Consider the following 72,089-nt stretch of genomic DNA (forward strand, 5'->3'; position numbering starts at 1 on the left):
GACGGGTTTCGCTATCCCATACCCATCCCCGCATAAAAAATTCATCCCCATCCCCATATCCAAACCCAACGGGTATCAAACTTTTTTCCCATCCCCATCCCCACCGGGTAACGGATATAATCTCGTACCCATACCCGTACCCGTGTTCTAACTACTTCAATATTAATTTTTATAAAAGAAAAAAAATTACGGTAAAGAAAACATAATATTATGAAATATTCAATATTAGGAGGATTTTCTTCGATGCCAAATACCTTAAAATAAATTATAATTGTTTACATTTTATATTAGAATACCAAATAAAATTTTATGTGAACCAAAACATTTGTTAAATTTGCAAACTACAACATTGATGAACTTAGTTGATAAAATTAAAAAATATTTCAAAAAAATATAAAAGGAAAACAAATATTTAAATTAAAATATATTTTAAATGTTTGTTTACTTCAATTTTTTAAATTCTAATGAATATCTTTTTTATACACTAATAAAAGTTATAATATATCACTTGATCAAAATGACACAAAGAATAAATAATAAACATAATAATAAAAGGAAAACAAATATTCAAATTAAAATATATTTTAAATGTTTGTTTACTTCAATTTTTTAAATTATAATGAATCTCTTTTTTATACACTAATAAAAGTTATAATACATCACTTGATCAAAATGACACAAAGAACAAATAATAAACATAATAATAAAATTTTGACATAGATTTTGTATCTTTTGAACTTCAATATATGTTGGATAGTGACAAAAAAATATTCATAGCAATTACATTAAATTTTTATATTGTAGTAAATAAAAGTTATTTATACAATTAAAGTGGAAAAAATTACAGTATGATTAATAGTGAGTTATAAAATAACAAATAATTAGATAGAATATATCGAAATATTATTCTACATGATGAAAATAAACAATAAATAAAAATATTAAAAGACTAACAAATGTGTGTTTTAGAAATAATTTGAGAGACTATCGAAAGAAATCGCACAAAGGAAATCAAATGTATAATTAAGGTATGATAAAATGAAAAATACCTTACAGAACTAATTATTAAATTATGTTTGAAGTGGTTAAAATTAAATAGAAATATCATTAGTGACCAAAAAATTTGTCATTAAATTACATATAAATTAGTAATTAAATTGGTCACTAAATCAAGTACAGATTCGATCATTGAATCAGTCACTAATTTAGTCATTGATTCAGACAATAAATCAACTACTACCACCAATGACGAAAAATAGTGACTGATATGGGTTACTGACTAAATCAGTCACCATTTCATGTTTTTCTTGTAGTGAATTATCATATACTATTCCTAAATATCATTATATATATATATATATATATATATATATATATATATATATATATATATAATTTTAACCACTTCAAACAGAATTTAAAGTGAAAAAATTACATTATGATTAATAATGAGTTATAAAATAAAAAATAATTAGATAGAATATATCGAAATATTATTCTACATGATGAAAATAAAAAAATAAATAAAAATATTAAAAAACTAACAAATGTGTGTTTTAGAAATAATTTGAGAGACTATCGAAAAAAATCACACAAAGGAAATCAAATGTATAACTAAGGTATGATAAGACAAAAAATATCTTAGAGAATTAAGAAAACTTTTCAAATATTAACATATAATTAATGGTTGAAAAATAACGAAAATTATTTTAATGAAACAAAAGAGTTCTTCAAATTAAACAAAAATTAATAATAATAATAATAAGTAAAGAATTTTTTTTAAATTATCTTAAATTGAGAGTATAAACATTCTCATGTGAAAGAAAAATTTATAATAAATAAAAATATTAAAAAATAATATAAATATTCAAATGTGAGGCATAATTTTTTTTTAATTAACATACATCATTTTAACATAATTACATAAAGATTATGATAAGATAAAAAATATATTGGAGATGAGAATGAGTTTCATGACAAATGAAATAATTAAAAGAAATAAAAAATAGAAAAAAAAAAAAATATATATATATATATAGGGGTTACTTGATTAATTGTGAATATTTTAATAATTTAAACGAGAATGGAGATATGGCGGGGATGGGTATTATGGCGGGTATATGTACATCCCCATACCCAACTGAAAAAGTCGGGGATTCCCCATACCCATACCCATACCCAGTCAATGCGGGGATTCCCCGTCAAAACGGAGACGGGTTCGGGCAATACCCACGGGGACGGGTTTATTTGCCATCTCTATTAACGAGTATTAGTATTTGTTACCTAGTTTTTGTGATTGCTAACAATTGAAAATCTTTAGTTTGAGTTTGAAGAATTTTCGTACTAGTCATAAAATAGTGTGTGAAATACACTTAAAAGAGTAAGCACTAAAATGAAGAGCGTGTTTTATATTTAGATTATAAGAGTGAATGGAAAAATAATAATTTTTTTCGTCTGAATTTAAATATTAAAAATTTAAAATTTAAATATTAAAAATTTACATAATTGAAAAAAATAAACCTATTTTAAACTTACCAATTACAATTAGTCTGGTTCACATTTAAAATAAAAAATTAAATAATTTATCTCAAAACTAATTCAATAAAACCAAGGAGTACATTCTTATAAACTCGTTAATCGACGTTCTCGACAAATAAAATAATTTAATAGTTTATTTTCATAACAGATAAATAAATATATATATATATATATATATATATATAGAGAGAGAGAGAGAGAGAGAGATTTACTACCGATATTAGTATAATATATAGATGAGTTTTTTTTCTTCCCCAAATATTTAATATTTAATACAATTGCGCGTTCAGAACATACACTCAAATAGCAAGTTAAACAAAAATAACTTCACACCAACGAATCTAAGTGTTTGATTGTTCTTACTTATTTTTTTCAATGTGTTTCTAATCATACCCGGTTGAAAGTTAGCTTCATGTTTTGGTCTAAAATAATAAATAAAACTTATGTATTTTAATATAAGTTTACATTGAGCATCAAGTTACTTCAACCGGATCCAATTTCCTATTTTAGTTTAAAACATTGACTTCTTTAGATAATTATGTATTAATAATACAGCTACTTTATTTGATGGATAATATTTTTTTATACGACTTACTTTAAAATATATTATACATTATAATTTCGTTATTATTCTATACTCCTTTAATAATTTTTAAATTTTAAAATTATACTCTTCAATTCTCAAATCTTTTTATAAGAGAAAAAATAATTCATAACATTTTTCTATCTATGTATTAAATAATTAAGAATATTCTACTTAAAAAAAACTAATGTGACTAATTATAATGCACTGATATTTCAATTTAGATAACTTATCCATGTCTAACACATATTATGTATGATACTTTATAATATTTTATCAATACTTATTAATGAAATATATAATATATAAAATAATAATACTTTATGACAACAACAATTTATAATTTTTTATGTTAACAATTTTAATACATATGGTTTTAATTTGGATGAATATAATAACAATCATATATTTATCATATTTTTAAAAATTGTATATTTTTCAATATGCATGTACCCACCACGTATCATATCTTATTATTTTCAAAATAAACATATCAAATACATGTATCTCATACACATATCATATCCATGCATTATAGACTATTAACAATCGGAGAAAGTATTTTATAAAAGAAATATTTTATTTATAAATAAAAAGAATATTATTTATTTTTAATAATGTTATTAACCAATCAAATTAGCTTTTTCATCTCCCAAGTCTTAAATTAAATTAAAATTTGAATGAATGTAATTATTAATTTTTTAAAAATCGAATTGAGATACATATAATTGTGCTACTATATTCAACCCACCTAAATTCATTTACACCAAAAAGAATGTCGCAATTAAAAAAAAAAAAAAAAACGTGTCTCACGAAGTCTCTTAGTCAGTGGCTTAATAAATCAATTTACAAGTCAAAATAAAATATCTTAAAAAATTAACAGCTACAACAATTTCGGTCTAATTTTTACTTTAAGGCGCTAAAGTGCAGCCTTATTCATCTCTTACGTGTCAAAATTCAATGGTTCATGCACACATTATCTAATTAATTGACTTCCGAAACCAAAAGAACCACCTCAACTCAAAGATAATTGCATCTCATAATAAATAAATATAAATAAATAAAGAAATAAAAGATGAATGCATAGTTATCTCGTCTTATTGTTCTTTACGAAAAGAATCCCATTATTTTTAAACAATTCATTTATTTTTTCATGTTAACAAGTTAAATACTTTATCCCTCTAACATTTTAGATTCTTGCTTATACTTATATGAATGTTAAATAATCTAATAAAGAAATAATTGCTTACATAATCAACGTTCTTAAATATTAAACGATTCAAATTACATGTGGCAATAATGTTGAACATCTTCTGACATCGAGACTCCGTTACGGAGGGAATTGATAATTAATTGGTTTCCATAAACTAAAGAAACTATCTAAGAAAGATAAAAGCAGAGTTAGAGACATTGATGTATTGAATCAGGAATCACATTCCTGTGCTTCTGGTTTTTCCTATCTATTCATAACACAAATCATCCTCACCTACTTATAAACAGAAAAAAAAATGTTATTATTTTACAACAGTAAAATAGAAGTAAAAAGTTATAACACCTCCACAGCTCTGATCCTCAAAATATCGAAACGAAAAACAATAATAAAAAGAAAAAGAAAAAGTTTCATACACTTGAGAGTCATTATCAAAAACTTGAGTGCTGTTAGAGGGAAGTTAATAATCGAAGAGCCATAAATAATATCCAATGGTACGGCCCCGAAGATCACGCGGCTGAGATTCCCCGTGTCTCTTCGGATCAAACGTCTTCAGAGGCTCTATCATCATCACCGCAACCGTAGGGAGCCACCGCTCTACTACTCCGTCGCTCAACAGCAAGACCGTCATCTTCCGCGGCGGTTCGCCGCCGCAACCGAATCAACCAGCCTCCTCTCTCCACTTCGCTCAGTTGACATCCCCAATTGTTCGAATTCGAACACTGAAACAAAATTAATAAATTAATTATCTTATGTAAGAAGAAACTCCTTAGTACTTTGTTATCGCTAGAAGAAATTAGGAAATAAATAAATAATTTGACTCGGATTATGTGACATATAATTTACATGTTAGATTATAAAATCTGTATCTTTAGATTATGGATCTTAACGCACAAATTGAGGCATTAGTTTAATGCAAACCTCGAAATCATTGTCCTCACGACGTCGTTTCAATGTGGTCGAAACGTCCTCGTAGGCGTTGTTGCACCGGCACACCGACTCTTCGCTGCTGGAAGAGCTCGGGGCAGGTGGCGGCGGCGCGGAGGACCAGGGGACAACCTGGTTGTCTCCGTCTTCGTCGGCGGCGACCTCGTCGTCGGTCTCATCATCGTCGTCGTAGTCATCTTCGTCTGTTTCTAAGTCGTCGTCATTGCCTCCTTGGCTCTCCTGACCTTGTTCTGCGGTTCCGCCGGCGCACCTCTCGCAGAGGGAGACGGTGTTGCCGAGGGCGGCGCCGGAGGCCTTCCAGGGCGTGGGTGACTGGCAGGTGTGGCAGAGGAGCGTGCGCGTGTGTCTGGCGACGAGGAAGTTGGCACCGTGGACCTTGGCGTCGCAGTCCCAGCATAAGCTGGCCTGGTCCGACTCGCAGAAGGTCCGGGCCGGAACCTTGCACAGCTCGCAGTTCTTCATCTTTAAACCTATCAGTTACGATCCACACTCTTCAGCTTTTCCTCTCTCTCTCTTCTTCCACTTTGCTTTTTTTTGTCCCAAATTTTCTCTCTTCAGCTTTTCCTCTCTCTCTTTCTGCTGGTACGATATGGTTGAATGGGCGTGAGAAGGAAGAGAAGAGGAAAGAAATTGCAAGTTGCTGTGATATATATAAAAAAATATTAATCCTGTGTTTATAGTCAAAACCCCAAACTACCCTCACTCTATTTATTATTTAATACTCGGATAGTTTTCACTCCGATTCCCATTTGTAAATTTCAACAGCGCGTAATTCAATTATCAAAATCGTTTCCCCAGTTCTTTGGGTTTGGTTTCTTCCTTTTTGGATTATGCGTCGATTAGGAAATTTGACCAGTCTTTCTTTTGTCTACGTTTAATTTTCATATATTGAACCAAGCTGTGTTTTTTTCTTACCTGACCAATTAATGTTCAGGTTGTAACTTTTTATCTTGCATATCATAAGCAGTGTCAGCAATGCCAAACAGACTGGGAAGGGAGACGAAGAGTTAGTTAGTTATTTATCCTCATCTTCACAACAAAGTGGGAACACTCGAAGGGAATAGAGACATAACAAAACCCATTCTCTTTCCTCAAAATTCTTTCATGTGCTCACGCTATGGTTTGTTTCTTATTTTAATTAAAGTTGTTGTCAATTTTTGTGTACATTCCCGTTTTAATAGTGATATCTCTTTTCAGGGGAGATGATGTATAACGTGTTATTTTTATTTATGGTATAGTATTAGCTGTATGATCCTATTCCAAGTATAACTATTTTTTAATATAAAGAAAATAAAATATACGGGTACTTTTAACAAAAAAAAAAAAGGACATACTATATTGACTTATTTCAATAAATTTTGCGACAATTATCCGAAGTATTTTTCTTTTGGATAAGAAAAAAAATAATTTATGTAAAGTAAAAACAAATGAAATGATAGGGCCATACCGGGTGGGTGCAATGTATGTGGACCTTACGTAAGGACAGTCTCATCACATCGAAAAATCCATTCTCCATGGCTACATTAACTCAACTGATTACAAGTGACGAATTTCAGTATTTAAATAGTTTATTTGTTAAAAAAGTGAAGAGAGTTTTGAGTGAGATTATTTGTATATAAGGTTGTTTTGAAATAGAAGATGAGAGTGTCTGGAGGTTAAGAAGAATGAAAAAAAGGAAGTGGGTTTGTGGTGTGCGGGGACGCCAGGTGTCTGCTGGGAAGGGAACAAGAGGGTTTCGGTTTTGTGTGGCGTTGGACCCATAGATGGTATTCGGTTTGGGTTTATTTATGATTGGATATTTTTCTTTGGCTGTGTTATGGAGAAAGAAAGAAGGTGGTTTTGTACGTGGCACATAGGCATGATGGAGATTCCGATTTGAATCACTGGGTCGAGAATCCGCCATCTGGATTTAGATGTGGTCATCCTTACTTCATTTGATCTTCCTTCTCTCTCCTATCAACACTCATCATTCATTCAACAACCCCATAACCTCTAATCCCATTTCCCTCGCCTGCGATTCACGCGCCACTTCACGGGCCCACACCCACGTGCCCTCTGCCACCTCGCCATTCCTTATTCAATTTTCCTTCGCCTCTTCACATTCTTCCAAACCCCAAACCGTGTACACTGTTTTAAATTTCGTTCCTGTGTGCGCTGACGTGACGACCACTGTCCACGACGCCGTTTCGTTATCGCTTTCTCCAGAGAAAGAAGGTTCATGCCTCTGGCTGGGTCAACATTGGCGGCTTCCTCATCCTGCTGGAGAATTTTTGTGTTTCATTCGCAATAAAATGTTTTCAAGAACAATAAGGTTTCTGCCTGTTAATTCTTGTTATTATGTTACAGGAAGACAGAAAATGTCTATATTGTGAGGCTCCACGAACTACATCTTCTGCAACAAAGATGTTAGGTCTCCCAGGTTTTTCACATTTAATGAAATTAATAATCAGTTAATGCGTTGTGAAAATATTTAATCATCAATTATGATGGCACATAAATTTCGAGTTTGTAACATGGTAAAGATTCCCTACATTTGCTCCAAATTTCTTAATATGGGATATCTATATATTTCCATTAAGTGGTTTAAGAAACAACATCACAGTTGACTCATTAAATTAGCGTTTTTTTTAGAAAATAGACGACTAATGAACTTTGCTGAAAATGAACACTTTGATAATAAGTTTATTCTTAAATTAATACAAGAGTGAAAGAATAGATTATGAAAATAGATAATTAGAGGAATTTCAAACTAAACAGTTGAGTGTGAGTATAACTCATTGTTTTGTATTAGAGTTTTATCAGTTAAATTTATCTTCTTCTTCTGGCGGGCCCATGTATTTATTGCGTGCAGTGTTTTCTTCACTGCTTTGCAGGGTTACAAATGGAAGCAGTCCAAAAATAGAGTTTATACAGTTTTTTTTTTTTTTTAAGTAAATGGTTAGGAAGTGAGGATGGCGAGAATTTGTTGAAGGTGAAAGTAGGGTACTGCTATTGTGCTTAAGGTCAAAACAGTCCTCGTTGAATTTGGAATTTTTGTGTTTGTTGATGTGAATGTGTATTATTTAGAAACTGTTATCTTCCTTGTGCCACGTATATTCCAATTTCGGTGCTGTTCCTGCAATAGTTAGTTAGTGTTGATGAAAGGGAAATGAGTTTTGGAAATGTTAGTGTGCGTCAATTCTCGTTGTCGGGGATGAATATTTTCCAGAACCAGGAGTTGAAGAGGAGAGAATTAGAAAACAAAAATATTATGCTTTTGACGTCTAATGGCATGTAACAGGCCCAGATTATTGGGCTGAATAATAAAAGTTCTAAGGGGCTTCTCCCTACACCCTCAAAGATTTTTCTTTCTGTACCCCAAAAATAACATTATTGACCCTAATAATTTTTTACCTGTTTCGGTAGTTGGGATAATTAAAGTAAATTTACTGTGGTTGATATTTATTGCAGTGTTGCACCCCCAATTCCTCACATCCGTTTTCTTTTTTCTCCTTCCTCCGTTCTCGTTATTCTGTGTTGTCTGGAGTGGTCCCAACTTTCCATCTCTCTCATTTGAAAGTGCTATTTCCGGTGCTAGTGGTCCTTGCTTTTCTGAAGTTGTAACAGTGGTCCTGCTTTCTTTAGCTGCTCAAGGTCATCCACACGTGATCCGTTTCAAGAAAAAGTGAAATAGATTTCAAAATCCGTTTGGTATTTTTTAATTTTTTTTCCAGAAACGAAACTCGCGATCCGTTTCAGAAAAGTATGAAATGGATCTCGAAATCCGTTTCATAAGTTTCCATGTTTTTTTATGAAACAGATTCCAAAATCTATTTCATAGTTTTCTGAAATGGATTACGAATTCCGCTTCACAAATTTTAAATTTTTTTTCAAAAACGAAATTCGTGATCCGTTTCAGAAAAGTATGAAACGGATCTCGAAATCCGTTTCATAAGTTTCCATGTGTTTTTTTTATGAAACGGATCCCAAAATTCGTTTCATAATTTTCTGAAACGGATTACGAATTCCGTTTCACAAATTTTAAAGAGTGAAAGTTTTGGTTTGGTGTGTGTGCTTTTTGTATGGCTTGAAATGACAATAAAAATCTGCAATCCCCGTCGTCCTTGTTCAGATTCCTATGTTTAATGAAAAAGAGCTCTGCAAAAGATTCTCTTCTCCCATCTCTTTTTTCTCTCTCTAACTCAAAATCAGTGCCCCAGAAGATCTTTGTCCCCAAATCAGAGCATGTAGCACAAAGAATGTTGTGAAAGCCATGGAAAAAAATTTAAAATTTGTGAAACGGAATTTAGGATCCATTTCATACTTTCCTTAAACGATCACGAATTTCGTTTCTGGAAAAAAATTTAAAATTTGTAAAACGGAATTCGTAATCCGTTTCAGAAAACTATGAAACGGATTTTGGGATCCGTTTCATAAAAAAAACATGGAAACTTATGAAACAGATTTTGAGATCTGTTTCATACTTTTCTGAAATGGATCACGAATTCTGTTTCTGGAAAAAAATTTAAAATTTGTGAAACGGAATTCGTAATCTGTTTCAAAAAACTATGAAACGAATTTTGGAATCTGTTTCATAAAAAAAACATGGAAACTTATGAAACGGATTTCAAGATCCGTTTCATATCGCGAATTTCGTTTCTGGAAAAAAAATTAAAAAATATCAAACGGATTTTGAAATCCATTTTGCTTTTTCTTGAAACAGATCACGTGTGGATGACCTTGGAGCAATGACTTAGGAGCAGCTGAAGGAAGCAGGACCACTGCTACAACTTCAAAAAAGCAAGGACCACTAGCACTGGAAATAACACTTTCAAATGAGAGAGATGGAAAGCTGGGACCACTCCAGACAACATAAAATAACGAGAACGGAGGAAGGAGAAGAAAGAAAACAGATGTGAGAAATTGGAGGTGCAACACTGCAATAAATATCAACCGCAATAAATTCACTTTAATTATCCCGACCACTGAGACAAATAAAAAATTATTAAGTCAATAATATCATTTTTGGGGGTACAAAAGAATCTTTGGAGGTGTAGCGAGAAGCCCCAAGTTCTAGACACTTGAAACTTGGCTCCTACTGTGTACACCCCCCGTTCCACTGCTTTTTCTATATACACACACTCCCTTTTTTGTTTCTTTTAAAATTTTATTAAATTAAATACGTTTTGTATCCAAAATACCCTCGTATTTACATATAAAATACCCTGGTATGTACGCATAAAAGAATAAACCTGTCATCTATATTATACTTTTATTGTTATTTAAATATTTTATTATCTATCTTTTCCCCTTTTTATGTTGTTAACCCAAGGTAGAATTTTATTATTAGAAAAATATAATTTAGTCACTGAAATTAATAAAAAAATAATTTAGTCACAAATTATGACTAAAATAGCCACAAAATCAATCTACACAAATATTTATTGTTATAACGATTTGAATAGTTACCAGAAATTTTTAGTCTCTAAATATAATTTTTGAGGCACCGATTTAACAATTGGAAAAAATTTATTTTATAAAATATATTTAATATGATAATTAGTCATTGAATAATTTTGGTCACTAAAACATTATTTAATATGTAATGTTTTAACCAATGATTTAGTGACAAAAAAAATATTATTTTAAAAATATATTTAATATGATAATCAATCATCAAATATTTTTTGGTCGTTAAAATATTATTCAATATGTAATTTTTTTAGTTACTAATTTAGCACCAAAATAAATATTATTTTATAAAATTTATTTAATATAATAACTAATAACCAAATATTTTTGGTAATTAAAACATTATTTATTTAATATAAATTATAATTAATTAAATTATTTATTTTTGTGGTTTGATGTCCCTTAAAGAAAAAATTTAAGCTTTTGCGGTCTGCATTAGTTCCTATTTCCTAAATTCGATTGAAAGATTCATAAAGTCCAAAATTTATATAGCTAAAAAATTGGTGGGATATGGATACGTGGGTGAAAGGTAATATTAGAGCTGTTAAAATGGATTGGAACTCACGAGTCAATCTGGTCCGTTATGGGTTCGGATTGGGTTGGGTTAAAATTTTTTTAACAAATTTTAATATGGGTTAACTTTTGATCCGGCTCACTAGGATTGACTCCGTGGAGAACCGTGTTGACTCACCCACCTGCAAATAAATGATCATACAAGTGTGATTTTTGTTAAGTTCGGTTTTGCATCAAGTTAGGTTAATTTTTAGTCAACACAAAGATAATTTATATATTTTTTTATTTTTGTTTGTATTTGGATTGTATTGAAGTTTATTTACATTTTAATTATAATTATAATTTGGTTTTGATTGTAAAAAAATAAAAATATTGTATTTTTTTAATTAAGTGAGCCCGTGAGTTAACCTGTTTAACACACCAATCCGTGATAGGTCAGATTAGATTTAAATTTGTTTGACTGATTAATAAATAAGTCGAATTAAATTAACTCCTTAAATGATTAATCCGTAATGAATCAAACTAAGTCCCATCAAATTATCCGTTTTTTGAGCTTTAGGTAATGTATTTTATTCTTTGGGGTCGTTGATTTAAATAACTTAGATGTTGTAGTGATACATTCATATCGGGAGCTTTTATAGCTGAAAATTGAAGGGGACCCACTATGGCTGTGTCATACCAAGTTATCTTAGATTCATCTCACGATGCATATTAAGTGGTATCCAAATTGTGTCAAATTTTATGATTCTAATCGTAAATTTACAACTCTAATGACTATTATCTACCTATTTTCTAGTTAATAAACTTTATTTGTATTTTGAAAAAATAAAATCAGTTCCAACATGATACTTAAAGTTTTTTTTTTTTTATCAATTTACTGTTCCATTATTACTTGAGTTTTAAACTTTTCAATACATTGTGAAAATGTATTTTTTAGTGTTATGTTGCAATCTTCTAAGTGTTCTTTTTCTTTTTCTTCCTTTCCAATGAGATGTAGTTTAGATAATTAGAAAATCTTAGTAATAATTATTATAGTAACTGATTTCAACTTTACCATAGATTTGTAATAGGTTATACAATTTTCATTTATTCTTTTTTTTCCGGCAAAAAATCTGTGTTCCTCACCGTAAATAAAATGTAAGGAAAATTTATCTCGACCTTATTGAAATAAGTGATGTATGCATTAATTTTTTTTTTTTAATTTTGCGTATTTTAATCTTTTTGTTGTTTATCGTTTCGTCTCTGGAATCCTAAAATTTTGTTGTATTTGTTTTTCTCTATTTTGGTGATTTTACTATTCATTCATGCTATTTTGTAAAATCAATAAAATTAGAAAAGAAGAAGAAGCATATTTTAGATACTCATTTTTATAGATAATAACATAGTTGTACCGTCCGGAGAATGGTCGACCTCAACATGCTCATTTTGATTATGACTTAATAAATATTTATCATAAAACGATGAGTTCCAGTCGAGCCAAGGTGACGAGCAAGGAATCCGAGCAAGATTTGGACCGAGCAAGATTTGGGCTAAGCAGGATTTGGGTCGAGCAGGATTTGGTCCAAGCAGAATTTAGGCCGAACAGGATTTGGGCCAAGCAAGATTTGGGCCGAGCAAGATTTGGATCAAGCAGGATTTAAGCCGAGTAGGATTTGGGTCGAGTCGGATTTTGACCAAGCAGAATTTGGGTTGAGGTGGTTAGTTCATTCCTAAAAGGAAGGGATTTAATATCCAGCAGAAAAATAGAAATTGGTGGCTGATATTTTGTCACACAAACACGTCTTCCTACGAATCAGGTAGATATGAGACTTATATAAAAGAGAAGAGAGGAAGAGATAAACAGACCTTTTTTGGAACCAAAACTACTGAACTCCAGAAAAGAAAAATGCATGACTACTAGTGTAAGAATTAGAAAGGTAGTTTGTTCTTGATTTTCGTCTCTTAATATTCAAGAATGGAACGTAATAGATAGTAATTTTGTGCATAGTAGGGTTTTCTTCTTCTTCTTTATACTGTAATTCTTATAGCACTATATTTATATGTGAATTAATACTGGTATTTTTTTTTTCTATATTTTAGGTTTTGATTTAAGCCAAAATTAATACAAAAATGTACGTTGATCAATTTTTTTTGAAGTACATAAATTTACGTTAATTTACATTAGTTTAGTATTTTGTCTAACGTAAATCTTTATCAACTTAAGGATATAAATATTCAACATAAAATATATTGTATGGTAGTGCTAGTAAAAAAACAAAAAGAAAAATAACGTGAGAGTGAATGTTTTTAAATTCAAATTAGAATAATATTTCTGAATACGGCAAGCAAATTCCTAATAAAATGGTTAAAAGAACTGTAAAAACTAATTTCTCACCACGTTTGATAAAACAAATTTGATTTGAATTTATTTTATACTATAGAGGTTATACAACGCAAGTTTTTGTGTGTATTTTATGCATAATTATATCATATAATAAAAGGTTTACGAAAGAAACGAGCACAACAACTATGTAAAGGAAATGATACTGTACAAGATTACAATATTCCAAGACAAAGAGTAAACAGTAGGTTGATAAAGTGACGACGAAGGTGAATTGACAGAGGTAACGACCGCGAGGGTGCTGACAAATGGCGTAGACCTTGACGATGTACCAAGTCTTCACATCAATAATCAATAATAAGGACATTATTAACGTTTTTAGGATTTTAACACTGTAATCCACTATTTCCTTCAACATTTGTATCTCATCACTATCCCACTCAAGAGAACCCACTTGAATTAGGACTATTGTACCCAAGGTAAGTCTATCTTATCACATTGGTGATCAACAATTAAGAACACCAAATTAACGTGTGGTTCCAGTGCAAGTTGATACGATAGCATTGTATTTCAAATGTTTGTTTGAAGAGAGAAGAGAACACAGATATTAGCAATGAGAAGTGAAGAGGTTGTGTTGTCGTTCTCCTTTCTTTTTCTCTGGCTGTCGATATGCTTCGAAATATGTTATGGAAGAGATACTCTGAAGGTTAACCAGAAGATAACCCAGGACTCCGAAGGAAACCTTTTTTCATCAAACGCCACATTTGAGCTGGGCTTCTTCTCTCCCGGTGAGGAAAGTGGAGAGAAAAGATACCTGGGGATATGGTATCACGGCTTGGAACCACAAACAGTGGTGTGGGTTGCCAACAGAGATCATCCCGTTGCAGATTCCAGTGGAGTTTTTCGAATTGCGGAGGATGGAAATCTCGTGGTAGAAGATGCATCATCCAAAACCCACTGGTCCTCCAAACTTGAAGCTAACTCGTCCGCCAACAAAACACTGAAGCTCCTAGATTCGGGGAATCTAGTACTAATACAGGATGACTCTGAAACCACATATCTGTGGCAAAGCTTCCAAAACCCAACAGACACGTTTCTTCCCGGCATGAAAATGGATGCGACTTTGTCGTTGACTTCTTGGAGAGACTCCGCTGACCCAGCACCTGGGAACTTCACTTTCAAAATGACTCAAAAGGCTGAGAAACAACGCTTCGTTGTGCAATATCATTCACACATCTACTGGGCACCTTATGAACTTGGCACAGAAGCGGCTTCCCAGAAGGTATTTGATTTGTTGCACAACACCACCTGGAATAGTACAACGTACAAATATTCTAACAAAACAGTCTTCGTATCAAAGCCTTACATGTACAATAAGTCAAGGCTGGTAATGAGTTATAGCGGGGAGATAGTGTTTCTGAAGTGGGACGAGAAACCATTACAATGGAATAAGAAATGGTTTGGACCAGAGGACAAGTGTGACATATATGATTATTGCGGGAGCTTCGGCATATGTAACAGAGATAACCTTCGGTGCAAATGTTTGCCAGGATTCAGTTCTGTTCAAGGTTTGCATTCTGATCGAGAATCGGAGTCCCAAGGATGTGAGAGAAAATCAAAGCCGTGTAACAGTACGAACGAGGACGTGTGGTTCCTGAACTTAACCAATATAAAAGTGGGGAACTCAGACCAAGAAATTTATACTCAAACAGAAGCAGAATGTCAATCCATGTGCATCAACATGTGTCCCGAACCACAGTGCCAGGCATATTCATTTAATACTTCTACGTATGGTGACCGTAGTTCATACTCCTGCTATATCTGGACGGAGCCTTTAACTTCTCTTGTTGAGAACAACCCGCGCGGTCGTGATCTTTCTATCTTGGTTAAGAAATCAGACATAGGTAATTTATATATTCTTAATTCAAATAATTGAAACTTCTATATCAAATTTATAGGTCTTATTGTATTGACTTGTGAGTTTATGGTAAACTCTGGAACATGATTTATGGGTGAATTATTAATTGTTATTATGTAGCACCAACTGCTAAATCCTGTGAACCTTGCGGCACATATGCGATTCCTTATCCCCTGAGCACTGGGCCAAACTGCGGCGACCCCATGTACCACAACTTCAATTGCAACAAATCCTCCGGCATAGTTAGCTTCATGATGCCCGGAGGAAAATCATACCCAGTTACTTGGATCGATGAAGCTACCAGAATGTTTTCCATTCAAACAGATTATTCATATTTCTGTGGTTCCAAAAATCAGAATAATACTCCTAAACCTCCATTCCGTTTAGCTGACTCAAAGTGTTCCAAAAATGTTGGAATGGTTAATATCAGTTGGGAAGCAGCACCAGAACCTCCCTGTGGGAAGCTCATAGACTGTGAGAACTGGCTCCATTCGACATGCACGGAAACAAGTGAAGGAGATCACAGGTGCCATTGCAATTCGCACTATAAGTGGGATACCTCAATTATGATGTGTGCCCAAGGTTAGCTTTTTATTATCCTAACTCTCTTCACAACTTCTATTTATTAATATATAGTCATTCAACAATTACTTATATTATTATTTTATTTCAAAATTTTATTCATATTTGTTATTAACATTTATATGTAATATTTTATTATTCAAATGTGTTGTCAAATGGTTCTTTTAATCTATTTAGAAACACTTTCATTTCATAAGTCTAAATAAAATATATTTATTTATAAAATCAAATTTGAATAGTTTTTTCATAATTAATGTTTATTTTACAAATAATTTTATTTCTAAAAAACATTTACGTAAAAATCATTAATTAATATCATAACATTTCATAATCTCTAATACATATGTAAAAATTTATAAAACATAATAAATAAATAACTACATTTATTTAAATTCAAATTATATTTTTTAAATATTATCGAAATAAAAATTACATATAATTTTATAAATTATTTCAATTAAAATTAAAATTAAAAAATAGTTAAGATTCAAATTAAGTATAACCCAAAAAAGAAACTAAATTGATAACTTCATTTCTTTCAAATGCCTAAACTAAATTTCATTATATTGAAATTTTAGAAATTTGAAACCGAACACACTCTCTCAATTCTTAAATTATTCTTTTATTTTATTTTATTTTATTTTTATCTCAAACTTAGTTGAAACATTGTTAATTCCATTAAGGTTAAGGAATCTTAGGCTTAACATAATGTTTCAATTGATGACAATGCTTATTTCTTTCACATTAAAGTCTATCATGATAATTATTTTTGAATTGACATTAGTTTAGTTTGGACATTTTTTTTTCAACATCAATGGTGTTTTGAAACACAATCTCTTTTTTGTTAAGATAGAGCTATATTATTCTTTCTTGATGTCAATTAGTTAGAGTTATTTTCAATCATCATGGATCAAAGTATAAATTAAGATTATTTTTTTAATCAACATTAATAGGGTATTCTATACCAACATTAATCATGATTTTTTTCGTTTTCTTCACAATATGATATTTTAATAGATCCCAATTTATATTATTTTTTACCAACGTTAGAGACTCTATTTTTCAAGTGTAGTAAGTTTTCTAGTCAACGTTAATATATGTTATTTTTAATTAATTTTATTGAAATTATTTATTTTACTATATAGAGTAGAGTTATTTCTTGATTGATGTTAATTTACTTGACGAATGCTAGTAGGTTATTTTTTGTTGGATGTAAATTAAATTTTTTCCGTTGATTATTTTTCATCTATATCTATAAACATAAAGTAGTACTTTGTGGTAATTAAAATAATTTATTTAGAAAAGAAAATTAAAATGTAATAAATTTGTATTGCATTATCAAAATAAAATATTTAAGAAGTTAGAAGATCAGAAACAAAAGTAAATTAAATTCAATGTATTCTGAATTTTCTAAATATGGGAAAATCCTCTGTCAAATTTCACATATGATGTGTTAAACTCTACAAAGGAACTATCTTGCTGCAAAATACGTACAAAATTCCAGTAGCAGCAAATAAAGCTAATAAATAACCAGTAACGACATTATATATTTTAATGTATGTGAATACGTGGTAATGTATTGTCTTGTGTCATTCTTTTTTTGCATGTTAGGCTGCCATCTGTGTTTCCTTCAGTAAAATTGTTGCATAAGTTTCACTCACTTTGTTTCTTCTGATACTTACAATTGAACACCCACCAACTGCTTGTTAATTTTCCTAAAAGCATCACCTCTCCCACCTTTCCTGCAGTTGTGGCTTTTTGCCATAACAAAAGGTTAATCGTGTGTTAACTATATCTTATTTCTAAACACACATGGATTTCTTCCATTCCAAATGACCCAAAATGCAGAAAACCACAAAAAAATCCCAAACAAAGTACTTATTATTGTGAGAAAAGATTAACCCTTTAAACTGCACAAACTGTTAAATCACCTTGCATCAGTGCTTATATTCCCATCCAGTTCAAAACTGACTGTCAAAGTGCTGAAGATGCTTCACATTGTACAAAAATACGGTTTGATTTATCCTCATGCCTATCACATTGATTACACACCCTCTGTTTATATTGTCCATGTCCCTTTTTTTCAGTCATGCATGTTAGGATTTTTCTTCTTAATGTATGTAAGTTTCTTAAAATTCCCTGTGGAGCTGAGATTAGTAATGGTACTATATATTCCATACTTTTTTTTGTAACAATTTCATGACTAGAAGGTTAAATAAACTCCGGTGTAAATTCAATGTATTTTGCCTCTTACTTTTTGTGCATTTTATTTCTTTCCGTGGGCAGAAAAGCATTCAACCATCCCAAAGACGACTTTAGTAATTTTTACTATCATGGTGATTCTGGGATGTATAATAGCATTTCTCATTGTGTGGAGAAAGAGAAAAGCTCATAAGCTTGGTAATTAATTTTAGTTTTGGATGTAAAATTAAACTCTTTCATCTACCCTAATTTAATTGATTATATACACATATGTCTTATTAGATAGTGCAGATGAAGCAAGTAGTCGAATTCAGGAGAGCTTGCACGAGAGTGAAAGACATGTGAAAGGTTTGATTGGCTTAGGAAGTTTAGAAGAAAACGACATTGAAGGCATTGAAGTGCCCTGTTATACTTTTGCAAGCATTCTATCAGCTACAGATAATTTCTCAGATTCTAACAAGCTTGGAAGAGGAGGTTACGGACCTGTATACAAGGTGATTCATTAATTCCATATAAATTCACTACTCACCTAACAACGGCTCCATTCCCAAATTTCTCTTAATGTCTGCAATTTTATTTATTTTTTCAATCTAGGGAACGTTTTATGGAGGTCATGATATAGCTGTAAAGAGACTTTCAAATGTTTCCACTCAAGGGTTACAAGAATTCAAAAATGAGGTTATTCTGATTGCCAAACTTCAACACCGGAACCTTGTTAGACTAAGGGGCTATTGCATTAAAGGAGATGAAAAAATCTTACTTTATGAATACATGCCAAACAAGAGCTTGGACTCCTTCATATTTGGTTAGTTTGTCATATTTTATCATATAACTTCTCGGTAGCTCTCTTTAATTATTACAGTCATGAATTTACTAATCTTATTCTTTACATGAAATGTGAAATGCATATGTTGAAAGACCGAACACGAACTTTACTTCTGGATTGGCCAATGCGATTCAAGATAATTGTAGGCATTGCGCGAGGCATGCTCTATCTTCACCAAGACTCCAGATTGAGAGTGATTCACAGAGATTTAAAAACTAGCAACATTCTTCTAGACGAAGAGATGAATCCAAAGATTTCAGACTTTGGTCTAGCCAAAATATTTGGGGGAAAAGAAACTGAAGCAAGTACAGAGAGAGTAGTGGGAACCTAGTAAGTTCAACAAGTATATGTAATTGTGAATATATCTTTGTCAATTTACCGAATTTGATATTTTACACATGCTTGCTACGTCTTAACAATTATTTTTTGGCAGTGGATATATGGCTCCAGAGTATGCATTGGATGGACTTTTTTCAATCAAATCTGATGTTTTCAGTTTTGGAGTAATCCTTCTGGAGATCCTCAGTGGAAAAAGGAACACAGGATTTTATGAATCCAATCAAATTTCTAGCCTTTTGGGTTATGTATGTTTCTTGCTATGCAATTTTGTGCTGTGTATGTTTTTGTGAGTTTGTTGACTTACCAGTAATTTCTGTGGACATCATATCAGGCATGGAAGTTGTGGACAGAGAATAGGCTTCTGGATTTAATGGATTCATGCATTGGTGAAACATGCAACCAAAATCAATTCATCAAGTGTGCAATTATTGGGCTATTATGCATTCAAGATGAACCAATTGATCGACCCAATATGTCAAATGTTTTGTTCATGCTTGACAGAGATACAACAACTATGCCATTGCCAATTCCCACACAACCAACCTTTTTTGTCAACAAGTAATGTCAGTTGAATCCGACTCACTTTTTTATAAACTAGAAATTTTACAATCTAAAGTAGATGAGTTTGTGGGTTGACTCACTAATAAATATTTTTTTTTTGCAATTTATTTTATATATTTTTTGTACTATGATGAAAGTGAATTGATTTAATTTATTTTTTATAATAGTGGAATCAAAATGTTCATTTAATTCTCAAAATATTATTATAAAAATAATAGTTAAAAATTAAAGTATCAATATATATAACTTAACAAACAAATTAATTAAACATTTAAACTATTCAAATATTATTGAGCAATATTCTAACATTTAAAAATATGAAATTATGAACCTATATAATTAGAAGTGACAAATAATTATAACAATTTTTTTTTTAAATTGAAAAAAATATTAGTGACTTAAGTGGCTCAACTCACATATTCAACCTGGCTCAAACCTGTGATGAACTGGAATAAAACTCATCTTCACATTTCTAGTCGATTGTTAACGATGGAACCAACAATTTTTCATGGTGCTTTTATATTTCATGTTTAACTTGGAGTTTGAATTAGAATGAGTGTACATTTGTAACAAAATATAACTAACAAATTATTTATCTATTATTTAAATAACTTGAAATTATACAAAGTTATCAAAATGGTTAAAACCTAGGAGTTAATCCAACCTATCACGGATTTGAGTTGGTTTGGGTTAAAAGAAAGGAGAATGATATTTTGACAACTTAGAAGATCTCAGATTGAGAGAGTTGTCAAAATTTAGTTGTTAAAAATCGTTTTTCTAAACAAATTTTGTAAATTTCAGTACGGACCAAAAATAAACTCAAACCACTAAGAACCTGGGTTAACTCACCTCATTATTAATTTAACAGTCCAGCTCAAAATACAAACAACCTTTTTTGTTTTTAATTTTAGGGGAAAGAGAGACCCAAATTTGATATTATTTGGACTTTACTTAGAATTATGATTTAGTTATTTGGACAAATGATATCTTTATTGTCTAAAATGAGAAAAAAAAATTAAAATAGGTTTGGATGTTTTAGATTTGGATTACATGTTAAAAAGAATAGATTAAAGAAAAAAAGTTATAATTTTTTTAATTATGTGAGTCAATCCATTTAAATCACAAATTCGTGGTAGATCAAACTCAAATTTCTTGAGCTCATATATAAGTAAGTGAAGTTAGATTGATTTATTAAGTGATCGACCATGATATTAGTCCATTTTAATAAATGATTATAATTAAATTATAGTTTATTCTACAAACAGTCAATAACCAATTATATATATGTTGTACTAATTTTGATTATTTTTTCACTTCCAAAAACCTATTAATATATATCCATTTCATAGGCAACACTCATTCAATTTCCATACTCACTTTTATACTCATGACTTTTTCTTATTTTCTTAATGACTTAAGCCTAAAAATCTTTCACAATTGAAATCTTTCTTCACGAGTGAAGTTTCACTTCCTTAAACATTCTCTTTTCACCTTGAAAGATCAATTCTCTTTCCAATAAGAATAAGAGTAAATAAAAGATAATATTTTACACTTAATAAAACATTTTATGAATCATATAAAGACGATCAAAATTTAACCATGATTTTTTGTTATGTCTTTTTCTCTTTTGATTCATACATTTTCATAACTGGTAGATTGCATGTAAAATTAGCATCTGATTACTATCAATTGTGAATGTTTATGAAAATATAAAATTTGAAATAAAATCTTAAATAAACAAGTTTAAAATAAATATTTATCCTAACAAATTATGTGGGACAACTTAATTTATATATTTAAGTATTTAAATAACTCATAATGTTTGTAGCAGTAGGCTGGGGAGGTTCATGGGTTTGAGAGGGTAGAAGCAAATTTAAGAATGATGCATTTTACTTAAAATTTATTTTGAGTATTTTTTTAAGCAAAACTATTTATTAAATTGTCCAAATTAATTTAATTTAACTTTCACAATCAAACTCTTGTTCATTGCTTATTTAATTAGAGATTTCATCTCGATTATCCATATTAAACCTTAATTTAGTTAATAGTTATACAATTCAATCCAAGTAAAAATTTCACTTCTTCATCAAAATATATGAAAAAAAAGCTCTCGAAATCCATAAATTGAAAAGTACTGAAAAATAACATAAGACAAAAGAAACACATTTTTAATCCTAATACAAATTCAACTAATAGAATAAAAACAATAGCAATACAAATTCAAAATAAAAAAAATACTAATATATATGAGGATAAAAAGAGTCGATCCAAGAGGAATGTCAAGTCGAGCCTATCCCGACCAAAGATCAAGCCGAGCCTCTCCTGGCCAAAAGTCAAGTTGAGTCGACTCTAGCCAAGTGAGTCCTGACCGAAAGTTGAGCTAAGTCGGCCCAAGCTAAATATACAACAAGTTGGCTCAACTAAAGGTCTACCTATGCCTTTCCGGGTCGAAGGTCGAACCGAGTCAGTCAAGCTGAAGGTCAAGCTGACTCAGCCCAAGCCAAATGTCAAGCTGACTCAATCTGAGCTGAATATGGAGCTCAGTCAACTCGGGCCAAAGTCGAGACAAGTTATTTCTGATCGAAGGTCAAACTAACTCAATTCAGACTTAAGGATGAAGTTGAGTTTAAGGATGAAGTTGAATTTGACTTAAATAAAAATTAATTTATTTTATCGAATCAAGAAAGTTGAAATCTAAAATATTTTAATTACTCCGTCCAAAGAAATTCTTCTAGAAATGAAACTTCATGCATTTCTTTCCAACCATTATATTTCAGGTTTTTATATAATGATGAAATGGTGTTCGGAGATTAAATGTAATGAAAAATGAAGATGAGGATGAATTTAAGTGAAATTGCTTAAAGTAGAAATGGAAAACACAAGAATATAAACTGCATGAAACTAAATTGCCAAAAATAAAAGATAAAGTAGTAAAGGAAATATATGAGATCGATAACCCAAATTACAATAATTATAATTGAATTTATAATTTTTTCGTTCGCTACATTCTAATTGTTTAAATTATAGTCACAATTTATCACCACTTTTTTTTCTACGGGAAAACCTATTTATATTCTGCCTCCCACATTTTTTTACAATTAAGTCAAAATAAAATATAATTACGTAACATTTATCTAAATACAGCTACTTTTGCGTCAAATATGCGTACAAAGGGATGCTTTGCAACTCACTTTTCATAATTATATCATATATAATAAAAGAAAAGTATTTTTTTGACCAGGAATTTTTTATTTTTTTATAAATGTTACAAAAATAAAGTAATAAAATTTTAGAATTTTTTTAATCAAAAGTAATTGTTTGTCGAACAAAATTATATATATATATATAGATATATATATAAAATAAAACGTTTACGAAAGAAATGATCACAACAATTATGTAAATGATTGTAGAAATACATTTATGATTAGAATATTCCAAGACAAAAGAGTAAAGAATAGGTTGATAGAGTGAAGACGAAAGTGAATTGACAGAGGCAACGACGGCGAGAGTGCTGACAAATGGCGTAGACCTTGACGACGTACCAAGTCTTCGGTAATTGTTTGTTCAGATATATTTTTACTATTTAATTTTGATAATTTTTTTATTATATGATGTGTTATTTTTTTAAATGATTTTGAAATATTAAAAATAAAAAAATATTTAAAATATGTCACTTAGTGAGAGAAAGTTGTAAAAAATTAATACTTAAAAAATTATTTTTCTAATAAAAAATAAGGACATTATTAATGTTGTTAGGATTTGAACACTTTAATCCACTCTTTCCTTCAACATTCTGTATTTCATCACAATCGCACTCAAGGTAAGTCCATCTTATCGCATTAGTGGTCAACAATTAAGAACACCCAAATTAACGTGTGGTTCCATTACAAGTTGATACGATAGCATAGCATTTCAAATGTTTGTTTGATATTATGATTATTATCAGAGATAACACATGTATTAAGAAGGTTTGTATTAGCAATGAGAAGTGAAGGGGTTGTGTTGCCGTTCTCCTTTCTTCTTCTGTGGCTGCCGCTATGGTTGGAAATATGTTTGGGTGGAGATACTCTGAAGGCTAAGCAGAACATAACTCAGGACTCCAAAGGAAACCTTGTTTCATCAAACGACACATTTGAGCTGGGCTTCTTTTCTCCCGGTGGGGAAAGTGGAGGGAAATATCTGGGGATATGGTATCACGGCTTGGAACCACAAACAGTGGTGTGGGTTGCCAACAGAGATCATCCCGTTGCAGATTCCAGTGGAGTTTTTCGAATTGCGGAGGATGGAAATCTCGTGGTAGAACATGCATCATCCAAAACCCACTGGTCCTCTGAACTTGGACCATCCTCATCCACAAACAGAACATTGAAGCTCCTAGATTCTGGGAATCTTGTACTAGTAGAGGATCACTCTGAAACGACTTACCTGTGGCAAAGCTTCCAAAACCCAACAGACACTTTTCTTCCCGGCATGAAAATGGATGCGACTTTGTCGTTGACTTCTTGGAGAGACTCCGCTAACCCAGCACCTGGGGACTTCACCTTCAAGCTGGATCCTAGTGGAACCTTGGTGGTGTTAAAACAATCGCAACTTTACTGGACAGAGTCACTTGATGGATCCGATACAAAGATCTATGATTTCTTGAGCTTGATGAACACTTCATGGACCAGGAATTCAAGCTTCTTGATGTTTCAACAAAAACCTCATCACATAAACAAAAAATCAAGGCTAATAATGAATTCTAACGGGGAGATACAGTTTATGAAGTGGGACGAGGACGACAGGCAATGGGATAAACGGTGGTGGGAACCAGATGGCGCGTGCGACGTATATGGCAATTGCGGGAGCTTCGGCATATGCAAAGAAAATAATTTGATTCCGAAGTATTGCAAATGTTTGCCAGGATTCAGACCCAGGGATGAAAAAAGCCCTGGCGAAGGGTGTATCAGAAAATCAACGTCTTGTAGTGACACGAATGTGACGTTCCTGAACTTAACCAACATAAAAGTGGGTGGGTCAGATGAACAGATTCATTCGGTAACAGAAGCAGAATGTGAATCCTTGTGCCGTAACCGTAGCATTAGCAAGTGTTCTCAGACCCAGTGCCAGGCATATTCATATTCATATTCATATAGTTCTGAAAGGGAGCTTGATGGAGATGGTTATTATAACTCCACATGCGAGATCTGGACGGGAAATTTATCAACTCGTGTAGGTGGTGGTCGCAATCTTTCTGTCCTGGTTAAGAGATCAGATATAGGTAATAATTTATATCTTCTTAACGAAATTGTTTCTTTATGTGTAATGTGACATGACGCTAAATCAGGTGTTTCTTTTGTTTGCCCCAAAACTGAATTAAAACGGTGTTGCGCAGAAGCAACTGCAAAATCGTGTGAACCTTGTGGTGCAAACGAGATTCCTTATCCGCTGAGCACTGGGCCAAACTGTGGAGACCCCACGTACAACAACTTCAGTTGTAATGAATCGACGGGCGACGTTAGCTTCAGGATGCCCGGAGGAAAATCATACCTAGTTACTTGGATCGATGAAGATACCAGAATGTTTTACATTGAAACAGATGATTCATATTCTTGTGGTTCCAGAAATCTAAATAACACTCTTAAATCTCCATTCAGTGTTGTAGCTGACTCAGAGTGTTCCATAAAAGATGGAGTGATTAAAATGAGTTGGGAAGCAGCACCAGAACCTCCCTGTAAGAAGCCCACAGACTGCGAGAACTGGCTCCATTCGACATGCACTGGAACAAGTAAAGGAGATCGCAGGTGCCATTGCAATCCTCACTATAGCTGGAATAACTCAATTATGATATGTGCCAAAGGTTAGCTTTTTTATTATTAGAACAACTTCTATATACTTCTATATTAAATTATAATCTTTTATGATTGAAATGCGTTATCAAATAACCCTTTTTAAAAAATTCATTTATTTAAAAAAAAACTTTTATTTCATATATCTAAGTAGAAAAAAATTTTACCTATAAAATCAATTTTTGGATATTTTTCTCATAATTAATGTTTATTTTACAGATTGTTTTTTAAAAAATTAGATAAAAGTCACTAATATGATATATATATATATATATATATATATATATATATATATATATATATATATATATATATATATATATATATATATATATAAGTAACATACCACAGTCTATGGTACATATTTAAAAATGTATAAAAATATAATAAACAAATAACTAAATTTCTTTAAATTCAAATTAAAATGTAATTTTTAAATATTATTGAAATAATAAATTACTAATCATTGTTATTATAAATTGTTTCTATTATGTACGTATAGGAAAACACTACCATCTCATATATAGGAAAAAAAAATGCTATTATACATATTTTTATTTTTTTTTAGAATCGTGGTAATGTGTAGTTGAATATAATAAAGGATAAGTAATACATAAACATGAGAATGTAAAGAAACAATGCTACATCAAATAATAGGATATTGCATACACAAATATATCATTACATATGAAATCGAATATAGAAAATATGTAACGGAAAAAATAGAAAATCATTACACATTTTCTCGTAGAGGAGCATGATCTAGTATCCAGTCAAATATGTATAGTCTACCAGAGAGTACAGCAAGAAAGGTTATAGGCTTTATAACTATAGTTTGATTTTAATTTATTTTCAGAATTCTTTATTGGACACTTGACACCACTCTTTTTTTTACTATCATTTGATATTACTCTTTATTATTATTTAGGTTTAATTAATCGTATAGTACCTAGTTTGGGGTTAGTGTGTCAAATAGGTACCCAATTTTAAAAAAGTGTCAATTGCATCCCAACTTTTGAAAATTGCTTCAATTAGGTCCCTTTCAGACAGAGTTGACTAACGCCATTAGTCAACGTGCCACGTGTCAATCTGTGATTTTTTTGATTTTTTTTTAATTTTTTAAATTTTTTAAATTTTTATTTTTTTTTAAATTAAAAAAAATTAAAAATGTCACGTGTCAAGTTCCTGTGTGTGACACGTGACATTATCAGTCAGTGTCACTATTAGATGTTATTGTGTTGATTTCGATTTAGTCCCCACATATGTCTTTTTGTTTCAATTTAGTACCTAAGTAATTGTATCTGATTCAATTTTGTCCCAATTATTTTTTTTAATAATTAAAATATTTTTGTAATCCATTTTTTATAAGATTAAAAATAATTAAGTATAAATATTTTTACAAAATTAAGTACTAATATTATAATGTTTCTCTCAAACTGGGTATTATACGATTAATTAAACCTATTATTTACTTTCTATTTCTTCTAAAAATATAAAAATTAATTTTTGTTAATACTATTTTACCCTTATACAAACTGTGAAATAATGTCAAATAATATTTTTCCTTCTTCATTAGAATTAAAAACTGAAAGATTTTTCCTCAATCTCTGATTTTCCTATTTATCCTCATGGCAAAAATTAGTTTAGTTCAAGTTCTTCTTAAACTTAGATAAGTCCCGTATATACATTCAAAGATTATCTTCTGTATTCACAATCTTAACCTCTCTTTAATGAAATTAATTTTAAACTAATGAAATAATTAATTTTTTTAAAATTAAAAAATTAATTTGAAATAAAAAATAAAAATTCATTCTAAAATTTAAAAATAATTAAGAATCAAATTAAATATAACCCAAAAATAAAGAACTAACTTGATAACTTAATATTTTTGAAAGCTAAACTAAATTTCATTACCCTTGAGTTTGGATAATAATTTTTGAAAAAATAAGTAATTTTTATAAAAAAGTTTAAGATGATTTATTACGAGATGTTTTGAGCAATAATTTTAAAATAAATTAAATTTTTTTAAGAATTTGAATTAAGAACACACACTCTCGTCTCTTAAATTTATGGTTTTTTATTCTTTTTTGGACTGGAATATTGACTTTAAGTATGACGATCTGAATTCAATTAAGGTCAAAGAATCTTTGACTTGCATAATTGAAAATATTAATATCAATGTATGTTTTTTTTTATGTTAAAGTCTATCATGATGATTATTATTTTTTTGGCTATTATCTTAAGATGTTATTGTTTTGTCATATATATATATATATATATATATATATATATATATATATATATATATATATATATATATATATATATATATATATATATATATATATATATATATAGTATGCTATTAGTTAGTTATATTAATTAAGACTCTTCTTTTTTTGTCAACTGGTGTTTTACAGTTTATTTGAAACATGATTTTATTTTTTCTTAACATCGAGATTATTCTTAATTGATGCCAATTAGAGTTATTTTCAACCACCATTGATAATAACATAAGTAAAGATTATTTTTTTATCAACATTAATTGAGGTTTCTTCTATCAACATTAATCATGGTTTTTTCATCAACATTGAAATATTATTGATCCCAATTAAGATTATTTTTTATCGAAGTTAATAAAACTATTTTTCAAGTGTAATAAGTCATTTATTTTAGTTGCTATTTTTTGGTTGATGTTATTGAGAATTTGCTTAACTAATATTAATGAGTTATGTTTGGATGGTGTGAACTAAGCTTTTTCGTTGAAGTCGTTATAACTATTTTTATCTGTATTTATATATAAAAGTAGTGACTTTTGTATTTAATGATAATTAAAATAATTTATTAAATAATAAAATTAAAATGTAATAAATTTGTGTTGCAATGTCAAAATAAAGTATTTAAAAAATTAAAGATTTGAAACAAAAGTAATTTAAATTCAGTGTATTCTAAAATTTATAAATATTGTAAAATCCTCTGTCAAATTTCATATATAATATGTCAGTCTACAAAAAACTGTCTAGCTGCAAAAAAACATCGTATACAAGCAGCAATATGTACAAAATTCCAGTAGCAACAAATCACTGACAACATTATATATTTACATCGTGGATACATCATAATGTACTGCCTTGTGTCATTCTTTTTTTTGCATGTTAGCCTAATATGTGTCTCCCTCAATAAAATTACTGCGTAAGTTTCGCTCACTTTGTTTCTTCTAATGCATATATTTCAACACCCACCAACTGCTTGTTAATTTTCCTGAAAGCATCACCCCTCCCATCGATCTGTTTTGCTGAACCAAAATGACCGTATCCCTTCACTGCATTTGTCCCATATAATTAAATACAGATTACAATTTGTTGACTCAAAATTACTAGAACCATATCTCACGAGCCACTTATCTCCACAAACAGATACCACCCATCCGGGAGAACCATGCTTGTTAAAAACTACTTGAAATAAGTACTGGTACTAGATATTCCAAACTTCTTTGGAAAAATTCCATGACTAGAAGATTAAATAAACTGCGGTGTAAGTTTAATGTATTTTGCCTCTTACTTTTTGCATTTTATTTTCGTCCTTGGACAGAAAAGCATTCAACAGACTCACTGGCGATCACTTTTGTAATTTTTACTATCATGGTGATTCTGGGATGTATAATAGCATTTCTCATTGTGTGGAGAAAGAGAAAAGCTCATAAGCTTGGTAAATAATTTTAGTTTTGGATGTGGAATTTAAACTCTTTTATCTACCCTAATTTAATTGATTATATACACATATGTCTTATTAGATAGTGCAGATGAAGCAAGTAGTCGAATTCAGGAGAGCTTGCACGAGAGTGAAAGACATGTGAAAGGTTTGATTGGCTTAGGAAGTTTAGAAGAAAACGACATTGAAGGCATTGAAGTGCCCTGTTATACTTTTGCAAGCATTCTATCAGCTACAGATAATTTCTCAGATTCTAACAAGCTTGGAAAAGGAGGTTACGGACCTGTATACAAGGTGATTCATTAATTTCAGATAAATTCACTACTCACCTAACAACGGCTCCATTCCCAAATTTCTCTTAATGTCTGCAATTTTATTTATTTTTTCAATCTAGGGAACGTTTTATGGAGGTCATGATATAGCTGTAAAGAGACTTTCAAATGTTTCCACTCAAGGGTTACAAGAATTCAAAAATGAGGTTATTCTGATTGCCAAACTTCAACACCGGAACCTTGTTAGACTAAGGGGCTATTGCATTAAAGGAGATGAAAAAATCTTACTTTATGAATACATGCCAAACAAGAGCTTGGACTCGTTCATATTTGGTTAGTTTGTCATATTTTATCATATAACTTCTCAGTAGCTCTCTTTAATTATTATATAATGAATTTACTAACCCTATTCTTTAAATGAAATGTGAAATACATATGTTGAAAGATCGAACACGAACTTTACTTCTGGATTGGCCAATGCGATTCAAGATAATTGTAGGCATAGCGCGAGGCATGCTCTATCTTCACCAAGACTCCAGATTGAGAGTGATTCACAGAGATTTAAAAACTAGCAACATTCTTTTAGATGAGGAGATGAATCCAAAGATATCAGACTTTGGTCTAGCCAAAATATTTGGGGAAAAAGAAACTGAAGCAAGTACAGAGAGAGTAGTGGGAACCTAGTAAGTTCAACAAGTATATGTAATTGTGAATATATCTTTGTCAATTTACCGAATTTGATATTTTACACATGCTTGCTACGTCTTAACAATTATTTTTTGGCAGTGGATATATGGCTCCAGAGTATGCATTGGATGGACTTTTTTCAATCAAATCTGATGTTTTCAGCTTTGGAGTAATCCTTCTAGAGATCCTCAGTGGAAAAAGGAACACAGGATTTTATGAATCCAATCAAATTTCTAGCCTTTTGGGTTATGTATGTTTCTTGCTATGCAATTTTGTGCTGTGTGTGTTTTTGTGAGTTTGTTGACTTACCAGTAATTTCTGTGGACATCATATCAGGCATGGAAGTTGTGGACAGAGAATAGGCTTCTGGATTTAATGGATTCATGCATTGGTGAAACATGCAACCAAAATCAATTCATCAAGTGTGCAATTATTGGGCTATTATGCATTCAAGATGAACCAATTGATCGACCCACTATGTCAAATGTTTTGTTCATGCTTGACAGAGATACAACAACCATGCCATTGCCAATTCCCACACAACCAACCTTTTTTGTCAACAAGCGTTTTTCTAGCTCAGCTTCCTCTTCTAGCAAACCAGAGATAGGTCTGCAATTTGACACCAGTTATCAACAAGGTCGATAGTGCACGATGGAGCCAACAATTTTCCATGGTGTATTTATACGAGGTTAAATATATTTTTGTTCCTTTCACTTTGAATTGAAAATTAAAATTTGTTCTTTTTCGAATTTTTGGTCTAATTTACTCTCTAATTTTAACAATACGTGAATTTAATCTTTTTAATCAAATTTTGTTAAATTTATTTAAAGTTTTAAAAACATATTATGACAGCATTAAAGTTATTTATACCATTTGACACATTTCTGTTTCAATACTATCTTAAATGCGATCATGAAATGTATTTCAAACGTAAAATAAATTTTAAAAAATTTGATTAGTATATATATATATATATATATATATATATATATATATATATATATATATTTCTAAAAATGAAGGATGAAATCCAACCAAAATTTTAAGAAGAAACAAATTCAATTTTAATTAAAAGTTAAAGTTATTGATACCAAAAACATATATAATAATTTTATATTTCATTTTAAACCGGGAGTTTTAATAATGAAAACGAGTGTTCTACTTTTCTGTCTATAAGAAATTAGATACATTTGTAACAAAATATATCAAACAAATTATTTATTATTTAAATAATTTAGATATATATAAGAAATAATTGGTTATAATTGAATGATGGTATCTTCTGCGAGTAGTCAATAACTAATTATATATCATTTATTTTATTTTGACTATCTTTTCGATCTTTATTAAATGGACAAACAATCTATAAATAGATACCATTCTACAGTACTCGTTCATTTCTAATAATCACTTTTATACTCATAAGTTTTTTTTGTCTTCTTCTGGAAAATCTTCTGCAAATGAATTTATCTTCATAATTGAAATTTGATTTATTTAAAGATTATCTTTTCACATAGAAAGATAAACTCTTTTCTAATAAGAAAAAGGGTATAAAAATAGTAAGTGTTTTAACACCAAAAAAAAATCATTCGATAACTATAAATTTGTGGACTTATTTATTTTAGGTTTAATTAGTGTTTTATTATTTTAATTTGTTATTTTGGTTTTTTTTGTTATTTTTGAATTTAATTTGATATTTAATTTTAAAAAAATAATTTGGTTCTTTTTATTAATTTGAGTTAACGCATGTCAATTTATAAAATTTTTCATTTTTTTTTCAATTTTTTTTTACATTTTTGTAATTATTCAAAAGAAAAACATAAACTATCACGTGTTAGGTTATGGTCATGTTAAGTGTTAATATAGCCGTGGTTATTTTTAATTTAGTCACTCTATTTCAAATGATTTAATTTAATTTTCTTATTTTTTGAAAGATCTAATTTTCTAATTTGAGATCATATTAGTAATTAAATTTAATTAAAAGAGATGGTGAGTTTAGAAACGATGGTAGGGAGGTTGTAAGTTAAACTCTATTACTAATAGAAACTAGCAATTGTCGATATAAAAAATAAAAATAGAAGGAGAGTATTTTTGTAAAACAACTTTAGTCAAAATTATTAACAAGAATTACTTTCTCACAAAAATATCAAAAATAACTTTTTTTCATTACAAAAATATCAAAAATAACTTTTTTTCATTTAAAAAGAGATGTATGGACACCTTTAATTTTCCATCACTTAAAAAACTTTAATATATTTACTTTTCTATTTAATTATTACTAATTCATTTTATATTTGTGAATAAAAATATTTTATTAATGTTAAGTAGGTTAATTTTATTAATGTTAAGTAAGCGTAGAATAAAAAATGGAATATCCATATATCATTACCTATTAATTTCTGTAGTGAAGTGCTTTTGTGTCTCCATTTCCTTTTAGGGCATATTGTAAGTGTGTTCTCTTTTATGGAGATAAACGAAAAAGGCATAATTGGGATAATGTAATGTACTAAGGTTTTCAATACTGTACTAACTTTTTTTATACACAGGAATTTACATATGCTTATATACTTATTGTGTTGAACCTATTTTGAAACTTACATGACCAAGATCGATACGTTTGTTAAGTTTATATAAAATTGCAAGTATTTCAAATTATTCCAATCTTTACTTTATCAAAAATAAGTATTAGATATAAGTATGGTTGCTATTAAAAGATACATTTGTGACTAGGAATGATAACGGGTCGGGTCAGACACGGATAGTGCCTACCCGTAACCCGATCCGTAAAAAAAAAAATTCGCTTGCTACCCGTCGGGTATCTGCTTAAAAAATATCTGCGAATATTTTTAAAATCCGCGGGTACCCGTGGATACCTGATACATACAAATATTTTAAAAAAAAATATTTTATAAATTTTTTAATATAAAATTATAAAATTATAAAATAAAAATAAAAATTAAATTATAATTATAATTATCATTAAATTTGACATAATAAAATATAGTTAATTTTAATTTTAATTAAATTTAACTTAATAAAATATAAATTAAATTTTAATTTTAATTTTTTGCAGGTAACGGGTATTCGCAGGTATGGATAATATGATACCCGTACCCGACTCGTTTATAAGCGAGTATTAAAATACCCGCTACCCGCAGGTAGTAACTATCCGTCGTGGATTTTATCTACGGATATCCGCAGGCGCGAATATTTTTGTCATCTCTATTTGTAACAAAAGATATCTAACAAATTATTTATCGATTATTTAAGTAACTTGGATATATATATATATATATATATATATATATATATATATATATATATATATATATATATATATATATATATATATATATATAAAGAGATAATTGGTTAGAATCGAATAATTGTATATTCTAGAGATAGCCAATAACCATCTACATATGTTACTTTGATTATTTTTTCGGTCTTTATTGAAAGGTCACATATCCATTTCATAAGGAACACTGCTTCAATTTTCATACTCACTTTTATACACGTAAATTTTCTTATTTTTTATTCATTGAAGCCTAAAAATCTTTCACATATGTGAATCTTTCTTCATGAGTGAAGTTTCACTTCTTTAAAGATTCTTTTTTCACCTTGAAAGATCAATTATCTTTTCCTATAATAATAAGAGTAAATAAAAGTTAATATTTCTGCTTAATAGCACATTTTTATGAATCATATAAAGTCAATATATGATTTTTGTTCTGTCTTTTTCTATTTTGATTCATACATTTTCATAAGTGGTGCATTGCATGTAAAACAATTTGTATTTCTAAATAGAATTGTAGTTCTCACATAAAACAATTCCCTGTGAGAAAAATGCATTAAGAAAAAAGAACTCGAAGTGAAAGAAAGAGGCACGCACACCTATCACAAGGGAGGAAAATCTCGAGTTGATACTCTCTAACTTCGAAAAGTCTAATTTGGTCCAATTTTTTTTTTTATATTTTTAAATAATGGACACAATTTTCTATTCAGTTTTTTAATATTAATATGATTTTCAATATAAATTAAGAAATAGAAAACGTAATTGCACCGTATAAATTAAATGCCCTCTAACCTTTTAAGTTGCATGTAATTATTTTTCCACCTTTCGTTTTTTTTTTCTGGTGTGCAAGGAGGAGATGCACCACCTGACTTATGATTACTTGCTTTTTTTAAAGTTCTAATTTTAGTATTTTAGTTAATGTTTTGAAATTGAACTGTAATTAAATAAGAGAAAAATTAATTAGTAATTCAATTATATATTGTAATACTTTTAGTTAACAGTTGAATTGTAATCCAACTTGATAATAATTTTATATACATAAATAAATTAAGTTAATAATTTTTTTTGCTTTTCCAAAAACATTTTTTATTGTATTGAAAGGCTAAAAATCTGTAGGGACAATAACACTTGACAACAGGAGAAAGAAGACGACTAGGGGAGTACCGACAAAAGTGTAGACATTGACGTTGACTCTATCTCATTATTAAATATGAAAAAATAATAAAAAATTTAACATGTGAAATCAAAGTAAATATTAAAATATTTAATTAAGCTGTGATAAAGTGATTTAATAGTCGAAAAGAATCAGAGAGGAAAGGAAAGAAAAAAGGATCGTGGTTCAACTTTTTTATAAACAAAAATTAACAACTAATATTTTTTCATGAAAAATTTAATTAAAAATAATTATATAATTAGTCTATTTTTGTTTAGAACTATTTCCATCATCATATTTGCTTTTATAAATTTTATAGTAATGTTTTCATAAAATAAACTAAAATTTTATTTCAAAATTAATTAATTGAAAATAAATAAAATAAAGTAATAATAAAAAATTTAATTGTTTTTAATATAATTTTTATATTAAAATAAAATTTTAAAATAATAATAGATTAATTAAATTTCACACATTTAAATTGTAATATTTTATTGTTGTATTTGTTTTTATTAACTTTTCATGGTGTATTTATATCAGGTTAAATATATTTTGATCCTTTAATTTTAAATAAAAATAAAATTATTTTTTTTTAAAAATTTTGATTAAATTTAGTCTCCAACTTTAGAAATATATGAATTTAGCTTTTTAATCAAATTTTGTTAAATTTATTTGAGATTTTAAAAGTATATTATGATAATATTTGAGTTATTTATATTATTTGATACATTTAAGCTTTAATATTATTTTAAATATTATCATGAAATATATTTAAAAATAAAATAAATTTAACAAATTTATATATATATATATATATATATATATATATATATATATTTTAAAGTCAAGGGACGAATTTAGTCAAAGTTGTAAAAAGAAACAAATTTCAATTTTAATTAAAAGTTAAAGTTTATGATACCAAAATCATGTATAACAATTTTATATTTTATTTTAAACTGGAAGTCTTAATAATGAAAATGAGTGTTGTTGTACTTTCCTGTCTATAAGAAACTGGAAGTTTATGTAACAAAGTATTTCTAACAAATTATTTATTTATTTATTATTTAAATAATTTAGATATATATAAGAAATAATTGGTTATAATTGAATAATGGTATCTTCTACTATTAGTCAATAACTAATTATATCTCATTTATTTTATTTTGACTATCTTTTCAATCTTTATTAAATGGACAAACAATCTATAAATAAATACCATTCAACAGTACTCGTTCATTTCTAATAATCATTTTTATACTCATAAGTTTTTTTTTGTCTTCTTTTGGACTTGAGAGAAAAATCTTCTGCAAATGAATTTATCTTCATAATTGAAATTTGATTTATTTAAAGATTATCTTTTCACATAGAAAGATAAACTCTTTTCTAATAAGAAAAAGGGTAAAAAAATAGTAAGTGATTTGACATCAATTGGATAACTATAAATTTGTACACTTATTTATTTTAGGCTTAATTAGTAATTTATTGTTTTAATTTGTTATTTTAGTTTTCTTGTTATTTTTATATTTAATTTGATCTTCAATTTGAAAAAAGTTAATTTGGTTCTTTTTTTAAGTTGTGTCAGGGCAGGTGTCAATTTATAAATTTTTTTTTTTTAATTTTTTTATATTTGTATAATTGTTAAAAAGAAAAACATAAACTACCACGTTTTAGGTTATAGTCATGTTAAGTATCAATATAGTTGTGGTTATTTTTAATTTAGTCACTCTATTTCAAATGATTTAATTTAGTCTCCCTATTTTTTGAAAGATCTAATTTTCTAATTCGAGATTATATTAATAATTAAGTTTAATTACAACTTATATATATATATATATTAAAATATTTTTTTTATAATTTTTACATCAAATCCTTCACGTAAATACTCAAATTATTTTACTTTTTATATTTTTTCACTTGTAATATTTTACACTTGAATTTTTTTACATTTGTAAAAAATAAAATAATTTGAGTATTTAAGTGGAGTAATTTAATGTATAAATTCTAAAAATTTATTTTAATATGTATATATAAGTTGTAATTAAGTTTAATTATTAATTTGTTTTGAAAAAAATTGAATCGTTCAAAAAAAAAAGGACTAAATTAAATCAAAATTTTACATAGAGAGACTAAATTAAAAACAACCAATGTTATACTTGTTATATTGACACGTGACACAATCATGATCTGACATGTGTTAGTTTATATTTTTCTTTTAAATTAAAAAATAAATATAAAAATTAAAACTTAATGAATTGACACTACTAAATTATTTTCTATCTTTTACTAGTGTTAAGTTTCATGAATAAAATCAATTTCTCCTTAACTTATGAGTGTGTATTTACACGTGCAGTGTTGCTAGAATCTAATGCAGACATCACCTTTACTTTATAGTGATGATAATCCATAGTAAACATAAGAGTACCAACATTGAAACATAAGTTGCACAAACGTAGAACACAAACATTGAAACATTTTTTTTTTAACAAAGAGGTAACTTTCTTATTTTTCTCCTATTTTGCAGTGGTATCAAAAGCCATTTCCTAGTGGTTTAATTATATTTTCCTATCACTCACTTCTAAATAAAAATATATATTACCTATTCTACTATTACTATTTACTATCATTAATAATAAAATTATAATTTAATAATTAAACAAAATTCATAATATAACTAAATTTATATATTAATAATAAAAATTTAATAATTTTAATAATAATAATAATATAAATAAACTCATATCTTAATAATAACAAATTAATAATAATAATTTTTATCTAGGGATAATTTGGTCATCTTATAGTTTTATCTATGAAAATAATATTTTTTTATCATACACATCAATCAAATCACTAAACAACTTTCATAAACTTTTTTTTTCATTTTTTTTTCATTTCTTATCATCGTTCTCTGAATCCAAACAACCTCTCTTTTTCTTAAAATCCAATCCTCCAAATCCATATAAAAAATAAAAAAATAAAGACACCTTAGGTGTGTGTTCTTTTGTAGAGATTGATTTGAAAGAGATGACTGATGAATTTGAGGGTAAAATTTGTTTTATTTTTGTTAAGGGAATTGGAGGTAATGGTGAAGTCAATTTAGGAGTAAAGTTTATGAAAGTTTGTGAGAGAGTTAATTTATGTGACAAATTATTTTTTTCAATAAATTAGAAAGTAAAATTATCAAATTACCATTGATATTAAAAGTAATGTGAAATGATATTTAGATGAGTTAGAATTATTTTATATTTTTTTAATGAATAAAACTTAAAAAAAAAACATGACTCCATCTTGGTCACATGGAGTTGCTCGATCATATGGAGCTGCAAAACACGAGCCACCATTCCAACCTTCCTCTTACCACATTGTTTGCATTGTCCTTCCTAGTGTATCTTCCTGCATGGAAAGTTCAATTAGGAGAGATGACAAGTTTAGAAAGGAGAGTGAGAGAGGTTGTGAGTTAAACTCTATTACTAATAAAAACTAACAACTAACATTTGTTGATATAAAAAATAGAAATAAAAGGAGAGTATTTTTGTAAAACAACTTTTGTCACAATTATCAACAAGAATTACTTCATAAAAATATCGAAAATAGATTTTTTTTTCATTTAAAAAAAGGTCAGAAGCGGACCTATGAAGGGGGACATAGGGGGTCAACCCCCCAAATTTTTATATCTACATAATTTAATTAATATATAATTTTAAATATATATTTAAAAATTAATATTTTTAATATATTTAATATTTTAAAATTTTTTATATATCTATATTTAATATATTTCTATTCTTTTTTTTTTCACATTTTCAATTTTATCTTTTTAATATTTTTTAAAATAAAACTAATTATTTTATTAATATTATCTTTCAAGCGATCACTTATTTAATTTAATCATTTTTTTATTTAACTATTTTTATTTGAAACTTAACTATTATAAATTAAAATTAATTATAGTAAAATTATAAAAATTATGTGTATTTATTTTATAATTATAATGATAACAATAATTATAATTTTATTATTTTTTATTATCTTAAAAAAAGTAAATACAATGTTTTTACTAGTTTATATAAATATTTTAAAATTAATCTTTTAATTTTTATTTTTCGTTCAAAAGTGTGAAGTTAGTCCTCCAGTTTTTCTAGTTCCAATTTGATCTCGATTTTTGAAAAAATGATATAATTTGATCATTTTTCGTTAAATTTTATGAATCAGATCAAGATTTTTTAATTAAAATTGAAGTTGTGAATAAAGATGATTTGCTTTGTTTGTGTAATTGACTTAATCTTAGAGTCAGTCATGATAAAAAATCATTATTCTGCTTCAAGAAATTTAACAAAAATAATCAAATTGCATCAATTTTTAAAAAAATCGGACCAAATTAAAACTAAAAAAAATAGAAGACCAACTTGACATTTTTTAGCAAAAAATGGAACAAAAGAGTAATTCAACCAAAATTTTGACACCCTCCAAATATTGATCGAAGATTCGTCACTGAAAGAGTGTATGGACACCTTTAATTTTCCATCACTTAGAAAACTTTAATATATTTACTTTTCAATTTAATTATTACTAAATTATTTTATATTTGAGAATAAAAATATTTTATTAATGTTAAGTAGGTTAATTTTATTAATGTTAAGTAAGCGTAGAATAAAAAATGGAATATCCATATATCATTACCTATTAATTGTTGTAGTGAATTACTTTTGTGTCTCCATTTCCTTTTAGGGCATATTGTAAGTGTGTTCTCTTTTATGGAGATAGACGAAAAAGGCATAATTGAGATAATGAAATGTACTAAGGTTTTCAATACTGTACTAATTTTTTTTATACACAGGAATTTACATATGCTTATATACTTATTGTGTTGAACCTATTTTGAAACTTACATGACCAAGATCGATACGTTTGTTAAGTTTATATAAAATTGCAAGTATTTCAAATTATTCCAATCTTTACTTTATCAAAAAAAATAAGTATTAGATATAACTTATATCATATAAGTATGGTCGCTATTAAAAGATACATTTGTAACCAAATATGTCTAACAAATTATTTATCTATTATTTAAGTAACTTGGATATATATATATATATATATATATATATATATATATATATATATATATATATATATATATATATAAAGAGATAATTGGTTACAATCGGTTATAATTGAATAATGGTATATTCTAAAGATAGCCAATAACCATCTACATAAGTTACTTTGATTATTTTTTCGGTCTTTATTGAAAGGTCACATATCCATTTCATAAGGAACATTGCTTCAATTTTCCTACTCACTTTTATATACGTAAATTTTCTTATTTTTCATTGAAGCCTAAAAATCTTTCACATGTGAATCTTTCTTCATGAGTGAAGTTTCACTTCCTTAAAGATTCTTTTTTCACCTTGAAAGATCAATTATCTTTTCCTATAATATTAAGAGTAAATAAAAGTTAATGTTTTCTGCTTAATAACACATTTTTATGAATCATATAAAGTCAATATACATTTAAACCATAAATTTTTGTTATGACTTTTTCTCTTTTGATTCATATATTTTCATAAGTGGTGCATTCATAAATTTGTGTTTCTAAATGGAATTGTATTTCTCACATAAAACAATTTCCTGTGAGAAAAATGAGTTCGGTTTGTCCGTTGCGTAAAATATGACCGAGTCTTTGCTAGTTTAATGTTATGGTGCTGTTTCAGCTTTTTAAATTTAATAAAAGTTATTTAGTTTAAACATTTATTTAAACACAACGTTTTGTTTTACTTTTTTTTTTTAAATTGATGTATTTAAATGATAGTGTTTTACTTCTCTGTTTTCACTGCTGTAAAAAGCCCTATTCGAATGTACCAATGTCTCATGTTTAAAGTTTTGCATTCAAGGTTTCAGGTATTTTTTTTCCTTCTTTGTTTTTTTTTTCAGTACATTTAAATGTATAAATATATAATGATCACGTCGGTGCAATCATCACTTTTATCCAAACTTGGGGCATTTCACCGTCACTTTTATCCAAACTTGGGGCACTGTTAAATTTATATAGCGATGAATGTTTATACAACACATGTTGCAAAGTTGACCACACAAACACATCAAATTTCATAATAATAAAACATTCACTTAATCATATCATACAAACAACTAATCATGAGTTACCTCAATAAAGTTTTGGAATGATACAACATCTAAAGTAGTCTAACTAAATTCTACTTATTGCATCCATCTTGAACATCTTGAAACAAGCCATTTTGAAACAAGCCATCTTGAACATCCTAAAACAATAGAATAAGATGAATGTTAGTAACTTCAATAAAATATTTTGTTGTAAAGTATTGTTACATTCTTAAATAAGTGTACATACCATAAGCATGCTAGTGAAGCTCATTTGATAAGGTTGAGACAAATAAGGTATTGATTGTGATTCCAATGGAACTAAAGTTGATGACCCTATTAAAGGTTCACTTGAATGAAGTTGTGGAGGTTTTACTTTCTTCTTTTTGTTGTTGGAAAATATTGTAACAAGCTTCTAGCTTCACCATATGCCATATCTCTCCGTCTCTTTGAGTTCAAATAGTTCTTTACATCTTCTCTTGTATAGCCCAAATTCTCTCTACCTCCCACATATTTACTCATCAAATCAAATGATGCCTTTTGTTCAATCCCTGCCTGTTCTGCCATTTCAAGATCATATGCTTGACAATCTGTTATTTTTCGTTGAGAAGGTAATAGATGAACTGTTTCTGGTGGATGAAGTGGGTGATTATGATCATCAACAAAATCAACAACTCTATATCTTTCATTAACTCTTTTAACTTTCATTCTTGCAACACATCCTTGTCTCAGGTCGAGGATTATTTGTCTTAAAGTCTCTTTTATTTGGTTTTCTCATACCTTCCTTGCAACAAACATATATGTAAGAAGCATCTTTTTTATTCTTGTTAGGGTAGTGTTTTCTAACTTCAAAACCTTTACTTCCACCATAATTATCCCAAAATTTCCATGCATCTTCTAGGTTATCAAATTCAAGACCAAGTTTGAGACTCAAACTTGTATCCATCAAATACTCTTATAAAAAACATGAATAAAACTAAAATAATTTATCAAATACATCATAAAACATAAATGAATCATGGCAGAAATATATATTTATACATTTAAATGTATTGGGAAAAAAAAGCAAAGAAGAAGGAAAAAAAAACCCTGAAACCTTGAATGCAAAACTTTAAACATGAAGAGCAATTGCAAGACATTGGTACATTCAAATAGGACTTATTCGAATAGGACTTTTATAGTAGTGAAAACAGAAAAATAAAACACTGCCACTTAAATACATTAGTTTTTAAAAAAATAAACAAAACACTGTGTTTAAATAAATGTTTAAATTAAATTAACTTTTATTAAATTCAAAAAATTGAAACGACACCATTGCACTAAACCGACATAGACTCAGTAATATTTCACATAACAGAGTAATATTTCACATAACAGGCCAACCGAACTCGAGAAAAATGCATTAAAAAACAAGAACTCGAAGTGAATGAAAGAGGCCCGCACACCTATCACAGGGGAGGAAAATCTCTGAGTTGATACTATCTAACTTTGAAAAGTCTAATTTGGTCCAATTTTTTATTTTTATATATTTTTAAATAATGGACACAATTTTCTATTCTGTTTTCTAATATTAATATGATTTTCAATATAAATTAAGAAATAGAAAACGTAATTGCACCGTATAAATTAAATGCCCTCTAACCTTTTAAGTTGCATGTAATTATTTTTCCACCTTTTGTTTTTATCTTCTGGTGTGCAAGGAGGAGATGCACCACCTGGCTTATGAGTACTTGCTTTTTTTAAAGTTCTAATATTAGTATTTTAGTTAATGGTTTGAAATTGAACTGTAATTAAATAAGAGAAAAATTAATTAGTAATTCAATTATATATATATATATATATATATATATATATATTTTGTAATACTTTTAGTTAACAGTTGAATTGTAATCCAACTTGATAATAATTTTATATACATAAATAAATTAAGTTAATAAAATGTGTTTTTTTTTTCTTTCCAAAAACATTTTTTATTGTATTGAAAGGCTAAAAATCTGTAGGGACAATAACACTTGACAACAGCAGAAAGAAGACGACTAGGAGAGTACCGACAAAAGTGTAGACTTTGACGTTGACTCTATCTCATTATTAAATATGAAAAAAAAATAAAAAATGCGAAATCAAAGTAAATATTAAAATATTTAATTAAGCTGTGATTTAGTAGTTGAATAGAATCAGAGGAAAGGATAGAAAAAAAGGATCGTGGTTCAACTTTTTCATAAAAAAATTAACAACTAATACTTTTTCATAAAAAATTTAATTAAAAAATCAAGAAAAAAATACAACTCAAAATGGTAAAAATAATTATATAATTAGACTATTTTTGTTTAGAACTATTCCCATCATCATATTTGCTTTTATAAATTTTATATTATTTTTTTATAAAATAAACTAAAAATTTATTTCAAAATTAATTAATTGAAAATAAATAATATAAAGTAATAAGAAAAAAATTTAATTGTTTTTAATATACGTTTTATATTAAAATAATAGATTAATTTAATTTCACTCATTTAAATTATAATATTTTATTGTTTTATTTGTTTTTATTTTGAGATCGAAGTTTTATTTATAAATTAAATGATTTATATTTTTTATTTAAAATTTATTTGAATTCTAATATATATATATATATATATGTAATTTTAATTTGTTTGAATATATTTTTATTTTGAGATATAATTTTTATATTTTAATTTAAATTGTATTTTAACTTTAGTGTATAATTTTATCTTACAATTTCATCCATTAAAATATTTTTTAATTTATTCATGACTCATAAACTTTTATTTCAAATTATCTTCCTTAAATCCAAACGATCTAAGTTTCAGTTCCTCAAATCCATTCTCAATTAAACATAACATTAGGGATGAAAAAAGAAAAGAAACTTCAAAAGTTAATTTTAGAATTTAAATTTAAATATGTTTTAAAAATAGTTTTAATTTTCTTTTCAATTAAATAAAAATTTTGCTTCTATATTTTGTTTTATTAATTTCTTCTTATTAGAAAAATGATTTTATATTAAAATTGTCTTGATATTAGTTATTGTAACACTAGTTCTGTCTTCTCTCCTCTTTGACCAGTGATGATTGCATTAGAATATCTTTGTTGGGCATGCCGAGTGAGACTTAAACATGCTTGTAATTTGTAGCTCTTTGAAAGATCAAGAAGTTCGTTTTTTTGTTTTCTGTTTCTGAGAAAGAAGGACAAACAATTAAGGAAATTAACAAGAGATTGAAATAGTAGTTGATTTTATAGAATTTGATGTCAAAATTTTGAGAAGAAGGATCAGAGAGACCGTAGAAGGTTGGTTTTAGAAATGAGAAGTGAAGAGGTTGTGTTGTCGTTCTCCTTTCTTTTTCTCTGGCTGTCGATATGCTTCGAAATATGTTATGGAAGAGATACTCTGAAGGTTAACCAGAAGATAACCCAGGACTCCGAAGGAAACCTTTTTTCATCAAACGCCACATTTGAGCTGGGCTTCTTCTCTCCCGGTGAGGAAAGTGGAGAGAAAAGATACCTGGGGATATGGTATCACGGCTTGGAACCACAAACAGTGGTGTGGGTTGCCAACAGAGATCATCCCGTTGCAGATTCCAGTGGAGTTTTTCGAATTGCGGAGGATGGAAATCTCGTGGTAGAAGATGCATCATCCAAAACCCACTGGTCCTCCAAACTTGAAGCTAACTCGTCCGCCAACAAAACACTGAAGCTCCTAGATTCGGGGAATCTAGTACTAATACAGGATGACTCTGAAACCACATATCTGTGGCAAAGCTTCCAAAACCCAACAGACACGTTTCTTCCCGGCATGAAAATGGATGCGACTTTGTCGTTGACTTCTTGGAGAGACTCCGCTGACCCAGCACCTGGGAACTTCACTTTCAAAATGACTCAAAAGGCTGAGAAACAACGCTTCGTTGTGCAATATCATTCACACATCTACTGGGCACCTTATGAACTTGGCACAGAAGCGGCTTCCCAGAAGGTATTTGATTTGTTGCACAACACCACCTGGAATAGTACAACGTACAAATATTCTAACAAAACAGTCTTCGTATCAAAGCCTTACATGTACAATAAGTCAAGGCTGGTAATGAGTTATAGCGGGGAGATAGTGTTTCTGAAGTGGGACGAGAAACCATTACAATGGAATAAGAAATGGTTTGGACCAGAGGACAAGTGTGACATATATGATTATTGCGGGAGCTTCGGCATATGTAACAGAGATAACCTTCGGTGCAAATGTTTGCCAGGATTCAGTTCTGTTCAAGGTTTGCATTCTGATCGAGAATCGGAGTCCCAAGGATGTGAGAGAAAATCAAAGCCGTGTAACAGTACGAACGAGGACGTGTGGTTCCTGAACTTAACCAATATAAAAGTGGGGAACTCAGACCAAGAAATTTATACTCAAACAGAAGCAGAATGTCAATCCATGTGCATCAACATGTGTCCCGAACCACAGTGCCAGGCATATTCATTTAATACTTCTACGTATGGTGACCGTAGTTCATACTCCTGCTATATCTGGACGGAGCCTTTAACTTCTCTTGTTGAGAACAACCCGCGCGGTCGTGATCTTTCTATCTTGGTTAAGAAATCAGACATAGGTAATTTATATATTCTTAATTCAAATAATTGAAACTTCTATATCAAATTTATAGGTCTTATTGTATTGACTTGTGAGTTTATGGTAAACTCTGGAACATGATTTATGGGTGAATTATTAATTGTTATTATGTAGCACCAACTGCTAAATCCTGTGAACCTTGCGGCACATATGCGATTCCTTATCCCCTGAGCACTGGGCCAAACTGCGGCGACCCCATGTACCACAACTTCAATTGCAACAAATCCTCCGGCATAGTTAGCTTCATGATGCCCGGAGGAAAATCATACCCAGTTACTTGGATTGATGAAGCTACCAGAATTTTTTCCATTCAAACAGGCGAATTCTATGCTTTTAATTCCATTTTCAGCAATCAAAATAGCACTGATTTTCCGTTTACTAGAACCGAGTTCTTTGAAGATACCGAAGTAATAATCACTTGGCTACCTCCGCGAGAACCGCCGTGTACTACGCTTATAGATTGCATGAATTGGCCACATTCGACATGCAGAACAGGGGAAGGTGCAAGTAGGTGCTATTGTGATTCAAACTATAATTGGAATAAAACAATTATGAGCTGCACCCGAGGTTAGCATTTTATTATTGGAATGATTAATTGATTTAATTTTATTGTGTTTCTTCTTTCTGCCAAGGATTGTTGATTAAATTCCTAAGTCCAATTGAGTACAAACTTTGAAGACATTTTATTCTGCGCGTTTCAGTGATTTTCTTGCTGGAATTACTCCTTGTGCTGAATTTTCCAAACTCCGTTTGAAACATTTTCTTGACTAGAATAGAACTGCGCTGCCAATTAAAGGTATTTTGGACGTACAATTATAATGGTTCTTTGTCCTCTTACTTTTTGCATTTTTTTTCCGTTCTGCGACAGAAGAACCATCAGGAAAAATGGAATTGATTCTTTTAGCTACTCTTTGTTCTCTGGCTGCTATGACATGCATCATAGCATTTGGCATTGTGTGGAGAAAGAAAAAAACCCGTAAACTTGGTAACAATTTGTAGTTTTGCATGTTGAATTAAAAGTATGTTATCTGACGCTCAGACTATGAAATGCTATATATTTCTTCTTACCAAGTTCAGATGGAGCAAGCACCCGAATTCAGGAGAGCTTGTATGAGAGTGAAAGACACGTGAAAGGTTTGATTGGCTTAGGAAGTTTAGAAGAAAAAGACATCGAAGGCATTGAAGTGCCTTTTTACACTTTTGCAAGCATTCTCGCAGCTACCGATAATTTCTCAGATTCTAACAAGCTTGGAAGAGGAGGTTACGGACCTGTTTATAAGGTGATTTGCTCAATTCATCAATCTTTATTACCTACGAAGCACTGAATCCATACAAAATCATCTCATGATATATGGAAACCTTTTATCCAGGGAACTTTTCCTGGAGGTCAAGAAATAGCTGTGAAGAGACTTTCAAGTGTTTCCACTCAAGGCCTGCAAGAATTCAAGAATGAGGTTATTTTGATTGCCAAACTTCAACATCGGAACCTTGTTAGACTGAGGGGCTACTGCATAAAAGGAGATGAAAAAATTTTACTCTATGAATACATGCCAAATAAGAGCTTGGACTCATTTATATTTGGTGAGACTCCATATTCCATCACACAACCTCCTTAAAGTATTCTCTAATTATTACAGCCATAACTTCACTAACCTTGTTCTTGATTTGAAATGTGAAATACATACGATGAAAGACCGTAGTCGAACTATACTCTTGGATTGGCCAATGCGGTTTGAGATAATTGTAGGCATTGCACGAGGCATGCTATACCTTCATCAAGACTCTAGATTGAGAGTGATTCATAGAGACCTGAAAACCAGCAACGTTCTCCTTGACGAGGAAATGAATCCAAAGATATCAGACTTTGGTCTTGCCAAAATATTTGGAGGAAAAGAAACCGAAGCAAGTACAGAGAGAGTGATGGGAACCTAGTAAGTTCACCAACTACTCTCACTGTATATGCCTTATTGTTAATTTTCTGAATGTGATGTTCCATCATGCGTTCTTGCGACGTTTAACATTGATTTTGTTGTTTTAAAGCGGATACATGGCTCCAGAGTATGCTTTGGATGGACTTTTTTCAGTGAAATCTGATGTTTTCAGCTTTGGGGTGGTTCTGTTGGAGATTCTTAGCGGAAAAAGGAACACAGGATTCTATGAGTCCAAACAAATTTCCAGCCTTTTGGGTTATGTATGTTTCTTGTGTTGCAGTGTTGTGTTGTTTTTATGACTTATATTGACTACTGAATAATTTTTCTTTACATTGTATCTATCAGGCATGGAAGTTATGGTCAGAGAAGAAGTTACTTGATTTAATGGATCCTAGCCTTGGTGAAACATGCAACGAAAATCAATTCTTCAAGTGTGCAGTTGTTGGGCTACTATGCATACAAGATGAACCAAGTGATCGACCAACTATGTCAAATGTTTTGTACATGCTTGACACAGAGACAACAAGCATGCCAATTCCCACACAGCCAACATTTTTTATGAACAAGCGTTATTCTAGCTTAGCTTTGTCTTCTAGCAAACCAGCGACAAGTCTGCAATTTGACAGCAGTTATAATCATGGCCGATAAGTGATCAAAGCTTAAGATTTAATACATGAAAACTATATCTTTTTATTTTAGTTGTATTTTATAACGAATTAGGGTTATTGGTATCATGAAAACTATATCACGAATTAGGTGCAGAACAAGGATTACATTTAATATTCTCTTTTATTGGGACAGTGAATTTGAGGAAAATAATTTTGGGCTCCGAATATGGGCCTAAGTCTTTATAGATAGTTTTGATCCAAAGATTGAATGTAAATCTTCTATAAGGGTCTTTCTTCCTACACCTCCAAGTATTTCTTCTGCACCTCCAAAATTTTTTAAAATTCCCAAAATATCTTTTGACCATTTAAGAAAATTCACAGACATTACACTCTAAAAATACTTCCGGATGTCGACTTCCGGAAGTTAAAATATATGACTTCCAAAAATCAAAATATATCACCGAAAGTCGACTTCCGAAAATAAAAATATATTACCGGAAATCGACTTCCGAAAGTCAAAAATCATTGTTGACTTCCGAAAATCAAATAATATTCTCAAGTCAACTCCTGGAAGTTAAAATATATTTCCGAAAATCGACTTCCGGAAGTTAAAAAAAATTATGTCAATTTTAAATATTTTTAATTCTTTTTAAAATTTATATTTTCTAACTTTTATTTTGTTTTATATTTTAAAACTTTTTATTTTATTTTATATTTTAAAACTTATTTTATTTTATATTTTAAAATACATATTAAAAATTATAAAACATTAAATTTTAAAAAAATTACTTCAAAAAATAAAAAAATAGGTAATAATAATACTATATAAATATTGATATATATATATATATATATATATATATATATATATATATATATATATATATATATATATATATTTTCTGTTTTTAACTTAAAGTTATTATTTTAATTTAAATTGTTTTTTAATTTTATTTATTTTATTGATATTATTATAATTTTTGTTATTTGAACTTTTTAATTTTGTTTAAAATTTAAATATTTTATTTTAATCAAATTTTTAAAAATTTTCAATTATATATTTTTTAATATTTTTAAATTTAAATTTATTTTTATATAATTTATTAAAAATTTAATAAAAATAAAAAAAGAATTAAAAAAATCATATTTAAAATAATATATATAAATAATGAAATTTAAAATTAAAAGAAAACGAAAAGATATTTATATTTATTTTTCAGTTTATTAACATATATAATTTATATTTATATTTATTTTTCACTATATTAAATAAAAATAAAATTATATATATAGATATTAATATTTTTAAAAAAGTATATATTAAAAAATTTGAAAACATAAGAAATAAATAAAATAATAAACTAAAAAAATCATTAAAAGTTAAAAGATATAAATTTTAAAACGAATTTAAAATATTTAAAAGAAAATTTGATTTTTTACTTACAGAAGTCAACTTTCAGAGAATTTTTTTTTGACTTTCGAAAATATTTTTTGATTTTCGGAAGTCGACTTCCGAGAATATTTTTTGACTTTCGGAATTCGACTTCCAGTGATAATTTTTGACTTTCGGAAGTTGACTTAAGGTGATACTTTTTTATTTCAGAAGTCGACTTCTGGTGATATATTTTGATTTTCGGAAGTTGACTTTCGGTTATATATTTTGACTTCCGGAAGTTATATATTTTGACTTTCGAAAGTCGAAAAAATTTTGGGGGTGTGGTGTCTGCGGGTTTCTTAAATGGTCAAAGGGTTTTTTAGGAATTTAGAGAAAATTTGGAGGTGTAGAAGAAATTTTGGAGGTTTTCCCTTCAATTATTGAGAGATAGTTTTGCAAAAGATAAAGGAATTATATCTTTTATCTTACTGGTTTTTCAGAAGGTTACAGATATAAGATTTAAAGTATTTATAAGTATAAATAAGAAGATAGGTGATAGGTCTAAACATTTGTATTTTCCAACTTGAAGTACTGGTAGTTTTGAATTATAAATTATTTATTCATTCTTTATTCTATGGTTTAGAACCAAGTCTATACCAGAACAAGTCCCTTAAATGAAGCTAAACCGATTAAGCATAACCATCATCTTTATTCTATGGTTTATAACCAACTCTATGCCAGAACAAGTCTCTTAAATGGAATTGTATACTTTCTAAATAGAATTGTATCTGTTTGATTGCTAAATGTTGTTGAGTGGTGGTTGGTATCCGTTTGCAAGCTACAAAAAGGTTAGGAAAAGAAAGTTACTTTTGGTAATTAGTTATGAGGGTGAGTTTCACTTAGAATGTGAAAGGTCAGTGGTGGCTGAAGGCAAATACAAAGGCTAGAGGGGATTGTTTCACACGTTGTTCTATATTCTACAATGTTTGAGTTTGACTTCAATCATAATGTCTGACATATATGTAAACTCTGTAGTTCATAGAAAGATAATAAATCCTTTCGTTAATAACTTCCACAAGGCTAAAGAAAGATACATAACTTCTTTTATTTCATTTTAAAGATATCGGATAAGTCACACTCCCGTTGTCTCAGAAAAACGAACATAATCATGAATTCAAGACACGGATGCATATAACTTTGGAAACATGTTCTGCTGTCAACAAATCATGGGTTTAAAAGGGGTTAAATATGCTTTTGGTCTCTCAAGTTTTAATGAATTTTGGAATTAGTCATTCTTCAAAACTTGATATCAATTTAATCCCTTATATTTAGAAATGTGTAGATTTAGTTTTTATTACCAAATTTTATTAAGTTTATTTGACGTTTTAAGCGTATTTCATGATAGTATTTGAATTATTTATACTGTTTAACACACTTTTGTTTTCACACACTTTTTTTTGACAAACAATTATTTATGGTAAAAAAACTATAAAACTTTATTAATATATTTTTGTAACTTCTATAAAAAAAATAAAAAATTACTCTATAGTAACTTTATCAACTAAATGTTTGTCAAAAAAATTATTTTTGGATTTAAAACCTCAGTTTCTTTCACTTTTTTCTTTTGGAGGATTAATACCCTCTTCGATTTGAAAATTATATTTTAGAGATTTTAACTTTTGTATTATTTATTTTGTGTTTACTGCTCTTCGTTATTTCTAGTATTTTAAAAATAATAATTTGTTTTTCAATTGTATTTCGAAAATTAGAAATCCAAGATTTATTCATTTAAAAAGATACCTAAACAAAAGCAATGATAATTTATAAAATACAATACCAAAAGCACTAAAATTTTGTAAACCAATTTGATACCAATTTACCATAAATAATTGTTTGTCAAAAAAAACTTTGTTAAATTATCATTTTCTTTTTAAATTTTTGAAATTAAATAATTGAAATTAAAGAAGATTTCAAATCTTCACTAATAAAAAATATTAAAACTCTAAAAAAAATTTTTACAATAAATCAGATATTAGAAGTCCTCGTAGACCTCCATAAAATAGGTTGTGGCAAACTTATATACAGTGGTTTAAAAAAGTCATACATTAATTTGCAGAGGTAAAAACTTCCCAGATTGAAATTAAAACCTCTTCATAATAGTTTTTTTGAGTGGATGGTATATTCTAGAAATAGTCAATAACCAACTATATGTTATACTGATTATTTTTTGTTCAAAAGCCGATAAATACATATCCATTTCACAGGGAGCACTTATTTAATTTTCATACTCACTTTTACACTCATAAATTTTCTTATTTTCTTATTCACTTAAACCTAAAAATCTTCCATAGATGAATTTTTTTATCCTGAGTGAAGTTTCACTCCCTTAAAGATTCTCTTTTCACCTTCAAAGATCAATTTTCTTTTCAAATAAAAATAAGAGTAAATAAAAGTAAATATTTTCTGCTTAATAACACATTTTTATGACTCATATAAAGTCAATATAAATTTAAACCATTATTTTTTATTCTTTCTTTTTCTGTTTTTATTCATACATTTTCGTGGTACATCTGATTATTATTCAATTGTGAATATTTATGAAAATATAAAATTTGAAATAAAATCTTAAATAAACAAGTTTAAAATAAATATTTATACTAAAAAGTTATTTGGAACACTTAATTGGTTAAGTATTTAAATAACTCATAATGTTTGTAGCAGGAGGCCTTATATATTTCCAACTTCAAAGCCATTAGGCCCTCCCTTCCTTTTCCTTTTTTTTTTCTTGATCTGATGGAAATGTTCCAAGGCTACAAGTATATATGTTATATTATTATAAATGTGTGATAAACCAGTTTGGAACAAAGGCAGTTTGGGAATTCTGCTATTAGTTCACCTTAGAAAAGGAATAATTGTTATTACTAAAAATTCTTTTATGAGATTTTTTTAAAATTTTTTATAAATATTTACAAGAAAATATTGTTTTTTGTTATTTTTTCTAAAAATTTTAATTGATAAGTAATTTTTTCGTAGATAATTATATTTATAAAATTATAAAATTTACAATTATTTTTTATAAAATTTATTATGAAAAATATTTTATACAAAATATTTTGTAAAAGTATTGACAGTAATTTTTTATAAATTATTTTTTGCAACAAAATTTATAAATATTTTTAAAAAGAAAATTCAAAACCAAATTACTGGGAAATATAATATTTTTTAGTGTTAGATGTCTCACTTAAACGTTGTCCAAGCAAATATCGAAAAATATTGCTTTCATGTTGTGATGGGTGACTTTGTCGCATGCAGATCAAAGTCAGGATGTTTCAGTGGCCGTTCTAGAAAAACCTCGAGATCCGACATTTATTTTCTACTGCATGTGATCACTAATCACTACAATTATTTTAGATATCGTTTTAATAACCTTAGTCATGTTTTTCAAAATACAAATAAAATTTGCAATTATATCTTTTTTTCTTTTTTTTCGTGCAAGACTAAAAAAAGTCACGAGTTTTGACTACAACTTTAAAATTAATCAATTCTTTTTTTAAAAAAATTGAAGCTTTAAACTAAACGTAACTAGTTTTCTAAATATCTTTAATGAAATTTTATTATTTTGTATTGTATGTGTTATCAAATATATTATAGGAACATCGTATAATATGTGATTGATCATTAAATCCATGATCAGTTTAAGAGTTTGATCAACATGATCAATTAAATTTATACTAGATATTATATTTGATGATAAAAGTATAAGTCTTAACTTAAAAATAAATCATCATAAATATATCCTTTAACAACAAAAACTCCTTGTCATCCAGAAATAATAACCCTATTATACAAAAAAATCACTTAATAATAAACAAAAAAAAAATTCTTTCATTTTTGGTATAAAAAAATATTTTTTTATTAGCATACACATGAACATTAGTCTTATAATCTATAAATCAATTATTTGAATTAAAAACATAATTTAACTCATAGTTAGTGACATGCCTTTTAGATGAGATTTCATATGCAAATCTATAATAATAGTATTAGCTTAAAGTTTGTAATTTGACCGAAAACAATGAACATGGTTTACAAATAAAAATGATGTTTTTCCTCAAATAAAGACACATAACCAAAACATCAAAAAATAATTTTTCAGACTTATGTTTTAAAACTTGAGTACAATTATACCTTGAAGGGGTAATCTTAAAACATAAAACTCATTGTCAAATAAAACAATTATAAATAAACAAAAGTTTTAAATTCATGAATATGAATATGTTTATTATTAATCATTTCAAATGCAATTATTTTTCGCAAGAATATTTACATTAAACTCTTCAAGAAACTCATATTTCAATTTAAGTGATTTCCATTACTTAACAACAATTTTAGTAGGACAATATATTTTATAAATATTATTAAACAAAACACTTAAAATATATCTATGATATCAAATATCTTTATAAAAAATATCATAACAACTGAATTAGTAGTTCTATATATCACAAAGAAGTATAACTATATTTCAATGAGAAAAACTTTATTTGTCGTAACTATCAGAAAGAGAAATTTTACCCATAAATTTTTTAGAAATACTTGAGAATTATTTAATTATATATATGAACAACATATTATATAACATCATTTTTGACTTTTGCAATAAAAGAAATAATGATAAGTAAAGTAAAATAAAAATATTTTTCTCTCTAAAAATGTTAGGAAAAGAATAAAAATAAACAATAATTATTATATAACAAAGATATAGATAATAGAATTTTCTTCGAGTCAAACAAATTATAACATAAATATGATACAATTATAATTGGAGAAAGATGTAGAAATAACTTGAGTTAAGACACGTTAAGCGTCGTCATAGAGAGAAAACGCCTTTACTCCACAAAATAAAATAAAATTATATGCACACGCGCTTATCTCGCAAGATGCAACAACCTGACACATCGATCGAGTGCAGTGAAACATCAATACTCATTATGAACACAAATATCTTAAAAGACAATATATTATTAGTATTTGTAAGTAGAAGAAGGAAGAAACTTAGTAATCAATTATAATAAATTTGATTTTAAAATAAAATAATTTGTGATCAATAAAATAAATGCAAAAAACCGTTTATCAATAAATAACATTTACATCTAAAATTAATATTACATAAAAACATTAGTAATGATAAAATTTTATTTAATTATAATATTTTATAAATTATGTTAAATATTTTCAACAATAAAAAAATCTCTTGATGGAACTAATTAAGTATAACTATTATATTAGTATTTGACCGACATTTGATTGCTTGATTATGTTAATACTATTGTTTACTTAAATAATCCGAAATTTTGTAGCTGATGGTATTCGAGTTGTGTGGGTGCTGAATGATATACTTTCTAAATAGAATTGTATTTCTCACATAAAATCATTCCATGCGAGAAATATGCATTAAGAAACAACATTTTCCAAAGTAAAAGAAAGACGCATGCACACACAAGGGAGGAAAATTTATGAGAGTTGATACTCCCTAACTTGTCGACCAAAACAAGTATATATATATATATATATATATATATATATATATATATATATATATATTTTATGGTTCCATTATCAGTTTTATAATAAATGTCAACATTCTGATCATCATAAATCTGAAATATTGTCTATTTTTTAATGTTTGTCTTGTCACATTTTTATTCTTAAAAAATACCTCAAAAAATATAAGAAAGAAAAAAAATATTTAAACTATCTTAAATATCGATTTTTAAACTATACAGGACAATTGGAACTTTAATAGGAACAACATGTAAATAAGAGAAAATATTAAGTAATAATTCATTGAAAAGCTAAAAATCTGCTTGGGCAATAACACTTGACAAAGAAAGAAGGACCAGAGGAGTACAGACAAATGCGTAGACTTGACCTTGACTTCTATCCCATTATTTCTCATTGTCTATAAGTGAATATAAATGAATAAGGCAAAGAAAAAAAAATCCAATATTTCTCTATGAGTCCAAACAAATTTCCAGCCTTTTGGGTTATGTATGTTTCTTGTGTTGCAGTGTTGTGTTGTTTTTATGACTTATATTGACTACTGAATAATTTTTCTTTACATTGTATCTATCAGGCATGGAAGTTATGGTCAGAGAAGAAGTTACTTGATTTAATGGATCCTAGCCTTGGTGAAACATGCAACGAAAATCAATTCTTCAAGTGTGCAGTTGTTGGGCTACTATGCATACAAGATGAACCAAGTGATCGACCAACTATGTCAAATGTTTTGTACATGCTTGACACAGAGACAACAAGCATGCCAATTCCCACACAGCCAACATTTTTTATGAACAAGCGTTATTCTAGCTTAGCTTTGTGTTCTAGCAAACCCGAGACAAGTCTGCAATTTGACAGCAGTTATGATCATGGCCGATAAGTGATCAAAGCTTAAGATTTAATACATGAAAACTATATCTTTTTATTTTAGTTGTATTTTATAACGAATTAGGGTTATTGGTATCATTTTCAAGGATTACTTTTAATATTCTCTTTTATTGGGACAGTGAATCTGTATAAATAGAGATGGTCGACCCAAGAATTTGAGGAAAATAATTTTAGGCTCTGAATGTGGGCCTAAGTCTTTACAGATAGTTTTGATCAAAGATTGAATGTAGGAGCTTCTCCCTGCACCCCAATCTTTCTCCTCTATCCCCGATAATTACATTTTTTGTCTCTGATTAATTTTACCTACTTTGGTGGTCGAAAGCAGCGAAAGCAAATTTATTGTGCTGCTACCGGTTCCCTTCTTTTTATTTCTGTGAGTGCCTGCACTCCCAACTTTCCTCCTATTCTGTTTTCTTCAATCTCTATTTCCTCTCAATGTTTGTGGTGCTTTGTGCTCTCTGAGTCTCTGTGCTTCAAGCTCCCACCAGTGGTCCCGGTGGTCCCCGCTTCAAGCTCTTTCTTCCATCCGTGCTTCAAACTCTTGAGCAGTGGTCCTGTTTCATCAAAGTGTTTTTCTTCCAAGTTAGTATTTACATTCCAATTGTAATCTTGTTTCTTATCACTGGAATCACTCGAATGTTGTTTGTTATCACTGATGTCCATTAAAATTTACTTGTGTTACTATTGTGGATGTCGACATCCACTTCAGAAAATTGTGTTGTGAATGTCAACATTCGTTTCGTAAATTTTTTGTTGTTTTTCTGTATTACGGATGTTGACATCTGTTTTAGACATTTGAGTTGTAGATGTCGACATCCGTTTCGTAATTTTATTTTGTTTTTTTTTTATATTATGGATGTCGACATCTGCTTCAAAAAATTGTGTTGCAGATCTTAACATCAGTTTCATAATTCTTTTTTGTTTTTTTGGTATTACGAATGTCGACATCCGCTTCAGACATTTGAGTTGCGGATGTCAACATCCGTTTCGTAATTTTTTTGTTTTTTTTTTGTATTATGAATGTCGACATTTACTTTTGAAAATTGTGGTGTAGATGTCGACAAATTTCATAATTTTTATTTTACTTTTTTGGGTATTATGGATGTTGACATCTGTTTCAGACATTTGAGTTATGGATATCGACATTCGTTTCATAATTCTTTTTATTTTTTTTATTACAGATATCAAACATCCGTTTCAGACATTTTAGTTATAGATATCGACATCCGTATTATTTTATATTAGGGATGTCAACCTCCGTTTCAACTTCAAATATTTGAGTTGCGGACTTCGTCCGTCTTTTTTTTTTTTTCTCCTATTTTAGTCCGATGGTGCATCTGCCATTAAAGTATCTCACCTGAAAATAACAATACCATATGAGGATTCCGAAAGAAGGTAACCCCTTTTTCAGCTTCTATCATTAATTTCTTCAACCCTAATTCTGTCTCATTGTTCCTCTAGGTCTGCATGATTCTTTCCTTCTTGGTTTCTTTTTCCCACGTTTCTGGGTTTTGGATACCGAATTTTTTTCCCTAAAGATTTTTATTTTGGTTCAGAATGCGAACAGGAGGATCAAAGATGTTGAAATTTGTGTCCCGATAGTGTATGGGACCATTGCATTCTATTTTGGTAGGAAGGCCAGTGAGTAAGTTGGGTCTTTGTTTGTTTTCTTTTTTGGGTCACTGGATTTGGCTAGAGTCTCTAATCCTTCACTGCTACCAGGTCTCAATCACACAAATGGACAATGTATGTACGCGGAGCTTCGAATGAAGATCTTGGGGTGGTGATTAAGCGGGTTGTGTTTCAATTACATCCTAGTTTTAATAACCCCACTAGAGTTGTGGAGTCGCCACCGTTTGAATTGTCAGAAAGCGGTTGGGGTGAATTTGAAATAGCAATCACTCTCTATTTCCACAGCGATGTCTGTGAAAAACAGTTGGATTTGTGAGTTTCAGTTGCTTCTTTTGAAGTCTTCATATTTTTCTGATTGAATAAACCAACCATCAATTTTGTTCTCGAACTATTTGAGTACATTTTAAGAATTAATTTGAAGGTTGTTTTAATATGTAAGATGCTATTTACCATGATTTCTGATACTTTTAGGGCTACTTGGAAATATTGGGGGTGCACTGCATGAGCAAACAGAAGAGAGAAGTAGTGGTTTCAAAATATTGGAGGTGCAGGAAGTGGGCTGTTCGAACAAATATAAAGAAAGAAAATTTACTCCTTAATATTTACTTTTTACTGGAGACAAAGCTGAAATTGAAAAGAGTTTGGAGATACAGGAGAAACTATCGGAGATGCAGGGAAAAGCCTCATGAATGTAAATCTTCTATAACTGAGAGATAGTTTTGCAAAAGATAAAGGAATTATATCTTTTATCTTACTGTTTTTCATAAGGTTACAGATATAAGATTTAAGGTCATAGGTCTAAACATTTGGATTTTCCAACTTAAAGTACTGGTAGTTTTGAATTATAAATTATTTATTCATTCTTTATTCTATGGTTTAGAACCAAGTCTATACCAGAACAAGTCCCTTAAATGAAGATAAACCGATTAAGCATAACCATCATCTTTATTCTATGGTTTATAACCAACTCTATGCCAGAACAAGTCTCTTAAATGGAATTGTATACTTTCTAAATAGAATTGTATTTCCCTGTGAGAAAAATGCATTAAGAAACAAGAACTCGAAGGGAGGAAAATCTTGAGTTGATACTTTCTAAGAAAAAATATACTGTCTAACTTCGAAAAGTATAATTCGGTCCAATTTTTTATTTTTTGATGTATTTTTAAATAATAGACACAATACACGTTTTTCTTTAATATTAATTTGATTTTCAATATCGGTGATGGGACGATGACAGTAATGCAAGGCTTCTTGGTTCTTTACTTTTCTGAGTGGGAAAGTTATATCAATCTTAAACATCGGTCCATAATCTGTATAATGGTTCTCCAACACTCGATCCTGTTGGTTAGAAATACATCCGGAAATGGAATATGTCTTCTAAAAAAATAAAAGAATATTTCAATTACAAAAATTAATAACAAAGATAGAAAAATTTCAAAAAAAAATAATTACATATCAGCAAACATGTGCAACATTAATCTATTACACATTAAAAAAAAATTATCAAAATTATTATATTACTCATTTTCTTCTTTTGAAAAAGTTAATTTTTTTCATCATTTTAAAACTTTAGTATAAAAGAACCTGAATTTAAATCTTATCAATTTGTTTTTATTTTTTCATTTATTTATGATTTCAACTATAATATAAATTATAAATAATATTATTATTTGTAATATTTTCACAAGTATTATTATTTGTAATTATTAATAATATTAATATATTATAAACAATATTTTTTCATAATTTTTCTTTTAAATAACTTATTATTTTAGTTCTTAAACAGTATCAATTATATTTAATACTTTAATTGAAATAATAATAATAATAATAATAATAATAAATATATTTAAAAATATGTGAAAATGAGCAATCAAATTGAGACACTTAAATAAAAATAACAAAATTCATAGTTATTTTTAATATTACAAATTTTAATTAAACAAAATAGTAATTACTCATACACGGATTAGACAAGTTTATTCACAAACTGATTAGATAAGTTTACCAATATATATTACACGAGTTTATTCATACACATTAGACAATTATATTCATGCTCTAATTGTAGAAGTCTTGCAATACACATAAGATGAGTCTGTCCATACATTGATTAAATAAGTTTAACAATACACATTTGGTAAATGTGTCCATATACTGACTAGATGAATCTAATAACACATATTAAACAAGTTTGTTGATACACAAATAATATGAGTTTGTCAATACATATTAGATTAGTCTCTTCATGCACTAAAAGGTAGTTTTAGTTGGTCTACTTTACATATCTATGCATAATCTATTCATTCTGTAATTTTAAAGAGTCTACTCTATATTTTTTACACATGATTTGTCATTTATATTTTTATAAAGTCTATTATTTACATTTTTTACACACATAATTTTTTGTGATGATTTTATTCATTACTTAATTATAAATTTAAAAATAGTTTATTATTTATTTTCTCGACCTTTAATTCTTCTTAATATAATATATATTAACTTCCATTAAAAAAACACAAAAATAAATATCATCTTGTGGGTAAGCACAAGTTTAAAACTAGTTTATGTTAATAAAACTAACTACATGATAAACTATGTTCGAATCTTGTGTCTAATCTTCTAAGTCAGTCTTTAGATGTCGACTATTTCTCCTTCCCTCTCCAACCATTTCTTTAGCACTCATAAATTTTAATAATTTAAATGGGGATGAGAATATGACGGAGACAAGTATTGTAACGAGTATGGAGAAAGGGACAAAACAAATATGTACATTCTCATCTCCATATCCAATTGAAAAATTCAAGTATTTGCATGAATTTCCCATCAAAATGGAGACAAATTCCTAAAATAACCATGTGGGTTATTTAGTATCTCTAGTCTCATTACACCTTTGAAAATAGGAAATAAAGTAGTGAAAAAAAAATGAAAAAAAGTTTGTTGGCTAATTCAAAGAGAAATCTGATTATATCATTAAAAAAATTACATTACAATGATTAATTACAGGAGAGGAATCAATAATAATTAAATTAAATTGATACCAATTAAGTTATTAATAATTAGTTTTGTTTTACATAAAATTACTAATAAGTAAATAATATAAAATAAAATATAAATTACACCTTTGAGAATAGGAAAGAAAGAAAAAAAAGGTTTGATGATTTATGTGTTTCTCACTTAAATGTCTCACACCCCAAGTCACTCATAGTTTTAACTAAGATAATATGTACGCAACATATTTATAGCATTATTATGAATCTCTTACTTAGTTGGATCAAGATTAAGTAGAGCCATATATTATACTATTTGATTAACATTTAATTACATAATTATGTTAATACTATTGTTTACGTGAATAAACCGAAATTCTGTAGGTCATATTGGACATGTTTGGGTGCCGAATGGTATACTTTATAAGTAGAAATGATTTTCTCACATAAAACCTTTCCCTGTGAGAAAAATGCATAAAGAAATAAGAACTCGAAGTGAAAGAAAAATCTCGAGTTATGTTTCCCACCAAAAAGAAAAGTATATGGTCTAACTTGTAAAAGTTGAATAGTCTAATTTGGCCCAGTTTATATTTTAGTGAAAGTTTCATGGAAATGGGTTACGTTCACAACTAAGTAAAAGTTTTCTTTATATACTCCTAAATTAAGAAATAGAAAATGTAATTGCACACTATAAATTAAAGGCCCTCTAAGCTCAACAATTTAAGTTGGTATGTAACAATTTTTCCACATTTCGTTTTTGTCAGGTGTGCACTATCTAACTCATGATTACTGGCTTTTTTAAAAGTATCTAATATTAATGCATTTAAAATTGAACTAATTAAATCAAAGAAAAGAACAGTTAATTGGTAATTTATTGATTACATAAGATTGAGGGTATAAAAGTAGAAATAAATTATTGAAAATATTGAGAGTCAATAAGACCAAAGAATAGTGGAGTAGGTCTCATACAATCGATAATACAATCGATAGAAGAAAAAATCTTATATCGTTTGATCGACAGATCAAAAGTCAAGCTTTATGAGAAAAACGAAAAACAAATGGCTATATTTTACGGTAATTGTGTAAGTGAAGGACACTAGCATGAGCATAAAACTTATTAGAAATCGATTATTTACTCCAATTTGACAATAAAAACAAGTTATTTACCCTTGTTCGAACATCGATGGAGAGAAAAAGAAAATCATAAAGTAATTGTCGAACGAAACTAAGAAGCAAATTAAGGATGAGAGCAAAATCATTATGAAAAAATTCGTAAAAATCAACGACTAAAGCTAAGGGTAATTTTAGGGTAGTTATATATTTAGCATGTAACTTGTTCAAATTCTGAATTTAAATCTCTTAACAGTTTAAGAAAGATTGAAAATATAAATATGTTTATTTTGTATTTTACAAAAATAACTACTTGTAAAACAATATACACAAGTGTCTTGTGAACAGAAAAAATAATTAATTTAATATTTATTACTGTGATATTAATTTATGTTACAAGTTCTTTTACATTTTCTTATTAATTTACTTTTTGCAATTTATGCTCTTGTCATTTTATTGCAACCTCTCTCACCGTCTATTACTTTGGCTTTTTACAATTTTTTTCTTTTCGCTTCATCAATTATCATTGTGTTTCCAATTTCATTGTTATTGAAAAACCAAAAGAAATAAAAATATAAACTTGTTATGCATGAACTTCTAATTGAAAGTTAAGAGATTAATATGTTAATTGTTTGAGTGAGTTTGGTTCATGAAATTAACAACATTTGCGTTAAACTAACTTTCTTCATGGATACTGAAACGTGAAACACTCCAATTAGATTAAAAGCCGAGTATTTGCTGATCATGTGAAAAAAAACTCACATTGAATGAAATCGAATATATATATATATATATATATATATATATATATATATATATATATATATATATATATATATAATATGTTTTTAAGTCACAGATGAATTGTAGTCCAACCAGATAATAATTTTATATACACAAGTTACATTAATAAAAATGCGTTATTTGGTATTTTAAAACAGTTTTTATAATAATGGAAAGGTTTAATTAATCGTAAGGTACCCAGTTTGGTACTAGAGTGTCAAATTGGTATCCGCTTTTAAAAAAGTGTCAATTGCATCACAACTTTTGAAAATTGCTTCAATTAGGTCCCTTTCAGACAGAGTTGACTAACGCCGTTAGTCAACGTGCCACGTGTCAATCTGTGGTTTTTTTTATTTTTTTTTAAAAAAAAATTAATTTTTTTTTTAAATTTTTTTTAAAAAAAAATTAAAAATGCCACGTGTCAAGTCCCTGTGTGTGACACGTGGCATTGTCAGTGCCACGTGGCATTGTAATGCCACGTGTCAGTGTCACTATCAGATGTCATTGTGATGATTTCGATTTAGTCCCCATTTATGTTTTTTCGTTTCAATTTAGTACCTACTTATGTGTATTTGATTCAATTTTGACCTAATAATTTTTAATAATTAAAATATTTTTTAATAAAATTAAAAGTAGTTAAGTATAAAAGTTTAAAAAAAATTAAGTATTTGATATTTATATTAAAATTTAGTGGTAAAAGTCATTTCAGTACTTATAAATAGCATAACATTCATACAAATAATAAATTTGGTCTGAAATTGAGAGAAACATTATAAATATTAGTACTTAATTTTGTAAAAATATTTATACTTAATTATTTTTAATCTTATAAAAAATGATTACAAAAATATTTTAATTATTAAAAAAAAAAATTGGGACAAAATTGAATCAGATACACATACTTAGGTACTAAATTGAAACAAAAAGACATATGTGGGGACCAAATCGAAATCAACACAATGACATCTAATAGTGACACTGACACGTGGCATTATAATGCCACGTGGCACTGACAATGCCACGTGTCACACACAGGGACTTGACACGTGGCATTTTTATTTTTTTAAAAAAAATTTAAAATTAAAAAAGAATTTAAATTTTTTTTAAAAAAAAATTAAAAAAACCACAGATTGACACGTGACACGTTGACTAACGGCGTTAGTCAACTCTGTCTGAAAGGGACCTAATTGAAGCAATTTTCAAAAGTTGGGATGCAATTGACACTTTTTTAAAAGCGGATACCAATTTGACACTCTAGTACCAAACTGGGTACCTACAATTAATTAAACCTAATGGAAAAAGCTAATGGATCTATTTGAACAGTAACACTAGGCAGAATAAAGAAGCGACTAGGAGAGTACGGACGAATGGCGTAGACTTTCACGTTAACCTCTCTTCCATTATTTATCATTGTTTATTTATAACTGAACTGAAATGAATAAGACAAGAGAAAAATATACAAAAGACAAAATATCCAATATGTGAAATCAAAGTAAATATTAAAGTATTTAATTAAAAAAGAAAAAAAAATCATAACTCAACCTAGATAACAATAAGTATATAACTAGTCTATTTACTTTTAGATCAGCACCATTTTTGCAAGTGCTTTTTATTCCTTTCAATTTATTTGACACCAAAGTGGTAGGGATAGAAAACATAATTCAAAAATTAATTTTAGAATTTAAATTTAATTTTTGTTTTACAAATCGTTTGAATTTCCTTTTCAAGTAAATGAACATTGTGGTATGGTCTATAGTTTTTGTTATTCATTTCTTCTTATTTATACTACTCATGACATTATTACATAATTGCAGTAAAACAACGTTATTGAATGGCTTTTATATCTATATCTATTATTTCATTCCGTTGTCTAATTTTTGTTTATCTCTCCAACTATTTTGTTATACTAGTCCTTCTGTATTCAAACTCATTTAATATTAAAAATAGTTAAATATTTAAATTTAATTATATATATTTGAATATTTTTAAATGAGTCTCATTAATCTTTTTTATCCATTAATTACTGAAAAAAATTTATATTTTTGGGTTTTATGTAATTTCAATTAGTTTTTTCGTTAATTAAGAAATGTGATTGTTATCTTATCCTATCATCTATTTACTTAATAAGAGTATTTTCAGGCCAATGAGAGTTTGACAAACTCATTAATAAGAATGTTAAAAAAAATTTGTACTCACGAGTATCTGTGGATAAAATTCGTAATTGGTAGGAAATAGATATTGTAAATGGATACTCGCGGGTAACGAGTACGGGTATTTTTAATACCCGCATATTAACGGAGTGGGTACAGGTATCATAGTATCCGTACCCGTGTATATCCGTACCCGCTATACTCTAATTTAAATTAAAATAATAATTTAAAAAACATGATTAGAATATTAACATATTGATTTTGAGATTTTGAATGAGTTATTTTTCTATCAATTAGTTTTAATAAAATTTAATTTCTTTGTAAACTGTCATTCAACACTGTTTAAATGGGTTATTTGGACTTTGTTTGAAATTTATGAATGTTATGTATTGTATTTTATTTGAATTTACGATTAAAATATGTTGTTAAATATTTACTTTTATTTTTGTGTAAATATCTGCGGATACCCGTGGATATTAAAAAATTATGCGAGTACTCACATAACGGATACCCAATGGATATGGATACGGATACAAGACATATATTTATCCAACGGGTAGAGTACAAGAGAGTTACTACATGTACCATATCCTTGACATCCCTACCCATTACGCAACCCACTAAATAATGATCAAGCTAGATTGGGTTTAGACAATTTTTATGCTAAACCTAATCCAACTAAATCAACTTGGTTGGATTGGGTTTAGGGTGTCTTCACATGTGAAGATTGATTTGAGGAAGAGTGAGGGGATAGATTTGAGTGGATTAGAGAATGAAATTTGTATTGTTCACTAAGAGATTTAGAGGTGAAAGTGAGTGAATTTAGAAGTAAAATTTGTGAAAGTTTATGAGTAATTTGATGGATGTGATAAATTAAAAATTAAGTTTAATAGAAAAAAAAAAGATTATCAAATTTTCCTTTAAAAGGGATTTAAAATTATAATTAGGTGAGTTAGATTTTTTTTTTAAATATTAGAATGAATAAATTAAAATAACATATTTTAATAAAAAACATTTATACAAAATATTTTAATAAAAAACATTTATACAAAATATTTTAATAAAAAAATTTAAATTAATAATTACATTTTAATTTTTTTATATAACAATTTTAAAATTTTCGGTATTTGTTATTTTTGTAAACATAATTTTAAAAGTCATAATTTTACACTATTATTATAATTAAACTAAAAGATAAACTGAGAGTATAAATGTAATTTGCTTAATATTTCCTCAAATCATGATATTTGAGAGAGATTTGGAAAATAAAAGAATTTCTCTCTTTCTTTCTTCTCCTCTCCATCCAATATGTAGAAATGAACAAATATATTATCACCTTCAAATCATTTATCTCACTTCCGTGTGAACAATAAATCTATCTAAGTGGACATAAAATTAGTCAAATTTAAAAAAAAAATCTTTTTGTTAAAAATTGTAATTTTAAATTATCAAACTAATTAAAAATATAAGACAATATTTACAAGAATTATATTAATGCCTCAAATAAGTAAATAAATCAAATCGTAACAAGTTATTTAGCACTAATTCAAGACGTGACAAAAAAAAAAAAATCATTGTTTTTTCATAACACAAGTAAAAGAGTAAGTTTTGAGTTAGGTTTCGACTTACTGTATATTAAACTCATCATCAAATCCATTTATGAGAAGTTAGTTTGAGTTTAACTAAATCATAAATAAAATCTAACCCAATTTAAATGACTTAAATTGGGTCCTCGGATAACCCCAGCAAATAAACACTTGTATTACTTGTCTTCACGGGACAAATGTAAAAGATAATGCTTATAGGTTATGCATGAAAACTATCAATGGATATGTATGATAACTTCATCATCCAACATATTTTTTATCAAAGAATTTAGAAACTCTCGTTATTTTTTATTAACCTTAATATTATCTTTATTTTTATATTAAACACACATAACATACTTTTCTTAATACCTAAACACAAATAAGAAAGATAAGATAAATCATTCAATTAACGAAGAAATTAAACATGAAGAACTTAATTAAAAAATATATAAGTTTTGAAAACATACTAATAAAATTTCAATTCAAAAATAACTAATTTGAAGAGGGTTTTGATACTCAATTAAAACAATATTTGGATCCATGCATCATTTCTGATATACGGGAATAATATATATATATATATATATATATATATATATATATATATATATATATATATATATATATATATATATATATAAATTATAAAATCAAGAATATTAAATAAACTTATTATTATGATGCTAAATGAGTGTAATATATACATAATATATATGTGTATATATATATATATATATATATATATATATATATAAATTATAAAATCAAGAATATTAAATAAACTTATTATTATGATGCTAAATGAGTGTAAAATTAAAAGAAATTATTTATATTAAAATTGACTAGTAACAGTTATAGTAACCACAGTTCTGTATGCCTTCTCTCCTCTTACATAATATTCTTCTTTGACTAGTATGAATGCATTAGAATATCTTTGTTGAGCATGCCAAGCGAGACTTAAACATGGCTTTCTAATTTTTAGCTCGTTGAAAGATCAACAAATTCATTTATTTATGTATTTATTGAGTAAAAAGGATCAACAAGTAAATAACGAGAGGTTTAGTTTATAGCATTTGATATCAAAATTTTGGGAAGAAGGATCAGAGAAATCGTAGAAGGTTTGTTCTGGCAATGAGAAGTGAAGGGGTTGTGTTGTCGTTCTCCCTTCTTCTTCTATGGCTGCCGTTATGCTTCCAAATATGTTTGGGTGGAGATACTCTGAAGGTTAACCAGAACATAACTCAGGACTCCTCCGAAGGAAACCTTGTTTCATCAAACGCCACATTTGAGCTGGGCTTCTTTTCTCCTTCTGGTATGGAAAATGGAGAGAAAAGATACTTGGGGATATGGTATCACGGCTTGGAGCCACAAACAGTGGTGTGGGTTGCTAATAGAGATGATCCTGTTGCAGATTCCAGTGGAGTTTTTCGAATTGCGGAGGATGGAAATCTGGTGGTAGAAGATGCATTCAAAACCCGCTGGTCTTCTGAACTTGGAGCATCCTCGTCCTCAAACAGAACACTGCAGCTCCTAGATTCTGGGAATCTAGTACTAAAAGAGGATGACTCTGAAACGACATACCTGTGGGAAAGCTTCCAGAACCCAACAGACACGTTTCTTCCCGGCATGAAAATGGATGCGAGTTTGTCGTTGACTTGTTGGAGAGACTCCGCTAACCCAGCACCTGGGAACTTCACCTTCAAGCTGACTCAACAGGCTGAGACACGGAGCTTCGTTGTGCAATCTCGATCACAAATCTACTGGACACTTGCTGAACTTGACCTTGACAACACAGAAGCGGCTTCCCAAGTGGTATTTAACTTGTTGAACAACGACATCTGGAATACTAAAACGTACAATTATTCTAACAAAACACTCTTCGTATCACAACCTTACACGTACAATAAATCAAGGCTTTTGATGAATTATAGCGGGGAGATAGTGTTTCTGAAGTGGGACGAGAAAGAATTACAATGGAATAAGAAATGGTCGGGGCCAGAGAGCAAGTGTGACATGTATGATTATTGCGGGAGCTTCAGCTTATGTAACAAAGATAACTCCATTCCGTGCAGATGTTTTCCAGGATTCAGTTCTATTCATGTTTCTCGTTCTGACGGAGAATGGAAGTCCAAAGGGTGTGTGAGAAAATCAGCATCGTGTACCAACAACGACGTGATGTTCCTGAACTTCACCAACATAAAAGTGGATGACCCAGACCAAGAAATTGATACTCAAACAGAAGCAGAATGCCAATCCTGGTGCATCAACATGTGTCCACAATCACAGTGCCAGGCATATTCATTTAATACTTCTACATTTCGTGACAGTAATTCATACTCGTGCAATATCTGGACGCGGCCTTTAACTTCTCTTGTTGAGAACTACCCGCGCGGTCGTGATCTTTCTATCTTGGTTAAGACATCAGATATAGGTATTTTATATATCCTTAATTCCAATACTTGAAACTTCTAGATCATATCGTAGGTCTTATTGTATTGACTCATCAGTTTGAAGGATGGATTGAAAGGTAAACTATGGAACATGATTTATGGCTGAATTATTAATTGTTGTTGTGTAGCACCAACTGCTAAATCCTGTGAACCTTGCGGCATATATGCGATTCCATATCCGCTGAGCACTGGAGCAAACTGTGGAGACCCCACGTACAACAACTTCAATTGCGACAAATCCACTGGCAAAGTTAGTTTTATGATTCCCGGAGGAAGGTCTTACCCAGTAACTTGGATCGATGAAGATACCAGAATGTTTTTAATTAAAACAGACTATTTCTATTTATTTAATTCCAGTTTCAGCAGTCAAAATAGGACTGATTTTCCGTTTAATATAGCTGAGTATATTGAAGATTCCGTAATAAAAATGAATTGGCTACCAGCGCCAGAACCCCCCTGTAGTAAGCTTACAGACTGCATGAATTGGCCAAATTCAACATGCAGAGCAACAGGGGAAGGTGGAAGTAGGTGCCGTTGTGATTCAAACTATAATTGGAATGACACATTAATCAGCTGCACCCAAGGTTAGGATTTTTTTCATCAGCCTCTCCACTTTTCTATTTTTCTCCTTTAATACCGTAAAAGTAATTGGGTCAATGATTTTCTTGCTGTTCCAAGCACGTGCAGATGGAATTAGTCCTGTCCTGGATTTTCCAAACCCCTTTGAAACATTTTCTTGACTGTAATTAAAAACTGCGATGTCAATTGATGGTATTTTGGTAGTACAATTATAATGGTGTTTGCCCTATTACTTTTTGCAGTTCTTTTCCATTCTGTGACAGAAGAGCTATCAGGAAATCATTCAACTCGACTAGAATTGATTCTTTTACCAACTCTTGGTACCCTGGCTGCTGTGACATGCATAATAGCATTTGGCATTGTTTGGAGAAAGAAAAAAGCCCGTAAACTTGGTAATATTTTGTAGTTTTGTATTTTGAAATAAAAACGTTTTATCTTCACACAAATAATGAAATGTATATATCTGTTGTTACCGGGTTCAGATGGAGCAAGCACCCGAATTCAGGAGAGCTTGTATGAGAGTGAAAGACATGTGAAAGGTTTAATTGGCTTAGGAAGTTTAGAAGAAAAAGACATCGAAGGCATTGAAGTGCCCTTTTACACTTTTGCAAGCATTCTTGCAGCTACAGATAATTTCTCAGATTCTAACAAGCTTGGAAGAGGAGGTTACGGACCTGTATACAAGGTGATTTGTTCAATGCATCAATCTTTATTACCTATGAAGCACTGAATCCATACAAAATCATCTCATGATATATGGAAACCTTTTATGCAGGGAACTTTTCCTGGAGGTCAAGAAATAGCTGTGAAGAGACTTTCAAGTGTTTCCACTCAAGGCCTGCAAGAATTCAAGAATGAGGTTATTTTGATTGCCAAACTTCAACATCGGAACCTTGTTAGACTGAGGGGCTACTGCATAAAAGGAGATGAAAATATTTTACTCTATGAATACATGCCAAATAAGAGCTTGGACTCATTTATATTTGGTTAGGCTCCATATTCCATCATACAACTTTCTTAAAGTATTCTCTAATTATTACGGCAATCACTTCACTAACTTTGTTCTTGATTTGAAATGTGAAATGCATACGTTGAAAGACCGTAGTCGAACTATACTCTTGGATTGGCCAATGCGGTTTGAGATAATTGTAGGCATTGCACGAGGCATGCTATACCTTCATCAAGACTCTAGATTGAGAGTGATTCATAGAGACCTGAAAACCAGCAACGTTCTCTTAGATCAGGAAATGAATCCAAAGATATCAGACTTTGGTCTTGCCAAAATATTTGGAGGAAAAGAAACCGAAGCAAGTACAGAGAGAGTGATGGGAACCTAGTAAGTTCACCAACTACTCTCACTGTATATGCCTTATTGCTAATTTTCTGAATGTGATGTTCCATTGCTACATTTAACATTGATTTTGTTGTTTTAAAGCGGATACATGGCTCCAGAGTATGCTTTGGATGGACTTTTTTCAGTGAAATCTGATGTTTTCAGCTTTGGGGTGGTTCTGTTGGAGATTCTTAGCGGAAAAAGGAACACAGGATTCTATGAGTCCAAACAAATTTCCAGCCTTTTGGGTTATGTATGCTTCTTGTGTTGCAGTGTTGTGTTGTTTTTGTGCCTTATATTGACTACTGAATAATTTTTCTTTACATTGTATCTATCAGGCATGGAAGTTATGGTCAGAGAAGAAGTTACTTGATATAATGGATCCTAGCCTTGGTGAAACATGCAACGAAAATCAATTCTTCAAGTGTGCCGTTGTTGGGCTATTATGCATACAAGATGAACCAAGTGATCGACCCACTATGTCAAATGTTTTGTACATGCTTGATATAGAGACAACAAGCATGCCAATTCCCACACAGCCAACATTTTTTATGAACAAGCGTTATTCTGGTTCAGCTTCTTCTTCTAGCAAACCAGAAACAAGTCTGAAATTTGACAGCAGTTACGAACAAGGTCGATAGTACATGATGAAACCCATGAAAACTGTATATTGTTATATTAGTTCTATTTTATAACAAGTTAGGGTTTTTTGTATTCTTGTTAAGGATTAATTTTAATATTTTCTTTTATTGGGACCGTGAACCAAACACCATTTTGTGTCATATCATCCCACAATTATAAAATTCATTCAAGAAATTATTTCAAAAGATAAAAAAAAAAAAAAAAACATTTTCCCTATAGTTAAATTTAGGGGTGGCAATGCACTCGGCCCAACCCGTTTAGGTCCAGCTTTCACAACGCGGACTGGTCCGTTTCGTCTCGCACATTTTATGCGGGTTGAAAACACTGGTCCGCCCCGCATACTACTTGGCTCGCGGGTTTGTGGACCGGTCCGCTTTTTTTTTTAATTTCTTTTTTAATTTTAATGATAAAACTTTCAATTAGGGATGGTAATGGGACGGGGCGAGGCGGTGACGGGTTTCACTATCCCATACCCATCCCCGTAAAAAAAATTCATCCTCATCCTCATACCCAAACCCAACGGGTATCAAAGTTTTATCTCATCCCCATCCCCACCGGGTAACGGGTATAATCTCGTACCCATACCCGTACATGTTTCCTTACTAACTTCAATATAAATTTTAATTAATTTTTATAAAATAATAAAAAATTACGGTAAAGAAAACATAATATTATCAAATATTCAATATTAGAAGGATGGTTGTTTCTTTGATATCAAATACTTTGAAATAAATTATAATTGTTTACATTTTAGATTGGAATACCAAATAAAATTTCATG

General features: G+C 28.9%; 4 protein-coding genes across 5 annotated transcripts; 3 read left to right on the forward strand and 1 right to left on the reverse strand.

Moving 5' to 3' along the window:
• Positions 1–4,535: 4,535 nt before the first annotated feature.
• LOC114185139 lies at positions 4,536–5,909 on the reverse strand. The gene is made up of 2 exons (XM_028072681.1): positions 5,253–5,909; positions 4,536–5,053 (listed from the first exon to the last, which is right to left on the reverse strand). Exons 1-2 carry the CDS (start codon positions 5,739–5,741, stop codon positions 4,874–4,876), a joined length of 669 nt encoding a protein of 222 aa, XP_027928482.1. The 5' UTR covers positions 5,742–5,909; the 3' UTR covers positions 4,536–4,873.
• An 8,075-nt stretch (positions 5,910–13,984) lies between these two features.
• On the forward strand, positions 13,985–31,241 carry LOC114184726. The gene is made up of 16 exons (XM_028072037.1): positions 13,985–15,467; positions 15,602–16,063; positions 18,350–18,463; positions 18,548–18,759; positions 18,860–19,070; positions 19,184–19,421; positions 19,525–19,675; positions 19,762–19,988; positions 23,930–25,254; positions 25,369–25,833; positions 29,414–29,530; positions 29,616–29,827; positions 29,928–30,138; positions 30,251–30,488; positions 30,592–30,742; positions 30,829–31,241. The coding sequence occupies exons 1-16, from the start codon at positions 14,177–14,179 to the stop codon at positions 31,135–31,137; spliced, it is 5,934 nt and encodes a 1,977-aa protein (XP_027927838.1). The 5' UTR covers positions 13,985–14,176; the 3' UTR covers positions 31,138–31,241.
• A 12,892-nt stretch (positions 31,242–44,133) lies between these two features.
• Positions 44,134–48,413, forward strand: LOC114185133 (G-type lectin S-receptor-like serine/threonine-protein kinase At4g03230). Of its 2 annotated transcripts, none has more exons than XM_028072667.1 (8): positions 44,134–45,670; positions 45,805–46,257; positions 46,559–46,675; positions 46,768–46,970; positions 47,061–47,271; positions 47,384–47,621; positions 47,731–47,881; positions 47,967–48,413. In XM_028072667.1, exons 1-8 carry the CDS (start codon positions 44,380–44,382, stop codon positions 48,267–48,269), a joined length of 2,967 nt encoding a protein of 988 aa, XP_027928468.1. In that variant the 5' UTR covers positions 44,134–44,379; the 3' UTR covers positions 48,270–48,413. The 2 variants fall into 2 exon arrangements, with proteins under 2 accessions (XP_027928468.1, XP_027928469.1); XM_028072668.1 differs by having other exon boundaries at positions 46,562–46,675.
• An 18,950-nt stretch (positions 48,414–67,363) lies between these two features.
• On the forward strand, positions 67,364–71,381 carry LOC114185132 (G-type lectin S-receptor-like serine/threonine-protein kinase At4g03230). The gene is made up of 8 exons (XM_028072666.1): positions 67,364–68,736; positions 68,884–69,339; positions 69,577–69,726; positions 69,817–70,019; positions 70,110–70,320; positions 70,433–70,670; positions 70,770–70,920; positions 71,006–71,381. The coding sequence occupies exons 1-8, from the start codon at positions 67,437–67,439 to the stop codon at positions 71,306–71,308; spliced, it is 3,012 nt and encodes a 1,003-aa protein (XP_027928467.1). The 5' UTR covers positions 67,364–67,436; the 3' UTR covers positions 71,309–71,381.
• Positions 71,382–72,089: the final 708 nt, after the last annotated feature.

This window comes from Vigna unguiculata, chromosome 5, assembly GCF_004118075.2.
Source record: "Vigna unguiculata cultivar IT97K-499-35 chromosome 5, ASM411807v1, whole genome shotgun sequence".
Taxonomy (NCBI): Eukaryota; Viridiplantae; Streptophyta; class Magnoliopsida; order Fabales; family Fabaceae; genus Vigna; species Vigna unguiculata.

Excerpts from the sequence above, each read along its gene's own strand:
- LOC114185133 (XM_028072667.1), top strand. The coding sequence starts at position 44,380 with ATGAGAAGTGAAGAGGTTGTGTTGTCGTTCTCCTTTCTTTTTCTCTGG. Across the intron at positions 46,258-46,558 it reads AATTATGAGCTGCACCCGAG|AAGAACCATCAGGAAAAATG; the intron begins GTTAGCATTTTA and ends GTTCTGCGACAG. Across the intron at positions 47,622-47,730 it reads GAGAGAGTGATGGGAACCTA|CGGATACATGGCTCCAGAGT; the intron begins GTAAGTTCACCA and ends GTTGTTTTAAAG.
- LOC114185132 (XM_028072666.1), top strand. The coding sequence starts at position 67,437 with ATGAGAAGTGAAGGGGTTGTGTTGTCGTTCTCCCTTCTTCTTCTATGG. Across the intron at positions 69,340-69,576 it reads ATTAATCAGCTGCACCCAAG|TTCTTTTCCATTCTGTGACA; the intron begins GTTAGGATTTTT and ends TACTTTTTGCAG. Across the intron at positions 69,727-69,816 it reads GAAAAAAGCCCGTAAACTTG|ATGGAGCAAGCACCCGAATT; the intron begins GTAATATTTTGT and ends TACCGGGTTCAG.
- LOC114184726 (XM_028072037.1), top strand. The coding sequence starts at position 14,177 with ATGAGAAGTGAAGAGGTTGTGTTGTCGTTCTCCTTTCTTTTTCTCTGG. Across the intron at positions 25,255-25,368 it reads GGTTAAGAGATCAGATATAG|AAGCAACTGCAAAATCGTGT; the intron begins GTAATAATTTAT and ends GGTGTTGCGCAG. Across the intron at positions 30,743-30,828 it reads TTTCTAGCCTTTTGGGTTAT|GCATGGAAGTTGTGGACAGA; the intron begins GTATGTTTCTTG and ends ACATCATATCAG.
- LOC114185139 (XM_028072681.1), bottom strand. The coding sequence starts at position 5,741 with ATGAAGAACTGCGAGCTGTGCAAGGTTCCGGCCCGGACCTTCTGCGAG. Across the intron at positions 5,054-5,252 it reads GTGAGGACAATGATTTCGAG|TGTTCGAATTCGAACAATTG; the intron begins GTTTGCATTAAA and ends ATTTTGTTTCAG.